General features: G+C 40.6%; 1 protein-coding gene across 6 annotated transcripts; it reads right to left on the bottom strand.

The window, feature by feature from the left end:
- Positions 1 to 39,940: 39,940 nt before the first annotated feature.
- On the bottom strand, positions 39,941 to 45,814 carry LOC147640269 (uncharacterized). Of its 6 annotated transcripts, none has more exons than XM_086778778.1 (2): positions 45,372 to 45,814; positions 39,941 to 42,622 (listed from the first exon to the last, which is right to left on the bottom strand). In XM_086778778.1, exon 2 carries the CDS (start codon positions 42,451 to 42,453, stop codon positions 40,711 to 40,713), a length of 1,743 nt encoding a protein of 580 aa, XP_086634904.1. In that variant the 5' UTR covers positions 42,454 to 42,622; positions 45,372 to 45,814; the 3' UTR covers positions 39,941 to 40,710. The 6 variants fall into 6 exon arrangements, with proteins under 6 accessions (XP_086634904.1, XP_086634921.1, XP_086634889.1 ...); XM_086778795.1 differs by having other exon boundaries at positions 45,376 to 45,814; XM_086778763.1 differs by lacking the exon at positions 45,372 to 45,814 and adding an exon at positions 43,784 to 43,896.
- Positions 45,815 to 72,089: the final 26,275 nt, after the last annotated feature.

Genomic DNA, 72,089 nt, shown 5'->3' with positions numbered 1-72,089 from the left:
TCAATATAAGATAGATCTGATCAGACTACTATTCGAGCATCTTAAGGTATAAGCATGATAGAGCGCATAAGATCTCTATATATAACTAGCCTTACAAAATCTTATTATCCCTAAATATTCTTAAATTATGAGCCTCTTAGATAATCTGACATTGATATGATTAGAACTCTAGAATATGAATATGTTGATTGTTTGAACCACTCAAATTAAAGTCCAAATTCAAGTTGTAACCCATTGACTTGGAAAAAACACTTGATGAGATTTCATTCATGTAAATAAGCCAAAAGAAGATGAGTACCATGGTCGTCTCTTATAAATAAGCCAAAAGAAGATAAATATCATGATTGCCAGAGGTAAGTCCCAAGAACAATAGTAGTGGCAAAGATGTCTTTAGGCTTCAAGCAGTCATGGGGCAAGGGAGAGAGATTAACTCAATTTTTAGAGATCATCATGATATTACCTAACGAATGGGGGCAAAAAATAATTGCATATAGTGCTTCTAATGTGCATCGTCCTACACATGACTTCACAATCATTCTTCAATTATGTAAGTTTCAAATTATTCAATAACTCACCATAATTCAATATGCACATGTGCACATGTGCATGTGTGTGTGTGTGTGTGTCGAGATAAGCTAACAAGCTTTGGTGTGTGTGTGTGCACACACACCAAAGCTTGTTAGCTTATCTCGACAAGAGCAATACAAAAAGAAGATTCTATTCCATATGCACATGTGCATGTTTAAGTGTTGGTGAATGTGTGTGTGTGTGTGTGTGTGTGTGTGTGTGCACACCAAAGCTTGTTAGCTTATCTCGACAAGAGCAATACAAAAAGAAGATTCTATTCCACTATAGTATGTATATATGTGTGTGTGCATGTGTGCACGCGCGCGTGCGCGTATGTGTGTGAAATTTGCAAATCAAAAGTATTAAAGACTCTGGCTAAGAAGTACTTGAGTGCTAAATTTTTCATTGAAAGAGACATATTGGAGGAGTCGTTCCTCATAACATGGAGAAAGATAGAGAGGAGACTCCATTGTTACAACCCATCACCATATACATCTCCCTCATATAGAGGTTTTCCACCATGACTGTAAAGTATAACTCCAAGAAGAAGGACCCTTGTGCATGCATTGCTGCTCAAACTTCATGTTTTATATCTCACATAGCTTGATCTTCTCTTGCTTGTTTGTCTCTTTACTCACATTCATGTCCTTTAAGCTCTTTAGCGTGTGTGGCCTCCTTCCCTTTCCATGGTCTTTACTTATTTGTCTCTTTACTTACATTCATGTCGTGTAAGTGTGGTCTCCTCCTCCTTCCATGGTCTTGGCTTAATAAATCCTATTTGTTGTAGTGTATGGTAAGAGGTATTAAGGAGATTAGCTAGTAAGCCTACATGTTTTGAAGAGTGCATAGGCAATTTGGAGGCAACTAGAAGTGGAGGGTAGAGAGGAGAACGGGAGGGGAATTGGGATGGGAATGGGGATGGGGATGTGGCGATAATAGGGTGGGAGGGGATGGTTTTATTCCATATAGCTCAAACAAGATGGGCTATAAAAAATATATATATGTGAATAAGAAAGTACAAGTAGGGTTGTTGAGGTCTTTGAGTTTATTTAACAAAGTTTAAGCATGATTGAATAAAACATTTGTGGAGATCATGTGAAAGTTTTGGATTTTTAGCTATTTATTTGTTTTATTTTCATTCAAGTCAGAGACGTAAACAGCATGGACATAAATTATTAATGGTAAACATGGTGGGTCTTGAGAACAATATTAATAATACAAGAGAAGAAAGAGGCCTGCGTTTCTAGGTTTGAGAGAGAGAGAGAGAGTGAGAGCCCTTTTTTTTTTTCTTTTTGCTAACTTTTTGAAGTAGACCTCACGAGAAGGGTTTCTTCAGAGAGGCAAGTCTTTGTTGGGTAGAGGGAGAAGGACAAAAAGAAGAAGATGAGGATGACAACAACAACAAAAAGAGAGAGAGAGAGAGAGAGAGAGAGAGAGAGAGAGAGAGAGAGACGAAGGGAGAGAGGTGGCTAAGCGAGAGGTGGCTAAGCGAGAGGGGATGTCACGTGCATCCTACACTTGGATTTGGATGGTGTGGACATGAGTGTACAGGAAAAGATCCCATGGTAAAGTAAAGTTCCCATCCAGCTTTGTGAGAGAGAGAGAGAGGTCTATTAAAATGGGATCTCTTATTTATTTGAAGAGTTGTAAACCCCACCCCCCCCCCCCCCCCCCCCCCCCCCCCAAAAAAAAAGCCAAACGCCCACGCGGCACGGACGTCTGTGCACCTGCAGAGAGTAGTGTGGGTCTGAACGGCCGGGGACCGAGCGTGAAGACGACAGATGCTTTCCATGCAGACCACCCAGATAACTAGCTAGTACTCCACTGTTTTTCTTTACAGGACCCGCCCTTTCACTTTAAATGACATCGCGTCGTGCAGGCGCGGCGCCACCTGGTTTGATTTGCCAGTCCCTGCGATTCTCCTCTCACCTCAGAAGCAAGCAGCAAGCACAGCTGTAGTATAAGCTGCGAGGTGAGTACTCAGTAGATTCTTGAGGCTGGCGACACCATGGATGCGGCTGTCGAACTTAGCAATAGACCAAGGATTTAGTGAACGATCAAAACGCTACATCTAAAAATTCTGTTAACCCTAGGGTACAACAATTCTTTCGGGGTCCTTTTCAAATGATAGCATTGCAGCTGTGCCATGGAAAAGCGTGAAGCAGAGCACAGGATAAGCCTTTGAAGAAAGCCGAATTGCAAGCAAGGTGATCGGAAGAGAAAGTACACGAGAACACAAGAAATGATTCCCTGGCTTAGCCAGCAGACCGTAAACACCAAATTATGTAGTCTTGTCCATGATCGAAATCCTAAATGGCGCCAATCTTCTTCTTATGATTTATCACATTTGAACTTACAAGTTGCGCGCATCCATATTACCAACGTTACAATTCAGACAAGTTTTCCAGTACCTGCTCTCACAGTCGTTCCAGCAGCTCAAGGCTCAAGGCCTGGACTCTGCATTTCCGCCGCCGATGATGGAACGCTACAACAGTCTGTATATTGTAGTGTCACACGCGACAACAACAAAAAAAATCATGCTTTCTCGCCAGGCTCCACCAGTTTAAGCTTTTCTTTTCCAAATTGATGGTCATCATCCCACACACTAGTCAAGTCATCCCTACATGATCCCATGGTGACAAATTGATGGTGATCATCCCACACACTAGTCAAGTTATCCCTCCATGATCCCATGGTGACAACAGTGTCCTACATCGTCCAAGCATTTTACATAGTCATCACCGATCGCATAGTGACAACAATGTGCTATGATTGCCCCTCAAGCTCAATGCCCTAGATCAAGACAATAGCTTCCATGCGTACCAAAGTTCGCGACTCAATTGTGATGTCGAGTGACTAAAAACTCTCCAGGTGTTCACTCTAATTTGCCGACGAGCAACTCATTTGCAGGGTGGCCGTCCCACAGCTTGTCGATTGCTTTCAAAAGTGGCCAATGTTTGGAAGGGTGACACCCCTTGTACGTGGGTGTGTATGCGTGTGTAGAGGTAGCTTGAAATTCCCTATGCCCAATTAAAAAAAGAGAGTTAAAGATAGTTTTCTTTTCGTGAGGTCTAGGGAATCTCTCCCACTACATTACACGAGTAGTAAGGGATACATTTTTGTGTCATGATCTAGGTAGATAACAATAAAAAATGAGCATAATTAGTTTATAAAGGCAATTGATAATAACAAAATTTTTAGGTGGTAGGAAACAACATTCATGTGCTCATATCCTTGTCACTTACCTTTATATTCTTGGGTTCAACAATGGTTCTAGACTAATTAAAAAACTATATAGACACTTAGCATACACAAGCCTAGTCTCTCATTAGCACAAGGGACTTTTAACACATTCCTATATAGGGAAAAAAAACATTTTGCTAGATAGTTTACTAGAAAAAATGAACATATCTTGCAAAAAAATGGAGCACTTCTTTCATTCTAGGAAAACACTTACTATATAGCAAATAAACTAGTAATAAATAACTATATAGTAAACTACACAATAAAAAGTTGCTATATAGCAATAGTTTTAAAAGCATTCACTATATAATAATTGATCTAGGAAAACTTTCCCATATAGCAATCTATATAGGAAAATATTGCTATATAGCAATCAATAATCAACAATTTACTATATAGTCATCTATATAGTAAAATATTGCTATATAATAAAATATTATAATACATAAGAACTATAAATTAGCTCCATTGACTTTATGTATAGAACTATATATAAGAGCACTCTTACACTTTATTCTTACTCTTACACTTTATTCTTTATGGAAAAAGACATAAACATACTCTTATGTTTAAAGACTGTTATGCTTTTATAAGTAGCTATATGCATAGAGCTATTAATGGCATAAAATTAATCGTCTCTTTAAAAATGCATAGCTCTTATGCATACACTCTTGTGGAGAAAGGCATAAGAGCTATGTGTTAGTGGACTCTTACGTATAGCTATAATGCATACACTCTTATGCAGAAAGGCATAATTACTTAAATTCGATAAAAAAGTAAAAAACATCAATGTACTCAAGGATGCCAAAAGCAACAAAGTAGAGAAGGATAAAGTAAAAAACATCAATGTACTCAAGGATGCCAAAAGCAACAAAGTAGAGAAGTATTAGACTCCTACAAAAAATATCAATATAAAGTTAAAAAATAATCAAAAAATGAGTAAATAATTTTTTTTAAAAGTGAAACACAAGAGAAATCATAAGATACAAAGGCGTACTTTCAAGAGTGCAAATTAAAGGATCGTGCATAGTTGGATAACTATCCAAAAAAACAAGTATAAAAAATTTTGCTTAAGTGAAACATCAGAGAAATTCATAAAGAACAAAGATGTACTTTCATGAGTACAAATTAAAGGACTGAGTGTAGTTTCCCAAAAAAATAAATATATAAAATTTTTCTTAAGTGAAACACAAGAGAAATCCATAAGAAACAAAGACATAATTTCCCAAGTGAAAACTGAAGGATGGAGAGTAGTCAAATAATTATCCCAAAAAGCTGCCTTCGCAGGAGCGGAGCTATAGGGAAGGTATACTATCCTACTGGAAAATGTTTTTTTGGCCAGATTCACGTTTGGGACACGTTATTTACGGGCCCCGTTTCGTCACTGTAGGGTATTTTCGAAAGTTTTTTGGAAGTTCTGGTAGAGAACTGTTTCTGTTCAAAATCTAGCTATTGCACTACAACAATGCATTTTGGAAGTGCACAGGGTTTGCACATGTATTGTTGATATTGGTTGTATGTACATGTACTCTGGTCAAATTTGGTGACACACAAGCTGTGCTGAAGTACCGCTGCAGGAGTTATAGGAGATACTGCTATTCACAAGTTGCTTACAGAAATTGTCTATTTGCAGGTTATTTGTTTGCTACACAATAACATGTCTGACGGAATTAATCAGATTGTTAGTGAGAAGCTGGATAAGAATAACTTTCATGCCTGGAAGTTCAGAATAACCAATTTTCTAATGGGTAAAGGATTTTGGGATTATGTAGAAGGAGACAATGAGGACCCTCCAGAGTTATCTGAGAAGAATGCCACTCCTGGAGATATAAAGGCATTCAAGGATTGGAATCAGGGTGTAAGAAAAGTCATGTACTGGCTTTCAATTAGTGTCACAGACACTATGATAGGACACATACAAGATGCAAACACTCTAAAAATTGCATGGCAGAATCTGGTTCAGATGTTCTAGACTAACACAAAGTGTTGCAGTTAAAGCAAGAGTTGCATACTGTGGAAAAGAAAATGTGGAAAAGAAAAGCATGCCAATTAATGAATATGCCTAAAATATCAAGGGCTTGTTGAATCCCTTGGGTCTATCAATGTATCAGTGGAGGATGTTGATTTGGTGAGTGTCTGTCTAAATGGGCTTGGCAAAGATTACAAGCCATTCAAGACCTCCATTGCAGTTAGGGAGAATATTCCCAACTTTCGGGACTTGATATCTATGCTGATCATAGAAGAAAAGGATTTAGGTGAGGATTTTTCTACACAAAATCAAGAACACATCGGAACAGGCCTTCTACTCTAATTCAGGTAGAGGCAAAGGTAGAGGCCATGGTTGAGGCCAAGGTGGTGGCCGACAAGGAAATCAGAATTCTGGACAACAACACTCCAATGATTCACATCAGCAATCATACACAGGTGGAAGAGGCCAGTCTAGAGGTAGAGTGAGCCAAAAAGGTCGAGGTGGTTGGCAAAGAAATCAAAATGCAAATAGCATAGAGTGCTATTACTGTGGCAAACCAAGACACATGGCAAAAGATTGCTACAAAAATCAAAATGACATTAAAAGTGGGAAGTTACAGAGCAAGGCAACTATGCATCATCTAGCAAACATGGAGGTGATGAGACAGAAGTGAGCAGTTGTTTGTGATGCAACACATGCTTAGTTCCATAACGACGGCGGATGTGTCAAGATCTCAAGGTATATGGTATGTGGATTCTGGCGCCTCTAACCACATGACCAGTCATGCTAGGTGGTTTAGAGAGATGCAAAAAATGGAATAGTTGGGTTATGTAGAAACAAGTGATGATACTGCGCATCCCATTGCACATGTTGGTAAAGTGCCATTGTCTATGCAGGATGGCAAAATGAAGTACTTGGCTGATGTACTTCATGTTCCAAATATTACAAAGAACCTAGTTTCTGTTGGACAGATGGTTAAGGTTTGCAAGTGAAGTTTAATCCTCAAGGATGTTCTGTGGAATACTTCAAAAATAAGTGTCGCTTGGTTGCAAAGGGTAACAGAAATGGCAAGATGTTTACTTTGGATATAAACATGCCTGAGATAAAGGTAGCCATGTTTGCGCATGGAACAGGTGTCATTGTAGATATTGACATATGGCACAAGCGCATTGGTCATGTGAATGTACACGACCAAAGTCTATGCAAGCCCAAAATATTGTTGCAAGTTTGCCAAAGTTTAAGGTTGATGATATGCATAAGGTATGTGACGCATGCCAACTTGGTAAGTAGGCCAAACATGCTTTCCCACATGAAATGGGAGAGTCCGTGGGGATAGGGCAGTTGTCATATATTGTGACAACATGAGTGGCATATAGTTGGCCAATAACACACTATATCATGCTAGAATGAAGCACATTGAGGCGCATTATCACTTTGTGAGGGAGAAGGTTCTAGCAAGAGATGTAGATTTGGTATATGTCAGCACAGAGGATCATGTGGCTGACATCTTCACACGAAGGCATTGGGCACATAGAATCTTCACATGTTTAGGAGCTTACTTGGAGTACAACATGTGGAGTTGAGCTCGAGGGGGAGTGTTGAGGTATTGAGCTCAACTAGTGCTATGACAGACATTGATTACCTGCCTTGGTGATAACTTCCGCATCTATACCACTGGCATGGATGGTAAGATTATGGGTAATATGCGGCCAGTGGGATGAGAGGCTGTGTGGTTTAGCTATTTTGGATTACTAGAGACTGGCATAGTTATAGCACTAGCTCATTTAGTCGGGTTCACATTATGGACCGACCCTTGTATGTTGTAGTAGTTGAGTACTAACCCATATAGTGTGTACTCTTATCTTTCTGTTATGTTGGTTGAGTAGAGAAGAATAAGATTGAAGAAAATTCAGCTATCCATGTCTCTCTTGTGTCTTGCTCTCTCTTGTGTGTGTGTGTTTGCTTGCCAAGGTTTGAAGCTCTCCCTCTCCCCCACATTCTCTTTAATGGATGCTTTACATAATCCATTAATTTAAAGTCTAAACTTGTAGAACATGTTTCATCAATAAAATTTTCATTTCAAAAAAAGAATGATTTGGGAACAAGCCTTGTCTAAAATCCTTAGGTGGAATGAATCGATCTAGTGAGAAGAACCATGTGGAGCATAGGCAAGATTCATCTAAAAGTCTAAACTATCTTGTTTGAATTGCAATGGTTTAATTGCCACAGTCATTTGAATTTTTTCATGATGTACTTGCTTGAAGCATGTTTTCAATTGTTTTATGAACTGTTTTATAATACATGTTGTTATGGCATAGTGGCAACCTCTGGTATCACACAAGTTGGATATATTTTGTGTGAATGTATTTGATTGAATTTTTTCAATTCTTTTTGTGATACACATTTTTGTGCATAGTGGCAAAACCTATATGATGGAATTCACTTAAAGACCATGTTTTGTATATTTCAGCGTGTTCTCGCGCTTATATATTAAAGGCACACCATAGGATTTCAAGTGGAGAGTGCTAGCTTTAGAATAGGTGCTTACACCTGCTAGAGTGGCAAATGAGCTGGAGCACCAGACTTTTAACTTTGGCCACCTAAGAGTGTGAACCCTTGAGGTCACCTACTACAAAACCTAAAATATAAATCTCATGACTCATTCTTTTATTCTAATTCAATAGAGTGCTCTTACTCTCTATCTACTATCTTATGCTATTTCTTGCTTGCTTTTGTGACCTCTTATATGAGCTTGCTGCGTACATGTGAGAGAGTGAGTGTGAGAGAATAAGCTGTGAGGAGGGTCGACGAGCTTCCTTTGGAGTGCGATGGCGGTGGCGGTGGGGCAGACTGGAGCATTGTCCAACTGCACACATCGACTCCTAATGAAAACCATGAGCATAAGTATTCACAAGGTGAGTGACAAACCTTGCTCTTGCGATTGTGAGCTAGGTCATGGAACATTGGCTTCCCGGTTAAGTTGTTTTATGCTCCCGAGTGTGTTGGGACAAAGCCCCACGACATTGGTTTATTTTTGCACTCCTTCTATGGTGCAAGAGACTTCCATAAGTGGCACCATTGCTGAAAAATAGCCACAAGGCATTTTGAATCCGTGTGTGCGTATAGTTGATTTTTGTTTTCTTTTTTTTCAAGAATTGTAAAAAATGATATTTTGGAAATCTGTCCATTTTGTTGCATTGTTGTTGAAATCTTAAGAAATTTATGTTCAGTTTCAATAATTTCAACATGTTTTGTAATTTTTGCATGTTTTTCAATTTCTATAATTTTTGCATTTTGAGTGAGTTTTGTAATTTGTGCATTTAGGTTAACTCTACACCCTTTACAAGTTCAATTTTTGGTTTTCTACATATCTTGTTTTTTTTTATTTTTAAATTTTAAAAAGAAAAAAACAGCCAGATGAACATGAAATTGAAAGAATCGGGTTAAATAGACCATAAAAACCGTTTCCTAGCATAGTATTTATCCCAAATTTGATTCCTTAGAGAAATAGGGATAAAACTAGAACTTATCGGGGACTTGTAATACATAAATTTCTATGTTTTTTGCACATTCTGTGTTTTTTCATTAGTGTTATCAATGCAAGTTAATTAGGCTTAATCCTCTGTCTAATATGGGACATCTTGACTAGTTGTCTGCATTTAATGCGTGTAGGCTTTTAGGCCACTAGCCAAAAAAGTCCAAAAGCCTGTCAATAGCCATTTTCAGGTAAGTTTTGAGTGGTTGGACATATTCAATGCATAAAGAAGAGAAAAGGTAAAAGGGAAAAAGGGAAAAGGTAAAAGTTCCAAGAGAAAAAAGAGTATAGAAATGTTTTGGAAAGTGCATGCATAAATTTGCCTAATATATGTTTTAGGCCGTTTGCAATCGTGTTGACACAACTTGCGTAACACGCAAAAAAAATACATTTTTCCATACTAGTTAAGGAGCTTCCTTAACTATGGGAGCCAGCGCCTATAGAGTTGGACTAACCCAAAAAAAGCACACTATTTCTTATGCCACACGGGTTCAGAAACATCCAAAACGTGTTTCAGAAAAACTTTGGACAGTCCAATTTTTTTCAAAAAAAACATTAAAAAATTCCCAAACTTGTCCAAGACATCCGTAGGAGATTATAACACCCCATATTCACATGAACCTATGATTTGGGCGTGTATTAGAGGCCTACTTAGGTGATAGTGCATATATCGAGCTAGGTGCGTACTGCGTACTCGAGCAGTAGAACCCAGTTTAACATTATACAAGAATCTCCACTAGGGGCCAGTGATACATCGTCAAATTTCAAGTAAATGGAAGGATTCTGAGTCCTAGAAAGTGAGAACGCTAACCAAGCCTCACTAATCAACCCAACCTACTACGAGTAAAATCATCCACAAATGTGATGAATAGTGTAAGCTCCCATGCTCCCCCCTTGCTTGGCATCACCTATGCCCTTCCCCACCCGTTGTGCATCCCACCTTCCCCCCCTGTCGTCCTACTGTCCCTCCCCCTGTTCCCTGCCCCTCATCACTCTGCTGCGCCCAGTCCCCCCTTCTTCAATCTGTTGCCCGCCCCCCCTTTCGCTCGACTTCCTATGTTGCCCCCTGTTCACTGCTCTACCTGCCCTCTCCTCTACATGATCCTCCCCCCCTTTCACCCCCTATCCGCTCTTTCCCCCCCCCCCTCTTTACTGCCCGCCCCCCTCCCTCTCTACGCTGCTCAGTGCCTCCCCCTCCTGCCTCTTCTTTCTTTTTGGACACCCCTCCCCCCCCGGTCTCCTGCCTCCCTCCCTTTTTTCTCTAAGCCCCCCCCCTTTTTGTCTTTCCATCCTCCTCTTTTTTTCCCGGCCCCTCTCCTCTCTGTTGAAATATACAAGTGAATGGGTGTGTGTGGGAACAAGCCCTTAGCAAGAGACTCTAAAAGGGAGTCTGTTAGTGAGTGGGTAGCAGTGAAAAGGTGAGAGGTATCTACTGATGAGAGAATCAAGGGTAGCATGAGTGAATATAGAGGTGTGGAAAGATTCAAGGAAAAGGTGCCCCCATATGTAGGGGAGGTGGCACAACTCAAGGAGAAATCAGTGGGATTAGATGCTTGGCATCTTGTGGATGTAAACCCTATAAATTTAGGCATTGGCCTAATGAGTATTTGTTGGTTTTTGAGCATCCATGCCTACATTAAGCTATTAGTTAATTGTGCACTAATCTCATCTTAATCATCATTTAATCACTTACTAATTATGTTGATTCTTGCATTTGATCCACCATAGCTTATCACATTGCTGCAAATTTAACACTCTCTTCCCTCCCGTGCTGCATGTTGGTGCTTCCTGGCTTCTGGAGTTTTCAGCTTTATTCGGCAAGCTTCAGCCTCTTCTGGTCTTTACTCTCATGATTGAGGACTCCATGGCAACCACTCCATGATCCATGACAAAAGCTGTCGTTGCTTGCATTTCCTTCTCCAAAGCAGATCTAAAGGTTCTTGTTGGCAACTGTTGCCTCACTTGAGGCCTTCACCCTAGTCTGCAAAATGTTTGGCACATGGATAGCTCAGGGATCTTTTTCAGGGCAGTCTCATTGACGAACTTGCAAAGATCACCAATATTCACCCTCTAGGGTGCAGATACTACCACGTGGATTTCGACTCGCCATTGGTGTCAGATCGAGTCATGCAGCCGAGTCCCCTTGCACTACATACGGCACATGCCTTCTTTGCATGGTGGCATTTCAGGCTTCCCAAGGCTTAGGAAGGAGTACCGTCTTCTACCAGTTCCATCTACTTGTTCCTATATTGCCTTGTATAAGTTTTTGAAAAATAGTAAGTAGATATCTGAGTGAAAGCATGATAATGTGCTACACTTTCTAGCAGTTGCATTGGCTGCTACCACACTTGAAGACAACAAATGTTAATGGATTTAATATCATCATAAGATGTATTTAGCAATTTATCTAGTGTATTTTAGATATAATAAATATGAAACAAGATTAAAAAACTATGTTTTAATTCTCTAACCGTGCATAAAAGTGTTTCACAAAACCAGTTGTAAACCATTGTCTAGGACACAGGTTTTAGTCCACCTTATCATGCTTTCACCCACCTATCTGGATATTGTATCTACTTATAAAACATATTCTCTTGTATTCGGTTGTCTTGTGTGAGATCCTTTTCTATGCTTGTATCACTTGTATGAGACAATACAAGGAGATGTGCCAAGATAATTAGAGTTGAAGAGTTGTTCTTGTATAGCCAAATCATATCATAAGTAATAGAAGCGATGGAGCTTTATAGAGGCATTTCATTTTTGTTGCCAAGTCTCACATTGTTTTGGTGCCCCCACTGAGGATAGCTGCCTTCAAAAGTGTGAGTGGAAAGTGGAAAAAAGAAATCCAGAAAGCACGAAGCAAAGATCCAAGGTGATTGGCGTGGACCAAGTGGAGTCTGTTTTTTCTTCAAGCCTTAGAAGGAATGTTTCAGTTGAAGGGAAACATGGCTCAAGACTTTCTAGAGTTTTATGGCCTTCTCGATGAAGACTCCTCCCGCTTCCTAGAAAAAATAGAATTTGCTACTACTTTGATGAAAGAAAAAACCGAGCATGTTGTTCTTTTATGGATTCTCATGTTTTGCTTGTAGGGAGAAACCAAAACATGGTTGCAAAACGTCTTTGTAGCCTATAGAGAATCAACTTCTATTACATAAGACCAAGATTATCTAGCCATCAAGACTGCTTTCTTGACTCAATTTTCTACACCTAGAGACCCAAACAAAGCATGGAGAGCTATTTTGGATTATCATCAAGCAAGTTAGTTTGAGGTGGATCACTACTATTTGGCAGACTTTAGACGCTTCTGGACATGTTGGGTGGAGTCACTTGTCAGGGAGATGCCTCCAAAAATGCTAAAAAAAAAAGAACGATTTGTAGCTGGCCGCCGACAAACAGACTTGTGCTTGAAAGTGGAGCTCAAAACGCCACAAAGCGTTGATGAAGTAGTATGGCTTGCATGGGAAAAAAGAATGGAAGCTAAAGAAGCTGAGCCAAATAGGGATGCATGATGAAGTCAAGAAGGAGGCTCATGTGCCTAAGGAGAATCTAGCTACTCAAGCTCCTACTAAAGATAACATGAAGAATGAGCTGCATGAGGTGGTGGAATTAATGAAGTCAATGAACTTGAACATGGTCAGAGAGGTGAAAGATCCTTGTCCCCACCGCGTAACAAATTCTGGGGTGCTAGAGCAGGCGGAAGTAGCACTTCTTGTGCAGGGCAGGGTCCGTCACTCGGGGCCTCGCCCACATATATCCAGACAAGAGACTAATCCCTCGGTTCTTCCAAAACCGAACCCGGCAGAACTTCCCTCACTCGGAAAACACGGGTGATTCCTCCAAGATAATTTTACTCTAACGTAGTCAAAAGCCTTAACTAACTGAACTAATCTGACCGAACCCGTAAGTCCCATAGTCAGATCAAGGAAAAGATTGCACTTGGAGACCAACGCTTTTTTCCTCATTGAGAGGCACAACCGTTGATTCTTTTCCATAGAACAATTTTTTATTCGGGATTTATTTCATCTATCGTACCATAACAGAATTGAGTCTCATTTTAGGGATCCATAAGTCCAGCCTAACCCCATCCAGTCCCGTGGGTTAGCCAACCACCCAATCACTATAGTGATAGGATCCAATTAAGAATTTGGTTAGGTTTTGTCCTGGGTGTATGAGCAGGAAAAAGAGTTCCCAAGCCCCTAGCTGGATATTCATGCAAACTTAGAACTAGTCACACCACTAATGAAATTACCTTTTTCACAGATTCAGCTGTCTTTAAAACAATCTTTTAATGAAACTATAGTATCACTGATCATAAACTTCCAAATTATCCGGTTGAATCCTAATTTCTAATTTTTCCTTCATCGGTGTACCTATGGCAGAATGCTCACCACTTGTCCAAGGACCTTTTCGATAGTTCCTAGCTCATAGTAACCAGTAATATTTTCACTTATAAAAGTCAAAATGGAATCTCCGTTAAAGATCAGTAAGATCAACCAACAACAGATCCATATAAAAGAGCCATGGACTCATCCGTTGGAGGACCAGCAAGGTCAATCAACCAGATCCATGTCCGAATTCAACAAATATCTCTTACTCCTTGTTCCAATATCTTCTCCAACGTACGTATGGGTATCTTCGTTCGGCGAACTAGATCCCGAGCACCGTATGGTCAGCACCCTCTAGGATCCTTTGCAAGTCACCTAGCGCTTCACTCATAGGCCGTTTCCTTGGTCCCTCATCCACTACTGTACCACCGAAAGCTCACCATTTAAATCGAACAACGGAGGCTGGTCAAGACCTCGGCCGACCTTGCTACGTGAGACGTCCTCCATTGACTCTCCGTCATTTGTTGTAACTTTATCAGATTATGTCTCCACAATCTCATTCACAAGACGGTCAAAATGCTTCCCCAACATTCTTGACATAAAACAGTCATTTAAAAATAGGTCATAAATACAGTTTCTATAACGAACTCTTGTCTTTCCATATTGTTCCACATCAATTATCATTTATTACATATGTATTCCCATTCTTATCACATCATTTTCCATCTCATCACATCTTTTCTCATTTATCCGCATCAAATCTCATCCACTCGCATCTACCCATATCCACATCTCATCACATCATATTCGTTCACATCACATCTATCTCCATTTACATCACATCACATTCATTCATATCCATCACATTCATTCGTTCATATCCACCACATACATTCTCATAACCATCCCATCGCATACATTCTATCCACATTATATCACATCACTTCTATCCACATCATATCTCATTCATACACATCTCATCTCATTCATCCACATCCATCCAATCGTTCACATGTACGACTTCTCACATCTATCCATACATTCATATCTATCACTTCACATCCACATATATTCATGTCACATCTCATCTCTTTACATCACATATCACATTTTTTCACATACATATCCATATCCATTCTTTCACATACATCCATATCCATTCTTTCACATACATCCATATCCATTCTTTCACATGCTCATTTACATCCATTCTTCACATACACATTCACACCGGATTTTCCCACCATTATAACTTTTTTAGTTATTACTTGGATAACCATTCAGGATTTGGTCCTAGTTCAATCCTTTCTGAGATCGACCTTAAAGTATGCCAAGTACTCCACCTTTCTTAGTGTAGCCTCTTTAGTTAGAATAGAGCCTTCTACATGAATTGTGAAAGTGAAAGAGTTTATAAAAAACCAAAAACAAAAAACAACCAAAAAAAAATCCCAAGAAGATAACTCGTCATATGCAATCTAGGTAGGACTTTTAGCTCTTAGTGATGGAGACTTGGGACTGTAGCCTTGACCTCCATATGGGATGGGACATTATGGCTAAAAACCTACCAAAAAAGGTCTTTTAACAACAAAACCATTGTTGTAGAGTTTGATACTTAGTGGTTCTTAGATACTCTTATTATATGAGGTCTCCGAGCCATTGCTTGGATCTCTATAGGGTGGTTCCCTACTTTTATATTTTTATCTTCTTATTAAATAAAAAATAAAAATAAAAGAATCAAGGTGAATGCATGTAATAATCACTTAGCAATTTCATTTATGAGGCTAGATAATAGCTAGAGATGGTTTCACCAAAGAGACAGTGTGTAGAGACTAAGGTCATAACCCAAGGTATGTTTTTGCTCTTGTATAGATCAAATTTGGACCAACCTTAATATTACCCTTATCTTAACTAGAAAAATTTAACCAATCACAAAAATTTAACCACTCATAAAAATCTTTCCTCACTACTTGATTAGGCGTTTGTATTATGCTTAAATTTTATTTATTTTCCATAAGAGCACCTTACTCGTTGTACCATGTTACCTTGTAGACCTTCCAAAACCTCTGACATTTCCAATGCCAACATACATACTCATTCACATCCATTCTTCAGATACACATTCACATCCATTTTCATCACATCCATTCTTTCACATACTCATTTACATCCATTCTTCATATACACATTCATATCCATTCTTTCACATACTTTCACTCACATCCCATATCATTCATTTATCATCCTAATTCACATGACATCACATCTCATCCATTCATTAACATCTATCTGATTCACATCACATCTCATCACCTCTATTCACCTCACATCTCATCACCTCTATTCACATCACATCCATCCATTCACATCCATCCATCCATTCATTTTCATCCATCTGATTCACATCCATCCATCCATTCACATCCATCCATCCATTCATTCACATCCATCTGATTCACATCACATCTATTCACCTCACATCTCATAACCTCTATTCACATCACAACCATCCATCCATTCATTCACATCTAATCTGATTCATTCACATCTAATCTGATTCATTCACATCACATCTCATCACATCTATTCACCTCACATCTCATCACCTCTATTCACATCACATCCATCTATTCATTCACATCTATCTGATTCACATCACATCTCATCACCTGTATTCACATCACATCTATTCACCTCACATCTCATCACCTGTATTCACATCACATCCATCCATCCATTCATTCACATCTGATGTGATTCACATCACATCTATCACATCTATTCACCTCACATCTCTCATCACCTCTATTCACATCACATCCATCCATCCATTCATTCACATCTATTTCATAGATTTTAAACACAGAATTTAAGAGAATTCTAATTTTGATATAAAGATTCTTTATGCAAATTTTATGCATAAAAATCAACTTCAGTTGGAATAACACTTTTATAAAAATCCTTTTATGCATCTATTTATGCATAAAAATCAAGTTTAATGAGAATAACACTTTTGAAATAAAAATAAATCCTTTATGCATAAAAATAAATTTTAATGAGGATAACACTTTTGAAATAAAAATAAAGCATCTTTCTATGCATAAAATCAATTTTAATGAGGATAACACTTTTGAAATAAAAATAAATCCTTTATGCATCTTTCTATGCATAAAATCAATTTTAATAAAGATAGAACTTTTTGAAATAAAAATTAATCCTTTATGCATCTTTCTATGCATAAAATCAATTTTAATGAGGATAAAACTTTTGAAATAAAAATAAATCCTTTATGCATCTTTCTATGCATGAAACCAATTTAATGAGGATAACTTTTTGAAATAAAAATAAATCCTTTATGCATCCTTCTATGCACAAAATCTCAATTTTAATGAGGATAACACTTTTGAAATAAAAATAAATCCTTTATGCATCTTTCTATGCATAAAATCAAATTTAATGAAAATAACACTTTTATAATAAAAAAAATCCATTATGCATCTTTCTATGCATAGAAATCAATTTTAATAATTAATATCAATGATATCCATGCATATTCATAGGTGAATATGTACATGGAGTAATTAGAATATTTTTGGTTTCACATCAAGGTTGGGTTTGAGCATTTATCGTTTAACTTGCAAATTTACCTTATCAATGACATGAATTACATGTGTTGTTTGGCTTGGTTTATGTGATATGTAGAATTGGAGGGAGTCCTATCGCTTATACTGAAGTTGGATGAGGCTCAACTAGTAAAAGGGAAAAGATTGGAGCAAATGGGAGTCGCATATATGAATGAAGCAATGACATATGCAAAGGACAAGGATAAAATTCCTTCTTTCAGTGTTCAATCTAAGAAGGATAATTGATGGCTTGGAGCCTTTAAGGTTCCAAAGGAGAACAGTGAGGTGTTGAATTGGATGCTTCAACGATGCCGTCAAATTCTAGAAGTCATCAAACAACAGATGAATGGGGAGGAGCTTGAAGTGGATGATGGGGGCTCCTTTCATGTGGATTGGCATCTAGGTGGTGATTTCAAGACCATAAAATGCATATGTAATTGTGACAATAGTGCACAATGCCTCCATCCGTGTCCATTGTTGTGCATGAAGCAGTCAATTCTCAAGCCAAAGAGCGAGGATGAGCTCCGATGGGTGGAGGGAATCTTGTCTTACGATTTAGATGCAACACCTAATAGGGACACAAAGGATCCAAATTGGGCACCAACTATTCCTTTCCCAATGAAAAGTATACACTTTTGCACATTACATGCCATGATGAGGATTTTTGATAGGTTGCTTGAGCTTTACATTGAATATGCATTCACTATATGCAGCTAGCCTCACGCTCAGCCCAAGCAATAAAGCAAGTGGAGGAGCTCCTCAACTCTCTGGGATTGCATGGCAGGAATGTAAAGATTGTGAAAGATCTTAAGAAGTCTAGGGCACATCATATTGTTGCTCAACAAGTATCAATGAGTGGTGCAAAGGCGAGGCGACGATTCTTGCATCCTATGAACAATCAAGGAAGGAGCCTGCGATGGGAGTGTTGGAAAGTTCTTTGCAAGTGCACCACCACAGATCTCGACAAGGATCCAACTCTACAAAACAAGCGAAAGAAGGTGTGGGCTTACTTTGACAAGGTTGTGACAACTATGTTAAAGAGCACAACAACTCAAGAAGAGCAAAGTGTGTTCAAAATAGATGTGATAGAATTCATCAAGCTTGTTAGTGAGAGTTGGGGAGATACCTCCATTACATATTACATGGTAAGATATTCTTATCTTAATTATCGCCGTTCATTAATTACCATTTCAATTGATTACTAAAATTCCATAAACATTTGTCTTCATAATTTCTTACTTGGGCATTTTTTCACAGCACATTGTATATGCACATGGACCGTATTTTCTACAAAAATACGGGTCTTTGGATATGTTCAACCCCCAAGGCATGGAAAAATCACATTACGCAACCAAAGGAGTGTACTTCAAGAATACTCGACATGGTGGAGGGAAGACACATAGCAATTATCTTGTTATATGTTTAATTTGTTCTATCGCAACAATCTTGCAAGAAATGTTACTAGGGAAAAGGCTCAAATGTCAGCAATTGCTAAAGCCGCACGACTCAAAAAGAAGGAGGCAAACATAGAGAAGTGGAATGGAAGTTCAAGAGCAGGCCATGTCACATGGTGTGCCACAATGGCAAGACAAGGCAGACGTTGGGTTAAACATGTCTAATTTGGTGGTTTTGTAATTTTTGGCTGGTTTCAGACTATCTAAACACATTATTCTATATTTTGACTTCAATTTTTTCCGTGGCTCACATGAAAACCACTGCACGTAAGCTTCCACCATGACCTCATCGTCCTACACCGCCATCACCTCCACTTCCCTCTCCCCCTCATCCAGACACCATTGACCCGGCCACCACCCACTGACGCTGATCGAGAGACAGGGAGTGATATTGTTGACCCTGATGGAGTGCCATGTGCTGATATTCCTATCTCCTCCAATACGTTCCACAACTGGGGGGGGAAGAGCTTGCATTGAGGCATGGATCCGTTGCCAACATGAGAAGAGGTGGCACAACAACAACAACAAAACGGAAGCAGCAGCAGAGCAGCAACAAAAGCAGCAGGCAGGCTGAAGGAGCTCCATCATCCTCTCATCGTAAATGTACACGATATTGGAGTGCTCATGCACATCCTCCCTTGACCACCTGCAAAGAAACCCTCCTCCTTGTGCCCCCTCTTGTGCCCCCTGTGGAGGAAACAACGCAATGACATGGCAGCTCTAAAGGAGATTCGGAGGTTCTAGAAGAGTGTCGACCTTCTCATCCCGAGAGCTCCTTTTGCACGTCTTGTTAAAGAGATACTATACGATTTAGGGGGCCGAGACAAGAGGATGCAAAGCCTTGCCCTGGCTACTACAATCCAAGAAGCAGCGGGGAGGCATTTTTGGTCACCATGTTTGAAGATTCTAACCTCTGTGCAATCCATGCAAAGCGGGTCTCAATAATGTGTAAAGATATGAAGCTGGCACGCACCATTCGACGTGATAACCTCTGAATATTTTTGCTTATGATGTACATGATTGGACAATGTAAAACTTCACTTAATACATTTCTGGCCTCTCGGTTGATCCTTTTTAGACAATTCGCTCTGATACTAGCTGAAAGATCCCTACCCCCTCCGCGCAACAAATTCGGAGGTGCTAGCAGCAGAAGTAGCACTTCTTGCACAAGGCAGAGCCTCTCACTTGGGGCCTCACCCACGGATATCCGGACAAGAGACTAATCCCTCGGTTCTTCCAAAACTGAACCCGAAAAAACTTCCCTCGCCCAGAAAGCACGGGCGAATATTCCTCCAGGATATTTTTATTCTAACGTAGTCAAGAGCCTTAACTAACCAAACTGATCCGATTGAACCCGTAAGTCACATGGTAAGAGCAAGGAAAACACTTGCACTTGGATCATAGAGACCAACGCTTTATTCCTCATCGAGAGGCACAGCTGTTGATTCTTTTCCATAGAACAAGGACTGTCCGAGATTTACTTCATCTATCGTACCATAATAGAATTGAGTCTCATTTTAGGGATCCATCAGTCCACCAGCCTAACCCCATCTAGTCCCAACGGTTAGCCAATCGCCTAAAATATACAAGCACACACATAAAATATACAAAACACATGTGGTCTTCAAGTGAATTTCGTACATTTCGGCGCTTGTGGCCCAAAGGTGGTGAAAATGATGTGGTGGCCAGCATCGACGCCATAGAGATCCTTGGCAAGGGTTAACACCATCATAACCTTAGAATTACACATCTAGGTTTGGAATTATTCATCTAGGTCACTTAGGAATCAGACATCTAAGTATAATTCATAACATAACCCGACCAAACTAGCTCACGAGAGGACCTATATCCGAGTCCCTTGGCATAAATAATCTGGTAGAATATATTCATATCAAGGATCCCAAGAATATATCTCATCTAGAATATAGGGAGCATACCCATGTTTAACCAAGAAGGGTCAAGATACTAATCGTGCGTCTTCATATGGAGCACCCCACAGATGACATCCACACAGATGACATCCACACAAACTATATCCAACCTATGTGGTACCATCATATAGGTTTGCCACTATGCACAAAAGTGTGTATCACAAAAAGAATTAAAAAAATTCAAGCAAATACATTCACACAGAATATATCCAACTTGTGTGATACCATCACATAGGTTGCCACTATGCCAACATGTATTATAAAACAGTTCATAAAACAATTGAAAACATGCTTCAAGCAAGTACATCATGAAAAATTTTAAATGACCGTGGCAATTAAACCGTTGCAATTCAAACAAGATAGTTTAGTCTATTAGACAAATCTTTCCTATGCTCCACATGGTTCTTCTCACTAGATCGATTCATTCCACCTAAGGATTTTAGACAAGGCTTGTTCCCAAATCATTTTTTTTTTGAAATGGAAACTTTATCGATGAAACATGTTCTACAAGTTTAGACTTTAAATTAACGGATTATGTAAACCATCCATACACACATCTTCCTTTCAATGAAACATGTTCTACAAGTTTAGACTTTAAATTAATGGATTATGCAAGGCATCCATACACACATCATCCTCTAACACTACAAGGGATCGGGCTCATACCCGCGCTCCTAGCCGCTAAAAATGACTTGTGAAAAAAAGTAGCGGGCCCGTGTATCAGCGCGTGTATCATCGCGGCCAGAGACATGCGTGTAAAAGCGCGTGTATCATCGCGGCCAGAGACATGCGTGTAAAAGCGCGTGTATAGGACTGCTCAAACGCGCTCATACACGGGTGTATACATGCATTCTGTTCAGTTCAGATGCATTTAGACGCGTTGATACAAGCGTCTATACACGCGTTTTGTCACTTTAGATGCGCTTATACACGCGTATTTCATAGATTTGACGTGTTTATACATGCGTATTTTACAGATTTTCCGCGTATATACACGCGACTTTTTGCAGTCCTGATGCGTTTATACACGCAAACAGAGAGCAAAAAAAAAATCCAGAGAGTGCTATTTGGTGCTTGAATGCTGTTCCAGCATTCCAGCACCCAATAACACTCTCTGGATTTTTTTTTTTTGGTGCATTAGACCATCCACCACGAAGAACATATCCACGAGGAAGATTAAGACAAAAACGACATGAATGCATACATTGTCAATACACGATTCAAGACAGACATGAATGTAATACTATCGATTCACGATTCAATATTACTATCAAAATTTCACACATATATACAAGGGAGTCCATATCTCGAAGTAGCCCATGGCTTCACTTTACAAAAAAATATATACAACCACATCCTCAATATGGAATGTGATACTATAAGTCTGAGTACTACTCAGACCCAGATGATGACTCGATGCTCCCTCCATGCTCAGATGAGCTCACATCGGTCGGAATGTCCGATGAGTAGTGCTCACGTCCACCTGCAGTGGCCGGCAGCTTGTGCCTGTTCAAGTAATATATAGTATATAAGTATATATATATGTAATTCAATAAACCAAAATCATTCGTTTAGAGTTTTCAAGTACCTGTCGACCATATGGTCTCATGGCCATCTCAAACTGCGCATCCGTAATACGTCCCTCGGCTCTGAAGATGGCCCACATGTCACGTCTGCTATGCCGGGGCGAGCATACGCAGTATCGTGGGTTGTGGGCTTCCTCCTCGTAACCCGTCTCGCTGTATCATAATCAACACAATTTGTAAGATTAAAACAATCATAGAATCAATGAATTAAGTAAACAATCAAATAAAGTGGCAAGATACTTACGAATTCTGCCTCCCATGACTCGACGCCGCCAGATCCGAAATGCGAAGATCCAATGGTCTCCATCTGGATCCGTCGTGCCTCCACATGCTCTTCACGCCACCCTCTGCTCGTTTCTTTGCCTCCTTCCACTCACGTTTGTGCGCAGTGTGGCAGGTTTCTCGGCAGGTTAGCCACCCGCAGCTACATTTAGCCCATCATCGTACGTGAGTTTTTTAAGGTGAGATCTTTTATTACTTAAGATCTCCCTTATTCACGTCCTTCCCCATACATCCGAGAATGTAGCATGTGGGGGATTGGGGTACCGACTATGTACAGCCTCTATCACCTCCCCAACTAATCGGCTATTTTGATCTTTAAATTTAATAAAATAATTTCTATACAAGTTTGATACTACCCCACACATGTACTCCATTACCTCCCTCCCCCTCGCATCCATCACTATCCCACCCCTATCCGTCACATCATAGCAGATCACTCCCTCCACCTCTCTCATCTCCTCCTCTTTCGAACTGTCTCCTCTAACTCTTCTCCCTCTATCTCCTCTAACTCTTCTCCCTCTATCTCCTCTAACTCTTCTTTCGAACTGTCTCCTCTAACTCTTCTCCCTCTATCTCCTCTAACTCTTCTCCCTCTATCTCCTCTCTCACCGCGTACCCTACTACCTCCCCCACCTCCCCCACCCCAAAGCACCCGCCGCATCCTCCACTCCCACTCTTCCTACTGCTCTACGGGTGGAGTCACGACTGGGGAATTGTCTACGTGACGGTGGCTCTGATGAGGGAGCACGCGATGGTGGCTGTGAGCCCTGACGTGATGGTGCTTGGGAGGGTGTGCGTGAGTGTGTCTGGGGACGAGGTATGTCTCCTCGGTGGACGTGGAAGAGGAGAAGCTGCATGCCGTCTCATCGGACTCGTAGGCACAGACGGCAGTGGAGTGCCCTGGATACTCGCGGTAGGGGTATAGACACCAGGCATGGAAGGAGGGGGATGGGCATACATGTACTCTGTAAGCTCAACTAGACGAGGATGGCGCCCAAAATGATTTAGCATCTCCATCAGCCAATTGATGTACGCAAATGGATCGGATAAAGAACCTGGAATATCCATAAAGAATCTGCAAAAATAATCCTCATGTACATCATGGGCTGTCTCTTGACTCACACAAATATCATCATTCAAGTCACCTATTAGCCTGCAAACCATAGAAACAAGAAACGCAGTCTCGTGTATACACCCGTCCAGAAACGCGTGTATACACCCGTCAAAAAACGCGTGTATATCCGCGTGAACACTCTGTGCAGACAGGATACACGCGTTTCTACACGCGACCTGCCCAAAAAAAATTTTGAATTAAAGCGACCGACCTCCGACAATGTGTCCTTATAAAAGGCCCACTGTCGCCCCTGTCAGAATCGTTCACCCAAAATCGTGTGCACAGAAGCAAAAGGACGGAGACAAACCCAAAAAGCAAAGAGAAAATAGCATAAACAAATCTGAGGAAGGAGACAAGGCAAAGGACAAACTGACTCACCTCTGAAAAAGTGAGTCTTCTTTCTTGCTCGGTTTCCTCCCGTGTGTGCTCCTTCTCTGCTCACTTAGGTTTCATTTTTGTTGGAAGAGGCGAAAACGAAAGCAGTGTTGATATGTTAGTTCAAAATCTTTATTTGGGGAAGGTGGGCTATTTTTAGTTTAAACAGATCGTCGCGTTTATAAACGCGTGTATGTTCGCGTGTATGATAATTTAGTTGCGTTTATACACGCGTTTTGCAGGAATTACCCGCGTTAATACACATGATTTTTAGGAAATAGCCGCGTTAATACGCATAATTTTTAGGAAATAGCCGCGTTAATACACGTGATTAATACACGCGATTAGGAAATAGCCGCGTTAATACACGCGATTAGGAAATAGCCGCGTTAATACACGCGATTTTTATACTTTCATTAAAAACATATTATGATTTTGTGTTTTCTGGTTTGTACATAGGATGTCATCAACCTCCTCAAGCAGTTCTGGGGAAGATGAGACAATACGTCATCATAATCGCGATGTGTGGTTGGGACAACGGATCAAATGTATGTGTAATCGATGTCAAGGATGCATTGTACGAGCACGTCGAATTACCTTGAATCACATCTCCATGTATGGAGAATGGAATCAAACAGGTTTAGAGGTGAGTAGATGTAAATTGATGGTATTTAAATGACTCATGGTATCCAAATTAAATTAATAGAGTTGTAATATATAAACTCTAATTAAAGCAGGACGCAGTACCACACCCTAACATGGTGCCCTACGTGCGACGAGAGCACGCAAAGCGTTGACGAGATGATGCTGGAGCTTCGGGATCTATTGTCAGAGATGAGTGGGAAAGGGATGACAATAGCCCTGCACCCCACGAAGTTGTGGAAGAGGAAGTGTTTGATGATATGGTGCGGAATCTTTTTAAGGATGATCCCAAAGGTATGGACGACGATGATATGGAACAAGAGCATCTTTACAAGGCTTCATCGACACCGGTTTTTGAAGGGTGCACATTCTCTATTTTACGTGCTTCACTTGAACTACTCAATATACAAACAGTTTATGGATGGAGCAATGCAAGTCTTGACGCATTATTGAAGTAAGCATTCTAACTTACAAATTTGAATTAGTGGTTTAAAGTTTAGGATTTAAGACTAATTATAATTGATGATATTGGATGCAGGTTATTATCAAACATGCTTCCAAAGGGAAATAGACTACCCACCTCAAGAGACATAGCGAGGCGCTATGTGACATCTCTTGGAGGATTGGATTATGATCGCATACATGCATGCGTCAATGATTGCATTCTCTTTCGTGGGACGCATTAAGGAGGCTCGACATTGTCCCACTTGTGGTGAAGCAAGGTATAGAATAGATATGAAGAGTTTTGATGTACCTCGTAAAGTCTTGCGACACTTTCCTATAATTCCTCGCATCAAACACATGTTCAAGTGCAAATCCATAGCAGAGCTCATGTCATGGCATTCCTCACATTGATCGGATGATGGCATGTGGAGAATTCCCGCAGACACTCCTGCTTATTGAAGATGAGTGTCCCAGCTTTAAAACAGAGCCCAGAAACTTAAGACTTGGCCTAGGTATGGATGGAGTGAATCCATTTGATTTCAAAAGCACCGCATACAGTGTGTGGCCAGTTGTGTTGGTGAATTACAACCTTCCACCATCAATGGCGATCAAGAAGGGACATCTTATGTTATCCCTTCTAATTCCAGGGAAACATAAAGTCAAGCATATGGATGTTTATCTTGAACCGTTGATTAATGAGTTGGAGGAACTATGGAGAGGTGTTGCGGTGGTGGACATTAGTAGGCCTCCCTCCTCTCGACACTTCGACTTAAAAGCAGTGTTGATGTGGACAATGCATGACTTTCCAGGATACAGCGAATATTCTAATTACCTCCCTACTCTAATACTATTGGCTATATATATTAATTATAAATATTGACTTTATTATTCTAATTACCTCCCTACTCTAATACTATTGGCAATTAATTATAAATATTGACTTTATTATTCTAACTTTTATTTATATTTTGACAGGTTTGAAAACATCGGGTAGACATGCATGTCCTGTTTGTGGCCCTTCGTTAGTACATGAGTATGCTGACGGTTTGTGTAAGACCATATTCGATAATCATCATCGATTTCTCCCCTCAGATCATCCTAAATATGTTGCTAGTAAGAGTAACATTCCTCCACAAACACTTCGTGCAAAAGATTGGAAGCGTATTTGGGAGTCTACAAATATTCTTCCTCCAGATGGCATGAACAGGTATAGTAATGTTTTTTCAATCTTGTTTTGTGTAGTCTCTAATTGGATTAAAGGTCACATAGAGCAATCCCTTGTGTAGGTACTCCCGATTTTTTTTCGGCTACCGTATTGGACCCATCTTAAGATCAACCATCTTCTTGATCCCATGCACATCTTCAAGAATGTGGGATCTGGTATTTGGGAACATATTATTGGTAAACGAGACAATGTTAGCGTACGTGAGGACTTGCGGGTCACAGGACGTATGCGTCAAGCTTGGCCACGAGAGGTGGGTGGGCACGTTCGTCTTCTGCCTGCACCATGGATTATATCAAAGAACAAGGAGAAGCAGGTAAAGCAGGCCATCACCACTTTGCGTACTCCCACTGGATGCATGAGATCATTGAAGGGAGCCTTTACAACCACTAAGAAAAGAGGCGTTGAGCAACTATATGGGTTGAAGTCCCACGATTGGCACAAGATGCTCCAAGTAAGTGTTTTCCAAGTCTTGTACGTTGAAATTAAATTTTGTAATGCCATAAACCATACATACATGTGCTCTTATGTGCGCAGTTCATACTACCTACTAGCATTGACCATTGTGCAAATAAAAGTTTGAAAAAATGTATTTATAAGATAGGCGAGCTTGTGAGGTATGTAAAACCCATGTCAGATCACCCTTCATTATACCTTGCAAAATGAACGTGCATGAGGTAAAACGTACTATTTATTTATTTTTCAGATATGTTAGTTCCAAAGCAATTGATCCAGCCACGTTGAATGATGCGCGTGTTATGGCAATGGAGGTGGTTTGTTTGGTAGAGGAGACTTTTCCGCGAACCATTCTCACAAGTCAACTACATCTCATTGTACATTTAGTGGAGGGTTGTTGCAAGATCAGGGTGTCCAGTTTTATCCAGTTTATGCTGGGACTGGGACAATGCTTGGAGAGTAAATTTTGGGGGGCAAGGTACTTAAAATGAGATCAAGCAAATAATAGAAAATATGCTTGTCCTTAAATTAACCCAATATAACTTAAATTAATATAAATTAGTCTAATTAATCAAAATTCATAAAAAATATGATGAAATGATAAACAAATGATCTTTCCATACTAAGAGTGATCCAATTTATTTTTCCATAGATGCACCATTACAAGTACACTAGTCCCTATAGGTTTTAGATGATTCACATCAAAAATGTAATTTTACTAATTAGATTATTAATATTTGCAGGCCTTCTGATAGTCTGTAAGAATTTTAAAAAAGAGATCATTAAAAATCGAACCGTTGGATTTGTAATTTTTACTAACCACCACATTCTACTAATGTCTGAGTGTCTACTCACTCTTTTGATCTACAATATTGAGGATTTTAAGTGGTAGCTATTGTGGGTACAAAAAGTGGCATATATTATAACACTTTAAAGACCTTGAAATATTTAAAGAAAATAGACAAATATCTTAAAATTTTCTCAAAAAATCAAGTTAAGCTTTATATTATGTGAAGATCTAAGGTACAAAGTGGGAATCTCATATGATTTTATATGTAAAAGATATTAGCATTTTATGGAATCAGTTTAAATTTGGGACAGGGTGTATACATTGACTTTGTACCTAAGAAAATGAGGACTTTTGACTATCTAATGCTTAATCAAATTATGCAACTATATTTTCAACTTTGAATATGATTTTCCAACAAAAGAACTTGAAACAAAATTCCTTCATTTACTAGGAGAGATTAGCCACTAAAGGTAAACAAATGCCTGTTTTTTTACTGTTTATAGGGTGCCTGAGTGGACAAAACTGGGCACCCTGATCTTGCAACCACCCTGGACGAAATCGCTTTATGTGGCACTGTGCATGCACGTTGGATGTTCTTCCTAGAGCGCTTCATGAAGACCTTAAAAGACTTTGTGAGGCAAAGTGCAAGGCCTGAAGGAAGCATGGCCGAGGGTTGGTTGATACAAGAGTCTCTTGTATATATTTCAGAATTTCTTGGTCAGGTGAACAGCTCTTTGCCACGACTATGGAGCAATGAAGAGGACTTGAGGATGACCTCTATTGTGCCTCAAGGAAAAGGACAGAGTAAAGTAATTGACAGAACATTGATTGATGATCTCAATTTCACTTGCATCCTTAATAGTGATGTGATGAGCAGATGGGTTACAAGATATGAGGATGCAAAGACAAAAAGGCAAGCAAAAAGAGCTCTCTTTCGGAGGCAACATGGCTCTCGTAAGGCGTACCCTAAGCATCTAGCAACACTTCCGAATGATATCCATGTTGATTGGTTGCATGAGGAAATGGAGAGAGCAGAGAGCGACGAGGGGCTGCATATCACGGCGGAAGAATGGGAGTATGCACGAGGATGCATGTTAAAGGTACATAGAACTAATGTTTTGCATTAGTTATAAGTGATTTGCTTTTAATATTTATTCACATTGCTTACACAAATATTGCTTCTATTTTGGTCCAGTGCACTATGTTCAATGCTATATGGTGTGAAGGTAAGCATTTTCGAACACAAAGAATTGATGAAAAGAGGAATACACAAGATTGCGGTGTCATTAGTAGCTTTGAGGGAGCTAATGGAAAAATGGATGATTATTGTGGCACAATCCAAGACATATTTAGGCTTGACTTTCGTCGCTTCTTTGTGTATGTTTTGGATGTCAAATGGCAAATGAACGTGGTGGAAAAAGGGCCTGATGCAACGATAAAACGCCATGCAAGTGGCTATGTAACTGTTGACTCTACAAAGTTTTGGCAAACAAAGAAAGATAGGCTCGTATTGCCGCAACAATGTGAGCAGGTATGCATTTTTTTACTAATGTGTTTCATGTACATATATATCTAAGCTCGCGTATCCCTTGACTTTTGATATGCTAATTAATTACTGTAGTATGTGTATTTGAGTAGGTTATCTATCTACCAATGGTGCATGACATTAAATGGTGGTACGTCATCCCTATTGCACCACGTTCCAAAGTGATGTATAATACATTCACTGATATGGAGCATATGGAGGATGTAACAAGCCGCAATGAAGATGATGTCGAACATGCCAATGAAGATGTTGTGATCGATGATCAAGAAACAAGAGATGATCATGATAATGAGGATGAGCGTGCCATTTCTCATGATCATGAGAGTGACCCTACCATTGAGGATGATGGTGATGTTGATGAGGATGATCAGGATATCGATAACATTATCAATGGAGTACAGAATATCGATAGTGGAATAAATTTAATCGTAGCCTTACAAATTGATCAAATGGATATTGATGTTGATCGTTTGGCAAGGATGGATCTTATTGAAGATGAGATCGAACCCTAACCAATCCGTCTCACTGTATCGTTCTAAATTGATGACATTTCTATTGTATGTGTTGTCTTTTAATTATCATCTCATGATTTATTTTTGAATATATTTCATTGTTGTAAATGCATGTAGTGGGATTGTGTAATGATATATACTGTAATGTACTATGAGATGGTTTAAAGAAAATAGTTTTTAATTTTGTAAAGGAATTTAGTTTTTTTACCAAGCGTGTATTGATGCGTGTATGGCAGCGTGTATTGATGCGTGTATATAAACGCGCTTATACACGCGCTGATAAATGCAAATATACACGCGAATTTAAATGCCAAAATACACGCGCCCGATTCTATTCAAATACATGCGCGACCATACACGCGCTCGTAATTTATCGCATGTATGAAACGCGTGTATGGCAGCATTGTCTTGTAGTGTAATTTCCATCTTAATGAAATGTGTCCTACAAGTTTAGACTTTAAAAAAATGGATTCTACTAGGTGTCCATACACATATCCTCCTCTAATTTCCATGTTTGAGTGGATTTTTCTCAAATCCATCTCATATATCTCTTTTTCACTTCCAAATCATCTTGAAACCAACAAGTCCATGCAAATCATCTTTAATGATAACTACAAAACCTTCCCTTACATTTGTGCGAAGTTTGGGTTATGCTCCAATAGGTCATCCTTAAGTTTATACATGAAATGTCTCATCCTTAAGTTTATACATGATCTCATGCACTATCTAGATTATGACTTCTTCAATGTATCTTGGCCTCTATTTTTATCATAATATTTCAAGGGTCATTATGATGCTTAATTCAATTCTAAGACCTAGAATAGCTCCTAACCTTTAGATTTGTGCATCAAGAGTTTCCCAAGGAGTTGTACCACAAGGAATAAGGGCACCACTCTCTATCTAACCTTGGTATGCATATAATCGTTACTTATCCTTCTCACAAAAAGGGTTGGTTACTTTTCATTATAGAAAATAGTCACTACAAGGGATCGAGCTCATACCCGCGCTCCTAGCCGCTAAAAATGACTTGTGAAAAAAGTAGCAGGCCCATGTATCAGCACGTGTATAATCGCGGCCAGAGACATACGTGTAAAAGCGCGTGTATAGGACTGTTCAGACGCGCTGATACACGGGCATATACACGTGTTTTGTCAGCTCAGCTGCGCTTAGACGCGCTGATAGAAGCGTGTATACACGCGTTTTGTCAATTTAGCTGTGCTTATACACGCGTATTTCATAGATTTGACGCGTCTATACACGCGTGTTTTATAGATTATCCGCGTATATACACGCGACTTTTTGCAAATCTGGCACGTTTATACACGCGAACAGAGAGCAAAAAAAATCCAGAGAGTGCTATTTGGTACCTAAATGCTGTTCTAGCATTCCAGCACCCAATAACTCTCTGGACTTTTTTTTTTGGGTGCATTGGAACATCCAACCACGAGGAAGATATCCACGAGGAAGATTAAGACAAGAACAACATGAATGCATACATTGTCAATACACGACAAGACAGACATGAATGCAATACTATCGATTCACGATTCAATATTACTATCAAAATTTTATGTGTACACATATATACAAGGGAGTCCATATGTCGAAGTAGCCCATGGCTTCAGTTACAAAAATATATATACAACCATATCCTCAATATGGAATGTGATACTATAAGTCTGAGTACTACTCAGACCCAGATGATGACTCAGTGCTCCCTCCATGCTCAGATGAGCTCACATCGGTCGGAATGTCCGATGAGTAGTGCTCACGTCCACCCTCTGCAGTGGCGGGCAGTTCTCTTTTTTTACAGTGTTATGTTTTCGAAATATTGTTTTTCTGCATTCTTTGTAGTTGTCTTCTGAAAAACCAGTTGAATAACTTTGCAAGAGCATTGCTTCTTATAGCCCCTCCACCACGTCTTGTGCTCCGAAAGAATGATGTGTGTGCCTGGTAATGTGACTTTTCCATCCCTTGGTTACTGTATGTTGTTAGGGGTCCATGCTCCTCAACAAAATATGGCCCATATACATGGAGGATGTGTTGCATAACAAAAAAAAAAATAGTATATGTCATTTCCACTGAGTGTATCATGAATACAAAGGAGTCTTACCAAATAGTATGTGATATCTTTTTCTCCCCATGCTTCTTTGATTATTTGAATGAGATTTGTGATAGTGCATATGTAGCTAAAGTCTTCTGTTGTCTAAGAACATTTAAAAAGATGTCAAGATGCTTCCAAACCTTCATTCTAAGAAAGTTTTCTGGCTTTTGCACCTCCCATGGAGACATCTACCAAGACATCTCATGTTTTCCCTGAAACTGTAGGAATTTTTCTTAAATGAACCTGACCCGCATGAAATCCCATTTTTTATAACAATGCTTCACATTTATCAATACATTGATTTGCCAATGATGTTGGTTTAATAGAATATGCATAATAAAGATGCAATCTCAGAAGCTTGTCAATTATTCTTATCTCTGCATGCAAAGTGCATATGTGAACATTCTTAAGAGAGATAGGAAGAATGGGATCCCAAATGTCTTCTTTATTCTTGAACTTACTCAAATCTGTAGAGTCTCTCATTGGTTCTCTCCTTGTGCTGGTTTCGCAAATTGTTCCACTCTTTTGATCCCATACCTTCCACACAATAAATGCAAGGATACTTTGCATTAGCCTCGTTGCATATTCCAAGCATGCATTTGATAGTCTTTAAGTCAGCACCCAAATGCCATTCCACTTTGAAATTGCCAACTCCATCAACTATCACATATCTCCAGTACTTTGGGATTGAATGATATTAGGGATACCAACAACCATTTGAGGGTTTGATGATTTTCAGTTGGTATCTGAGCTGCACCAACCCACCAAAGCTTCATCTCCGACTGGATTTTATGTTATGGTTCCTCTTCTCTACCATTGTTGTACTCAATGGCCTTGTTCATGATAGATATGCTCACTCTTTCCATCCTTTGTCCTTTTTGGATTTGTGCCTCATCCAACTGCAACACGAACTTTAGCACACCACCACATTCTTCTACATTAATTTTATACATATGCACCATTGCAATTTGTACTTTTCTAAGATCCACCCATATATTGTTGAATGCATTATAGAAAAATGTACTCTTTTTCTTTTGCTTCTCATAAGGCATTATCTCTTCAATATATATGTACTCTCCAAAAATACTCAAATTTTTTTGATTCATAGCAGTCCTAGCAGTAGAAACTGAAAGGGATCTTGGCAAACCAAAAGCTCTTATTCTCTTGCATCTAAGATTTTGGAACCATAATCCAGAAAGAGCTTGGTAACCTTTGCGACTAATACCCACAGTGTCACAAGTCTCTACTATTTCATCTGGTTTCACAATGGTCCTTAAGTATCTTACCAACTCTTTGAGAGTAAGATCTCTCAAATTTGTATTCGCTGGAGATTGAAGAATTCTAACCAGGTTTGCCTTGTTCATGGTTTCCATGAGAAGCATGATTCTCTCCTCATTTCGACGGATAATAATACCTGAAATGTGAGAGACGCATTTCTTTGCAAGGTAGAGTCTCCTCTTTTTAGCCCCACTACTTTTAGACAACTCACTTATATTATTTAAGGTTCTCTTCCTCTCTCTGAATCCTCCTGGGGTTTCTTTCAACTTTACTAGTTTCTCTTTCAAGGAGTGGTTTACAACTTCTAGCTCTAAGCTCTAAAATAGTTTTTGGAGATGTTAATAAAGTTTCTTTTAGTTGATGCATTTGGACTGAGCACATAGAAGATGCAGAATATAACTTCATACAGTAACCAAGCAAACCATCAAAACCATCTCCAACAAATCTAATCAAGTCATGAACATTTACAAATGGAGGAGGTCTACCAGTTCAAGGATCATTGGGATAAATACTTCCATCCACCCACAAATCAATGTGTTTTCTTCCCTCTAGTCGTAGTCTATTTGCCTCATCTTTGTCCAACAATGCTCGGTGATGAATACTTCTCCAAGATGAGTAGACTTGATCTATGCTAATAGCAAGTTTGTATCTGTGTTCTCTTGCATTGAGTAAAGAGTTAGTGATAGACATTAGAGTATAATCCACTATGCAAGGGTATAACAGAAAAGAAGAGAAGAAAAGAAAAGAGAGAGAGAGAGAGAGAGAGAGAGAGAGAGAGAGAGAGAGAGAGAGGAGAGAGAGAGAGAGGAGAGAGAGAGGAGAGGAGAGAGAGAGAGAGAGAGAGAGAGAGAGCAAAAAAAAGAGAGCACTCAATTGATGATGAGAGGAAAAATGGACGTGTTTTGGTGGGAATATTTGTACAATAGACTTCTCAAAATTTCATATAACATTGAGAATAATGACTGGAAAGTATCTCTGACATAATTTAAGGAATGTTAGCATTTATTGTGCTCGTCTCTTAAATGCTCCAAAAGTACCTCTAAAAGGCTAAATTTGGAGGTCTCATTCTAATACAACCTCAGCTAATTAGCGTTTTAATCAAAACCTTAAAGGGCCCTTTTTTCTTCGTTTTTGGCCCTAATGACTAGTGTAGCAATAAGCTTATAATCTTTAAGACCAAACTGTGTAAGCAGACTCTATATGTACTTTCATTGTAACATTATAACACCATCATCATGTTACTAAACTGTGTGCCCAAATAAAATGTGTGCCCAAATAAAATGCAATGAGCCCAAATCTGTCATCTTAAATGAAAAATGTAATTTGCCATCTCAAATGAAACATGTAATTCAGTGTTAAAGGCTAAAATCTTCTTCTCATTAGGACTTGTGAGCAGCATGTCATCAACGTATAAAACGATGACCAAGAAATAATCTTTACTCCGTACTCTCAATTGGACTGTTGCAAAAACCATTTGCACAACCAAGTACACATTTATCTTCTTATACCATGCTCTAAGAGGGTGCTTAAGGCCATATAACGTGTTTCTTAACCTGCGTACTTTAGATTTCTACCACTTCTCAATAATACCATGAGGTTTGAGATACATAAAACTCCTCATGTAGATCACCATTCAAGAAGGTAGTCCAATCTAACCATAATGTGTTGCTAATGCAATAATACACTTGATTGTAAGACGTGGGGCTACAAAGGTCTCATCATAATCTCTATGCCCTTATCTTGAGCGTAACCCTTTCCAACAAACCTTGCTAATGCTACTATCAGCTTTATTCTTAAGCTTATAAACCCACTTTATACCAATGGTCTTCTTACTATAAGGTAGATCTGCTAAATACCAAGTGTTATTTTTGAGGATTGAGTCATACTCATCCTGCATGGCCTGCATCCAATGATCATTTTCATGTCCTTTGTCAAAGGATATAGGTTCATCTTCATTGTATATATGGTTAATAAGAGCATGATCCACAAAAGAATAAGATGAATGATGAGAACATGCACATCTCTTGCTTGGTAAAAGGAGTACCTAATTTTCTATCTCACAATATCTGCACCATCTATTTTGGCATGCTCTTGGATGCCTGTATGGCCACTCATTGCTCATCCACTGCATCATCCATAATTATCTCATCAATAGGTTGATCTTTGGGCTGAAATTCAAGCTGATTTTATGCCAATGTGGGAATATTTGAAGTACCTTTTTAAGCATTCACTTGCTCCATATATGGGTTCACACCAGCATTATACAAAGATAGAAGTATATCAAAGATGTCCCGTGAGCATACATTTTGCATAAAAGCATGGGTTAAAATGAACTCTCAAAAAAGACAACATCTCTACTCAAAAAAAGCATGTCTCGTGACCATACTCTTTGCTATTTTTTTGCATAAAGGCATGGGTTAAACAGAATTCTCAAAAAAAGACAACATCTCTACTCAAAAAAGCATGTCCCGTGAGCATACTCTTTGCTATTTTTTTGCATAAAGGCATGGGTTAAACACAATTCTCAAAAAAGACAACATCTCTACTCAAAAAAGCATGTCTTGTGAGCATACTCTTTGCTATTTTTTTTTCATAAAAGCATGGGTTAAACAGAACTCTCAAAAAAGACATCTTTACTCAAAAAAGACATCTTTACTCAAAAAAGACATCTCAACTCACCAAAATCTACTTTTTATAGATGAATGGTAGAGTCTATACCCTTAGATCCTTAAGTTGTAGCACAAAAAATGCATTTTTATGCCTTATCATCCAGCTTATTGTGTTGTTTCTCATGCACAAGAGCATAAGCAAGACAACCAAAAACACACAAATGAGCCACACAGGGCTTCCTTCCATTCCAAGCTTCACAAGGGGTAACTGTCTGCTCGCAAGACCTTAAGTGGTACACATAATTGCCTCCATCAACAAAAAAAAGGTAAATCCTGGACTTTAACCATGCAACATGCCATCTCTATGAGAGATCTGTTCTTTCTCTCAGCCACACAATTTTGATGAGGTGCGTAAGCCATATATGCATGAAATGCCTTTAACAGATACTCCCCCCCTTGATCTATATGAAGGGTACCAACTTTACATGTAGACATATTTTCAACCATAGAAACAAAATGTCTAAAGCATGTAAAAACTTGACTTTTCCTTCAAAACGGACACACCTATATGTTTGACAAGGGCCTCAAGCTTGGCAACTCTAACACCATCTCTTGCCTTTTTTTTAAACGCAACAAATTGCCTAAATTTAAGTGCTCAAAGCAGGCATGCCATCTCTGCAGCATCACTCATAGCACGTGTGATAGTAACTGAACAAGCACTATGTGCCAATCCCTCATGCATGTCCAACTTGTAGAGCCCCCATGGCTTAGAGTTCTAGATACCATAGTGATATCTCTATCACTCCGTTCATGAACTGTACACTATCTTCAACAAATCTAACCACTAGGCCTACCCTAATAATGGCATAGACTGACAAAATGTTCTTTTTGATACCTGGAACAAATAAAACTTCAGAGAGAATGATTATCCCACTCTTCATCTGAGCCAAAGTCTAGATGCATTGTGGTTACCCTTAATCATGAACTGAAGTGTAGATGTAGATGTAGTAGGATTACCCTTCATCATGAGCCGAAGTAAAGATACAAAACCTTGGTATGAATCCAATAGAACTATGAGAATGGTAGACACCAAAGAACTGTCCGAATAGGCATCATCTATACATGCAAGTTGCCCCCTAATATCTTTAATCCTTGTGTGAGAAACTCATGCATTAAAGCTCCCTCGTTTATGTGCTTGGACTCTAACTAAATTTGTGTAAGTAGGCCACTCGTGCCTTGTTATGTACTTGCTTTTGTGTAAGTAGGATGCGTGTACCTCGTTACACACCTAGTAAAGCACAAGAAGAACATCTCAAGAATGCTTTCTAGTTTTACCTGAGTGAATATGAGGAATAATGCTCCTTTTTACTGAAAGTGCCACTAATGCATGTGCATGTGTATCCCTATATTTTGCTATGGGAGGTGCAGAGTTGGATGCCACAGTTACGTTAGAACTTATATCACCATCCAAAGTACATGTAATATGATGCTTGCATTGGAGAGATAGGGCGTGCCTCAATGCCAATAGTAATATTCCAAAGTCCATGCCAAGAGAACATGCTCTGATACTAATTGTTGGAGTGAAGATTAAGGTAGAAACATATGCATAGATGTAGTATGTAAGGAGAGATAGATGAAAGCACATCATTCAATGTAGATCTATAAGAATGAGTGAAGTACAAGTGAATTGATATGATAAGGTCACTTACGAGTGTGTACATATGCTTAGGGGGAAAAACCTCGTAAAGAGAGATAAAGTGCCCTTACCATTATAAGCCTACGTCCACACATCACTACCATAGGCTACGGTTCACACGTCTTGGGAGCAATTAAATACCATATGGCTACGGTTCACACGTCTTGGGAGCAATTAAATACCATATGGGAGTAATTTAAATCCTCCCTCATCTCAAGAGAAATTAAATACCATGTTTACGAGGCTTGGTGTGTCTCATTTCAGTCAATATAGAATATGCCAATGATTAGAGAATTCTATAAAAAATTAAAGCGTGATTGCTTATTTAGCATGTAGTGAGAAGTGTTCAAAGTGCCCCATGCCTAGAAAGGATATGTTATGTTTTGATTATATTTGCAAAAAGTAGATCCATGCACCATGAATTCTTGGAAATGTTCACATCATTGAGAACAATTGAAGTTGTTTGCAAAAACTAGATCTATGTGCCATGAATTCTTAGAAATGTGGTGAATAAAGAGAGACGGTTGGCACCTAATAGCTATGATGATTCTAATAGAATGTATGATTTTTGGGATGGTACTAAGTGTAAAAGTGTTAAAGAGTTTTGGAATCCACAATCATATTTTAAGCTACCCTTGATATGTGAGAATGTCTATTGAACAAACTTATTAAGCATGGCCTTCTTTGCTAAAATCAAAAGCACTTCTAGAGGGTAAGAATGAAAACGAGCAAATGTAGAAGTTTTTTGTTCGATGGTCTCAAAAGACTCTTTGTAATTATTAATTATATGTTATATGTATTATCTCTATAGTATATATAAAAGTGTGATATATAACTACTACACTTTGATGTGTCTGTTATTAAATGGACATGGAGATCCACACAATTTTCGATATGTTATTTCATTGGGATGGCTTCCAAGCATCAAAGATGACCCAAAATGATTGTGGTGTGGTTGAGATCAAGGTTCTCAATTGTGGGAAGAAATCTTTGATTAGAGTAATACTTGTGTTATTTATTCCATTCAATTTGCAAGAAAATTGTTGGAAGCTCAAGCAAACTTTTCCTTGTTTTTATGAAACCTTTTGATGGATGAGTTGGAAACTATCTTTATATACATGAAATTGACTTACACTTTAAGTATCCACTGCCACCTATCTTTAGACATGGCCTAGCTCTTTTTTTTTAAGGGACCAATAATATATTTATATTAACTATTCAAAATCAGGCATACATCACCCCCACCAAGAACACAATTATCTACTCCTTTTTTATCTCATTCAAGATTTTACAAAGAAATTCCCATCTTTCATCCTCACACAAGAAGCTAGACTAATCCCAGGAGATCTGATACCCCAATAATAATCAAACCTCCATCATGGCCTCAATAGTGCAGCCCCGGGGAGACTATTTTTCCAACATTCCCCCATGCTTTAACCACACCTTGACAGTGGGTCTAGTGCCAATTGGGTTCTCAATAAAAGCCACAAAAGTGTGATCCATCTGTTTTTCCTTGCATGCTCTTATAACCAAAGATTCAAAGCACGTGCTATGCTAATGATAGTGATCACGATGTAGCTTTCTCATCGATTGAAGCTTGAGTATGCGGCTATTGCAATCACGAGCAAAGAAGGGATTTGGTGACTTCGGATACTTTAGGTGTTGGAATAGTGTGTAGTGCTCTCACAAGAAAAGGCAAGGGACTTCATATGAAATCCCACATTGCAATATTGAGGGTAAAATATAATCCTATAAATAAAAGGTAGTTCCCCTTGTAATAATATATTGAGGAGCTCTTTTGGAATGGCTAGGCGGGTGTTTCTATGATGGAAATCTATGTGGCCCTACATGTGCGCAATGTCCTTTATTTTCACATTTAGGAGGTTGGTCCATTCAAGTAATCCTCTATTATGACAACTAATCATGTATTAACTAGCTCTAGCTAGAGATCTACAACACCACCACAAGAAGACAAAGCACATTGATTACAAATTCCACTTCATCTTTGATTTGGCTGAAGATGGTACCATTAATCTTCAATACCACACATCAATGGGTGGAGTTCCCCCACCCCCACCCCCACCCCCTCCTCTCTCTCTCTCTCCCCCTCTACTCCTTTGAAGCTTTTTATAAAGAATGGTGGACCTTCAATAGAAATGATATGTGTGAATGCATGCAAATAGAAATGATATGGGGGATTATCCTTTTATTGCCTTAAATAGATAGGATTGCAAATAGAAAGCATGTGGGTTGATGTACGCAAATAGAAAGCATGTGGGTTGATGTACGCAAATAGAAAGGATATGGGGGATCATCATTTTATTTCCTTAAATAGAGAGGATATGGGGTCAACATTTCATTGATCATTACATGCTAAAATGAAACCTTAGAAAAATATTCTTATTCTTGAAAATCTCACATAATATATTTAATTTAATGGAAATGCAAAACACATTTTGGTGCCAAATATTATTCGGTCTCTTATGATCAATGCCCAAGGGGGCATGTTAAAGTGAACAAACCTTTAAAAAATGAAGTTATAGGGGGACCCAAAGCGAGGCTGTGTGGGCTGGATAGAGAATCAGCTCCACATCCCTGTGGCTGATTTCCTCCCTCCAAAAAAAACAGTGGAATTCAAGCTTTTTAAGGTTTAAAACCAGTGGAAGTCATAATACTTTTTAAGGTTTAAAACCTGAAAATACAAGCAAGCAGCGAACCCAACTACCATAAACAGTAGGCCATAGACTGCTCCTTTTGAGGGACATCAAGCTACCAAAGAGTCCATACAATGTAGTATTACATTGACTGTGACATGCAATCTAGGGTGTTGTTTTCTTCTAATATTGCATTAAGGCATTTTTGCCTGTACATAGCATGGCACATCCACGTTCAAAAAGTATGAGAAGAGCTCCACTATACAAGGACATTCTCAACTCCATTGAAACCCTGGTGGAAAAAGTATCCCAAAATTTTTGTTGGACTTTATAAAGCTGTTGCAGAGGAAGAGCTTTGGGGGTTTTATCCTTCCCATTTTTAGTTGGCATACACCTTCGCTGAACAAAAGGTGATGCAATGCATGATCCTTGCCTTTCATCATTGCTGAATGTCTTCTTTCATGGCAACAACCAGCCAAGCAAAACGATACACCGCATCTGCCGGCGGCACAACAAGTTCTGAAAACATCCAATGTGTATCATGCTATCATGACAACCAGCAAAACCATACACTGGGTATCCTACTGGCAGCCATCAAACCATAGGATGCAAATGTGTTGCCGTAGTAAGCTCACACCTTCAAAGCTGGTTCTGTGTTCCCTGATTTCTCCCCACCTTAAAGCAAGTTTGTGAATTCATACTTCAAAGTCCATGTGATTGAAGGAAGACATTGAGCTTTGAAGTACTGATACAAACTTAACCACCACTCTGGCTATCAGTGGGCACCAGCACAGTGTAAGCCCTGGCTGCCTTCTCTTTCTTGGAGAAAAGGTTCCCCAAATTGAAGAGCTTGGACTTGGATGATGGAGTGATGCATGCTGGGACATTGAGTACAGGCGTAACCCTTACACTTGTGTTATCTCTGCTTAGCATATCCTTTGGCCGTACAAGACCTTTAGGAGGGCCACCATTGTTGCATCTATCAAGGTTCCTCATTGCACCTCTGCCTGCATTACCCGTATTTGGACTATTCCAAGCACCTCGCCGGCCAGGACTGCCTTGATTGAAATTCCGCCCAGGATTATTGGCAGGCCTCACTTGCCTTCCAGAACTGGCAGAAGCCCTGCTTCCCTGTGAGGTGGAGGAAGAATCAAGATATGGATGTGATTGATGATCTTCATCATGACCTCTTGTAGCAGCAATAGCATCCGATTGTTTCTTGTGTGTTCTTGAGCCGACTGCAGCATTTGCAAACTTATGTGATGATGATGATAATGATGACCTAGACATGGGCATGGAGGTAGCCGGAAAGGCATAAACTGACGCAGATGGTGACGAGAGCACTACGGCATCATAGCCACAATTGGTGGGTACTAAACAAGAGCTGCCTTTCTTGACACCAGGGTTGGGGAGAGGGGGCAAACCCTTCTTATTAGCCAGCTGATGACTGAATTGAGCTATCTGAGGCTTTCCTGCAGAGGCCATTGCTGACGTTGCCTTCGTGTCCCCATTGCTTCTGATGGTGGCGGTGGTGGTTGGCAGTAAAGCAGAGCTTGTAGTTTTGCTTTCACCTGCAGAATTGCTTCTTCTAGGAGGAGGGGAAACAGCAGGTGAGCTCTTGCTTTCACCGGCTGAATTGCTTCTGGAGAAGGGCCAGAAGGATCGGGGCAACCGGTAGCTGGAGGTAAAACTCTCTGCAGGGGGCAGCAAGGTGGTCTCCTTGCTGGTATTATGGTGTTTTCTGAGCTTGAAGAAGTCCATGAATTTGCTGCTGCTGGAGTGCTTTTGTGAAGAAGCTTTGGGGGACGTTGGAGTGGTGGGGGGTTGGGAGAAGGTTCTAGAAGGGGGGGAGCCGAAGGTTCTAGAAGGAGAGGAGCAGCGAGAGCTATTCAAACTCACGCAGCTGCGGCGAGGGTGCCCGCGAGAGCCTTCTATGGTCATGGAAACACAACGCGGGCTTTCATGCAAGCTTCTGAGATGCTTCTTCGCCATAGCCAAGCTGTCATCAAAGCTTGTTCCCACCAGAGCCAAACCCTGATCAAACGTAAACCCTGCCATAGCCAAACTCTCATTGATTCTTTTGCCCGCCATAGCAAAATTCTCCCCAGAGCTTCCCTCCATAGCCAAGTTAACTTCATCTTTCTCAACAGAGAGCAGGAAATCCTTCTTTGGCTGATGCGTTTCTTCTCTATTTTCGCTGATTACAGTGTCTTCTGCCAATGGTCGCACCTTGCCGTTGAAGAAAAGCTCCTCTGCAGAAAGCATTTTGTGTCCCGTGGGCAGATCTAAGCTCACAGAACTCGAGAATTCAAAGGAAAAATCAGCATCTTCTTCTTCTTCTTCATCATCGTCATCGTCTTCTTCTTCTACTACTACTTCTTCCGCCATAGCCATGTATTCCCTCTTCCGCTTCTCTGAAGCAGTCCTTTGCAGCATATCAAAATCGTGATCATGAGAGAAAGAATATCTTGGACCCTGAACTTCCCCCAACGCCTCCATATTTCCTCTACCTTGAGTTGCTTTCGACAGAATTGGGTTGCTTTTTACCTCAATTAGGTTGCTTCCCCCTTCAGTTGGATTGCATTATTCCCTTCTATGAGCCCAAAGAACTTGCAAACATGGCCATGCCCACCACGCTTTTCTCTGCAGAGATTCCAATTTCGTCTTTCTGTTTGCATAATCAGAGGAAAAAAACATTAATCAGGAAGACAGTTTACTAAAAACAGCTGCGTGGCACCTCCACTTAAGTTAACTAAATAGTCAAGACCACCTGTGCCAAGTGCAGCATAGAACCTATTTACCCCTTAAATTCACTTGAAACCGCATCTTTTAACTCAGTGAAGACACTACTACTCCCTGAATTCACTAAAAAAGAAGCTTAATTCAGGTCAAATTTCAAACAACATAGAGGACAAGCTGAAATGGAGCTAAATTTTCATTCAAGTAAGAAGAAGCCATAAAATTCAGTAAGAAACTTTGGTACAAAATTGAGCTTCACCCAAAAAGAGGCCTGTGAGTAGGATCCAAGCTGCTGATATATGTATATGTGTGTATCTCTGTGTGTGTGCTCGCGTGTGTTGGAGGGGAGGGGAAGGGAGGGGGGCAGGGGAAAGGAGGGGAGAAATTGATGAGAGAGAGAGAGAGAGAGAGAGAGAGAGAGAGGCGAGCCCAAAATTAAGCTAAGCTTCCTTGATAATGCGAAGCATTGCTTCAATCTCTATATGTGGGATATACATAAAATGGTTGCAGACAAGAACCAATGATACTCGGGGAAAGCTAAGTCAAGGTAGGAAAAGGGAGGGTATTCTGTCAGAAAGAGGGAGTGTTTTTCTACGAGAGGTGGTGAAGGAGGACAGGAAACCGTTGGCAAGAGTGGAGAAAAAATCGGTTATCAGAAAGGAAAATGGGGTTGTTCAAAGGGGAAAAAGAAAGGCTCATTTTGCATAATTAAGCTAAGAAATCAGAGTGGAATTACTGTGTATGTAGTCAAAGCTATGGAGTCTCTGTATTAACTCAGATTAGGGAGCCAATCTCAACATATAACCCAATCAATCAAACAATTAGAGCATGCAAAACCCTATTATTATCAGTCAATGAGTTTCAAATTATAATTTGAGCTAAAGCAAAATGATTAGCATGTGAATAAACGTGGATGGAGGAGAAGGGGGTAGAGGCCAGAACCACCTCCATCACCATAGCTATAAGCTGCCCATGCCTTTACGAGTGTTCAAAAATATAATACAGTTTTACATTAAGGTTAATACCCATCATTAACAACCATCATGCGCCATTGATGATGGATCCTGCACTGTGCAGTGCAGAAGCTCACCTTGAAAACCCAGCTGAGATCATGAACATTGAGCACACACATGCACATGACTCATGAGCTCTTTGGAAAGGGGACAATGTAGCTGACCCTACATCATTTATATTATATATTATTCATGTGAGAGAGAGAAAGGGAACAATCCTTAAGTGTCAGATAAAGGTGTTGGCAAACCCCAAAACAACAAAAAAATAGAACTTGGCACAAAGCCAAGTAGCTAACACAAATAAATACTAATGTATGTGTGGTGCTTGACACTTTTGGGATCAAGAAGGAAGAGGCTTTTAACCAATAGGCACAAGCCCACCACTCTATGAAGGAGCATGACACCCCCAGATATGAGAACCATCCAAGATGCAATGCGAGGATGGAAGGGCAACCTTACTCAGATTCCTCGTCCCAGACCGACAAATCCTTGCCATCGATGGACGTGTAGCCTAACACAATGTCCGTAAAATGATTTTTACTAATCCTTTCTACCATGGATTGAAGAGGAAATTGTATTCTTGAACAAGCATTTTCTTGAAATTTTAATCAAATCAGATTAAACCTCTAAATTCTTGAGGAGGTATTTTTCCTTTTCCCAGCAAATTGAGCTTGATTTTTGACAGGCACCCTTGCCCTTCAAAATTGATGGGCTTGGTGAAATATTGCAAGTCTTTTTTTGTATTTTAATGTAATTTTTGACAGGCATTTTAAAATTTCGCGAGTATTTTACTGCCAAAATACTCTAAAACATGATGCCCACTACTGTGGAACTTATCTTTTTCCAAACTTTGGCACATGTTCATGAGGATAAGCACTTGTGTCAGTGTGAGAAAAAGAAATTCTCCACCAAATGGTGGAAAACCTTCATCTTCAAATATTAGAGGTGTTTTTGGTGTTTTTGAACAAATGGGGTCGATCTTTCCTCTAAATTTTTTTTAAAAAAAACCAAGCAATAACCTAAAGGGTAACGGAATTGCACCCACACCTAATGGTTCCCACGAGCAAGAATATGTGCCCATTTTGCTAGCGTGTGAACAGCCCCAATTGTGCTCCTTTCTTTCTGCTTCTTGATCCTCCTGCATAATAGGCCTACTCTGAAACTTGCAACCCATGGGCGGACGACATGGCCAGTCCGATCCCTGCCCATGATTAGTCTGAACACTACCACCTGCTTGCCATCGACAAACCTGTGGCAGTGGCAAGTCTATAGAAAAGGAAACCATAGACACACGTGTGACAGTGGCAAGTGTATACAACAGTTTGCTTTTTGCAAGCTGGTTAAGCATGGGATTAACTCCATACATCAAAATTCCCAGTGCAGAGAAATTGCCCACTATTGCAAAACAGCCAAGCGTCACCAATTTTACCACCATTTCAACACAAGAGTATCCTTCATTGCAACACACACGACCCCCCCTCTCTCTCATCACAACAACTTGTAAAGATATGAAGATGGGCACCACCACACAGAACCTCATCTTTTGTCCTTGTTAATTCTAGCTAAACTTGTACACCAATACTACTTAGGCATGGCTCACCAAACAAGATCTTACCCAGCCTTGTGCTGCATCTCTTACTCACACAAAAACAAAGCAATACGTACCTACCATTGCAAAGCAGGAAGCCTCCCTCTTTCTGCTAAAGATTGACAGAATCGTTCTTTAGATAGAGATGATCTAGATCATGGCACAACCTTTGTGCCCTCACTGGTTGGGCAGTCGTGTCTCTGTGTGTGTTAGTTCTTCAACTAAGGCTTCAAATTAAGCTCTATTATGTGCCCCCTGGTTTAACACATTCTCAATTGCAACGGCTCACACACGCTTTGCTTCTGTTTTGCTGAAACTGCTCCGGCCTGCCGTCCTCAACGCACGTGCCAACTCCTCTTTCACACATGCAAAGTGTTCACACAGCACCCTTCGCACAGGTCGACTCACATGCTTCTCCGGCACGTGCGAGAGTACCCAAGTGCCGAGAACAATCCCTCAATTCGAGACGCACCAGCCAAAGCCAACTTCAGGGAAAGACGGGAAGAGAGAGCTCGCACGAGACAGACCCCAAGTTCCAACGACTGCATTTCTTTTGCATGTGTGAAGCTCATACATGTCTAAATTAAATTCAAACCTCTCTTGGGAATCAAAAACTTTCAATATACGGACAGAGGAGCTTGCTAAACTAGCGAGTGGGGCCAAGTGTGAGGTGAGTGGGGAATTGGGTTAGGGTCCTTTCCTTGCATGTGCTTGTATGCTACTCTACGTCAACGGGTGGTCGACGAGACATTGGATGCATGGCTGGGATGTCTAGTCTGTGGCATCAAGGCGATGAAGAGGTTCTGGGCGGATGGGGGGATTGGGAGTCCAACAACAAAGGGGAGGTGAAGCGTCGCAGAGATGAGGTTGAGGTTGAGTTTTCAAGGAAGAAGAACGTGTCTGACTGGTTAAACGAGAGATTGTGTTCTCAATTGAAGGATAAGAAGGTATGCTTGAGGATTAACCCAGAACTAGTCAGACATCAAGTGGGGCTTTTCTCTCTGTGTAGCGTGATCGTTTTCTGCCCAGGTAGACCGCCATCCAAGGTCGAGCTAGGTAGGTGGTTGCACGAAAGTGTTTTGCATGAAAATGTGGTGTCCAAAGTTTTCTACCTAGGTAAAGGATTGTTCAATGTTTTGTTTGTGAAAGGACAGTCAATTTGACTGAGCTATTTGCCAAGGGTCCCCTCTTCTTGGGCCAACGATTAGTGCATGTGTTCCCTTTTGACCCTTTATTTGATGTTAACAAGAGTATTCAAAATGCATGTCCTGTATGGGTTGAGATTGTAGGCCTTCCCCCATGGCTTAGACCGGCTATGCATGATATTGCTCAGTCTCTGGGTTCGGTATCGTATTTACCTAATGACGAGGTGAGTGGCTGGCAAGCCAATAGCGTATGCATCTCCTGGAACACTACCAAAGAGATGCCTAAATCTTTAGATGTGGACTTGGGGGATTTGGATATTCTAGAGTTGGGTCTAAATTTTGGAGCTTTCCCAGGTGCTTGCTTTAAATGCGGAGGGTTTGGTCGTATAGCAAAAAATTGCCCTGAACAGCTTGTGGTTAAAGGGGATGGAGAAAAGGAGGGAAATAAAGATGAAGGGGAAAAAATTAGAGATTCAGTATGAGCGAGAAGATGGAATCTAAGGGAAAGGAAACGATAAGGAAGGCTCGTGAGGGTGTATTGGAAGGAGATTGGGTTAGGGTAGAAGGGAAATCTAGTGTACGACATGCCAAGATTGAAGCTAGGAAAAGCCAGCTTAATAAGGGGATAGATAGCAAGAACATGAAATCCTAAGATAGCCTGAGCCCTAGTATGTATTCTAATCCTTATAGCCCCTTGAAGGAAAGTGATAGTCGCCCCTCCTTAGAACAAAGATTTGATTTCATGGTGGAAGAGGCTTGGAAAGAGATGCAGATAGAGGATGTAGTACCAAGGGTTGAGGAGGAAGTCGATATGGTCCCAAAAACTGTGCCGTCATGAATAAATTCACTGAATTCTCAGGGTGCATGTGGAATGTAAAAGGGATAAAAGATAAAATAAAGAATTCTTCTTTTTGGGGATTAGTTAAGCTATGGGGTTACTCAGTTATGGCCATACAGGAGCATAATCTTTTTGGCAAGATTTCTAGAAAGGATAGATACACAATTTTGTATGGGGCGTGAGTGCGGGATATAGCGGGTGATGACAATAGTGAGAAATGAACTCAACCCTAGCATAATAGCTAATCACCCTAATGGTAGAACTCAACCCTAGCATAATAGCTAATCACCCTAATGGTAGGATTCTTGTGGTAGAGGTTTTGGTGAGGGGAGAAAGAATATGGCTTATTAACATGTATGGGACTCACAATCATAAAATCAGATGTGAGATGTGGCACTAGATAGCTAATTTAAATATCCAGGTTCCTTGTATTCTCTTGCGAGATTTCAATATGGTTGAAAAGGTAGTGGATAGATGTGGTGGAAGCATCGTTCTTATACGCAAAGAAAAAGGCAAGTGGGTGGAATTAAGAAGGGATCTAGACCTGATAATTAGTTGGCACCTAGGGGATTAGAGAGATAACCCGGGTCACACGTATTTTAGCATGTAATACTTGTCCTCCTCCTCCAGAATTGACAAAGTGTTCTTTAGTCAAAAAGCCTCGTGGGTTCCCCACACCCTGAGAGTATCTATTGATTACAGCTCTGCTCTATCTGATCATATGCCTTTGAAATGGTGCTAGACTGTGCTAGACTGTCAATGATGGGGATAATCTTGATTTCTCCCAGTATCCCACAAGGAAGATGAGGGTCAATAACCTTCTTCTTAAGGATGCTCTATTTGTGGAATATACAGAGGAAGCTATTAGAATGCTGAAAAGGAGAGGTGTGTCAGAGGGTGCATGGAGGCAATTTGCCAATGAAATGCAAGGGATTATTAGAGCTGTAGGTAAACTGAGAGTAGAGGAAAGGAGGAGTGAAAGAAGGAAATGGGCAGCACAACTGGAGAAATTATAGATTAAAAGACAAATTGGTGGTCATTAGGAATTTTTTGGACCCAAAGAGGGCCTCTTGGATTAACTTTTGATTAGGAATGGGCCAATAGGAAGAAGGTTGGGTGCACATTTTGGACTTCTTTGACCCTAGGGGGCCTAGGCTTTGGTTTGCTAATGGGGCCTAATTACTACTCTTGTCCCCCTACCTCCTGGGCCAAAACTTAGAGGACCCCCCCACCTAGAATCATGTAGATTAAAAACCCTAAAATTTTTAATTTTTAATTTTTTTTCCCAAAAGTGTGTTTTCCATCTCAAACTTTCCCCCAACATACTCTAGGTTTGGGAAGCTCATTTTGAACCTCTTTCTTCCTCTTATAAGCTCTCCATTGCTACAGAAACTCCATACCTCTCAAACTCTCCCTCCTTCTCAAGCTCCCTCAGTCTGAAGCTCCCTCTCTCTCTTTTTTCCTTTTCTAAGCTCTCCATTGCTGCAGAAACTGCATCCCTCTTTAGTCTACTCTAGGTTCAGGAAGCTATTCTCAAACCCTAACCCTCTTTTAAGCTTTCCACTGCTGCACTAAAGACCCTGAACTTTCTCTCCTCTCCACTCCTCTGTTGTAAAACAAGCTTTTCTTTTCCCTTCTTCTCTTTTCTTACCACCATGGCCACTCCCAGTAATGTGAGAAGACCTAGGGAGAAGGTGGAAGAGCTTGTGCTGCATAACACAAGAGATGAGAATGGAGTTTGGGCTCCAACAAGATTTAGGGTTGGGGCTTGGGTCTACATGCAACCAAGCTCTAAGAGACCACATCGCGAGTGCATCAATTGGGGAATATGCTACATCATTGGAAGGGGCGGCTACAAGGCTTCAAGCATACTAGGAAGGAAGGACTGGTTGCCATAGTGTAACATGTGTATACCCTTGGAGACCTGTACATTTAAGGCCAATGACCAAGGTTTCCTTTAAATTGTTAGTGTAATATAAACACAGCTTTAACAACATGCTAATATTGGATTTTTTGTTTCAATTTTTCTTATGATTCTTCATTTTCTTCTGTCTATCTGCAAATATTTTTCCTCTAGTTATGTTGAGGAACAACCACTCCAAAGCCTCACTGGAGTTTTCTATGCTATGCATGCATCCATTGGAGAGGAAATGTTTGTATCTCAAAGCCCAAGTGATCTTGTACAGAACAATATCTTTTTCTTTTCTTACTCATATTTTGTAAATAAAAAACCAAGTTTATTTGGCAAGCTAGAAGAGATCCCCCACCCCCCCTCTTAACAATCCCGAATGGCCCAAACCTGATGCTTGGACCATCTTATGCTTAAAGTTTAAGATGGTAGGTGATATCAAGACATCACTCAAGTTTTCAAAGGCATCTAGGTCGTTAGGGCTAAATTGGTTTTGTCCTTTACATGTTTTTGTGCACATGTTCAATTCCATGCCAATGCACCAAACAAAAACAATGTATATTTGTAAGGAGGTATGGTCTGAAATCATTCAAGGATTACTAGGAGAGAGTTGGGAGGTTAATGAGGGGTCACATCAAGGTGATGTGTACAAGTGCAATGTAGTAGATTCTACAGTGTCTTTCAGGTTCTTGAAGGCACGCTCTATTTTGTACATGCGTCTGCACTACCAAAGATGGATGCAAAAGCACGGGACACATGGATCCCACTTCAAGCCTTAGAAGAAGAAATTGTTTCTATTGAGGTAGTTGTGATGATGCAAAATGGATGGATTGAATGAGTGGGAGCAAGCAAGCATTGGAGCCTAGCAGACCTCCGTCAACACTTTAGCATCACGAGCTTTGACAATGTGGAAGAGTCAAGTTTCAAGTTGATGAGAAGAAAGGTATATTTGATTCCACTACATGTCTAGAATTAACCCTTACACTTTATGGTTATTGTGTCACTTTTTATATTTTTACAGATTGGGAAGTGTAAGGAGGGGACAACCATGGTCTCAGAATCATGGCAAATGGGGGATCTTGAATTTCTAGCAGCAAGGTGCATAGCTCTACCAACACATAGTAGGCATGTGGAAGAGCTTGAAGATGAACTGGGTATATGGGAAAATAGTCTCTGTTCTAATGCACGTGAGGGGCAAGAGTTTCAGGATCGAGGTGAAGGCAATGATGAGCTTTCAAGTCAACAAGGAGATGGATATCAACATGAAGTAAATGTCACAAGAGAGGCAAAAAATGAAGACATTATAACAATTTTAGATTAGATGACATGCTTGTAATTTTGTAGCAGGCTCTTTTTTAACCAATCTTTATTTAATTAGAATCTTAATATTTTTGCAAACTCTGTTTTTTGTCTAGCAGTCTAGTGTGAAAAGGCCAAACTTTAAATTTTAACTATAAATAGCCAAAGGTACCTTCTTTCTCATTTTCACGCAATAGAAACCAAGCACGAGCTCACACTATCTCTTTACATTCACATGGCTACCCACTTTGACAACTTCTGTGAGTTCCTCTCCACCACCCCTTGGGCGGGCAAGAGCGAGCTCTTTGCCATGTTCGCTCATGAAGTTGACTTTGAAAAGTCACTCGCCCTTGCGTCCCAACATCACCCCCCCAATGATTGATGGGTGCCTCTTGAGCTGCTTAAGTACATTCAACAATATGCCCGCCCCTACATCCAGCGCCTTGAACGCTTCATCGACATCTACATCCCCGCTACTGTACCTTCAATAAGCAGAAGGTGAAGAGATTGGGGAAGGGCAATTTAGGAATAGGTTCCTCTCGTGGCTCGCCACTTTTGCGTTCCTCATCAGATGAGGAGGTAGAGATGCTTACATTGCAGCTGGCAAGGTATTTGAGGGATGACAAGGAAGTGAAGGCACTAGGTACGAGTGCTGGTGTGGAAGAGCAGCTTGCATCAGAGCACTTTCTAGAGGGTGCACAATCTGCAGCTGAACAGCCCACTGTAGTAGAAGATGTGGGGCCATCTTCCCCATACGAGGAGAGCAAGGTGCTGCTAGAGCTTGAGATCAATCTCTTGACCACCATTGTGGTGGAAGGTGAAGAATACTTATTTCTTCATGACCTTGAAAAGAGAGCTAGCTTGATAATGGATGAATGCTTGGGCATTATATGCACGCGATGTGAGGTGATACGTCTAACCTTGGTCCTCACCTAGATAATGTCATATTACCCCTTGGAAAATCTATCGCAAAGATAGTTACTTTGGTCAAGGAAACTGTGGTTGAGACCGCAAAGCAAGCCCTAGTTCCAAAGGAGGAATTCACAACCTTATAAGACAAGCTAGAGGTTGAAAAGGATACCCTTGCTGTTGCTGGAGTGATGGAGGAGACCAAAACACCTAAAAAGGATGAGGCTAAGTCCTCGAATGACCTCTCTGCCTCCACCAGCACTTTGGCTAAAGAAGACATTGAGCAAGAGGTAATAATCGACCTTTTACAACTTAGAAACATTTGTAATTATGTATAGGAAAATATTTTGATTTTTCCTTTGATTGCAGAGGGTGGTTGAAATTGACGCATTTGCTGGGAGAGGCGGCGGCAGCGGAGACCAGGCCAAGGTCCATGGACATGATGCTACGTTGGCGCACTATCTTAGTCTACTTCGTGTGGAACTTCGTGTGGATGGCATCACCATTATCCACCACCACAGGGACTACACCCCTCAATCTGTCTTCACTCTCTTCTTTTTGAAAGCCCTCTCTAAGGTGCTCTGTGTAGCCTCTATGGCACAGAGCACCAAATATATAGTTCTGATTAAAAAATCCATTGCCTTCAATGTTTTTGGTTTTGGATTAAGTGGTAAGCTTCTTGCTCGTATAGGTATAGCCAAAGCATAGGCACAGAGGATCCTCAAGAAATAGCCCAATCACTCCTTGAGCACACTCTGCTACCCAATAACAAGAGAAGGAAGCTCAATATTGTAAGAAAGCTTTTGTAAAGATGATGTATCACTTCTTATTATATGAATACAATACAGTTTTTGCAAACTTCTTATTATATGAATACAATACAATTTTTGCAAACTTATTTTCATTAAGTATATCATTGTTTTTTCTAGTTTATACCATCAAATTTTTTGTAAATGCATCAGAAATGACCCTGGGGGCCTGGGGGAACAGTGCCAGAACAATGCGAATTTTGAGCCTGCATTGTTGCTATAGAGCCCAAATTCGCACTGTTTTGGCACAGCTTCCCCAGCCCTTCAGGAGCAATTCTAATGCATTGGATGATAAATAATGTATTTTTACACACGATTAAAGGTGTTTTTATCTTGTAAATTACTGTTTTTCATAATCAATGTCACGTAGGCTGTAACGCCTGTGATGACCGACGGTCGGATGGCCATGTCTGGGGTTCAATGGGAGAGGACGCCCATGCGGAGTCATGGGCGGCCAGGCTAGTGTGGACGGCAAGCCACACACTATATAGCCTGGGGGGTGAGGGGCAATCCTCATTCTTCCTCTATGGCTGGGTGGTGAGCCAGAGGCCGTCCCCTCCTGTGGTAGCACCCGTAGCGGCGTTACGAGTATCTAACACTGGTATCAGAGCGTCGGCTCGATTGGGTCGTCAGAGTCCGCGCGTGACCGGGGGACCAATGGTTTTCAACCATTCATCTTCTCATCCTTATCTCCACAATGGAGTGTGTGGAGGGAGGCGGCCAAAATTGAAGGGAAGAATTCTTTCTCTCTCTCTCTCTCTCTCTCTCTCTCTCTCTCTCTCTCTCTCTCTCTCTCGGTAGCACACACTAAAGCGAAACGGCAGGCAGCAGAGCAGGTAAGCATTTCGTTTTTTCTGCGTTGAAGCTTGTCTGCGAAGCATTTTCGTTTGGTAGAGAGAAAGTCGCCTAGTGAAACGTTGATGCTGTCTGCGAAAGACGTTTTTTTTTTCTTTTGCGTTGAAGCTGTCTGCGAAAGACGTTTCATTTTGGTGAAAAGAGAGATGTTTTGGGTGTAAAGAGAGGTCATCTGAGGCGAAGCGAGAGAACAATGCTGGCCTACGTTGTGCAGAAACAACAGCACAACGGCCGCTTTCTCTATCTCCGCGGGGCGGCTAGGCGGCGGCCAACGCAGCCAGCGCAGTCAGCCAGGCCAGGCGCGACGGCCAGCCAACCAGCGCAGTAGGCAGCCACCAGAGGAGAAGAAGAAAAAAACATTTATTTATTTTTTATATTTTAATTATTCATTTTTTAATAAAATTAAAAATGAAACTAAATTCAAACGGATCCTCTCTCTCGGCTGGGGAGGAGGGATAATCCTGGCAAGGGATAACCGACTGTTTCAGGCACAGCCTCCCGAATAAATTTATTTTTCTTATGAGTTGAAGTCATTTTTTCTCTCGGATCAGAGCATCCCGGAGAAGCGGTGCTGTCTGGAGGCTCACAGCGCAACACAAATCGACAGGCGACCGTAAAGGGGGGTGACTATTCTCTCTCCGCCACTGCTCATTTTATTAGCGTTTTTTTTTGTAATTTTCGAGTTCTCGCATTGTTTTTTGCAAGAATTAAAGATGTTTGCTAGGCGTAGTGTGTCCCCACCGCCTTCTACTTCTTTAGGTTTTTCAGGTCTCTTGTCCTCGGTCGCGGGTTTGACCCCCACCGAATTGTCAGGCCGTACACGCCCGACCGTTGTCCAATCCGAAGTGCGCTCGTCGATCACGCGTGATCCGCCAGCGCCCTCCTCGTCTATTGACCCCGCCTTAGAACCCAGCGAGCCCGCAGAAGCGGCCGCATTGGCAGATGACCCCTTTCTGGCCGACAAGCCAGAGGACATGAACACCGACGTCGCCGAGGGGACTGAGGAGGACCTCTTGGATTATGACGACAACGATTATGACCTATTGGACCCTGCTGAGGTCCTGACAGAGACGGAGCTCTCTAGTGGACTTTTTAAATATCTTAATGCCAAACTAAACAATATGGGTAAAGTCCAGGCTGACTTAGTCACGATGCTACAGAGCATCTCCACACGGTTAGATGCACTGACAGCCGCCTCGGCTAGTACTCTGACTCCTCGTGGTAGCCGAGCTCCTGCGGCACGGGTGAGCGTAGCCTCGCCAGTGGTTGCAGGAGTACAGGCCGATGCACCTACAGGGCCGTCTGTAGTGACAGCTTTGTCGTTATTAAAAGACTTAAAGCCGCCTAGTTTTGGTGGCGAGGAGAAGGAGAGAAACAAGGACTCAGTCAATATGTTTCTAGCGAAGTGGTCAGATTTGTACGCGCTGCGACAGCAGCCTAGCCGTATTCATTCAGAACATATCATTCATATCCTTAACACAATAATGGTCTATTAGACCAAAAATTCCATCTCAACATTCCTCCATGGGAATTTTAGTTATGCAAGTTTTTAATTTGTCATCCCTTAACTTGATCCACTGGGTCAAGTGATAACGGTAGCAATCTGTCAGCACAATCCACTAATCTTGTAGTGATTTGCTGAAGTCATTATCGCCCTTCCATTTATTAACATCATTACTGGGATTCGTCCCATTCATCCTCATTGTGGTTTTGTTCAACTTATCTTCTTTCAACTAGAGATCAGGAATCATCATCTTTCAATCAAAATCCAAATCAACTCATAAATTTTTAACCAGAATTCTAAAATCATATCAACCAGCATTCGAATTCATCATCTGGATAGAACTTTTGCTTATAATTTCAAGGTCTTAGATTTACTCGTATATACTACCATTAAAGCGCTACAGTTATACCCTCGGTATATACGGGTAGTCACCGTGCTTGGAATTATAAGGTAAATACCATCATGTCTAGGCCTCAAGCAAGTCAGGGAATCCTTACAATTACAGTACTTCCATCTGAAGACCCAATTACCTATTTATGAATCTTCATTCTGAATATCAATTTGTATGAATTGCATCACACAATTAAAATCTTTTACTGTACTTCATAAATTTTTGACATTTCAGGCTTCTCGGTTGTTCCACTTTAGCTGATTCGCTTTGGTAGCGAAAGTAGCACTTGAAAAAACTTCCCTCGCCAAGAAAGCAAGGGCGATTCCTCCAAGATATTTTTATTCTAACGTAGTCAAGGTCATCACTAAGCAAACTGATCCGGCCGCACCCGTAAGTCACATGGTCAGATCAAGGAAAAGACTTGCACTTTGATCATAGAGCCCAACGCTTTTTTCCTCCTCGAGAGAGGCACAACCGTTGATTCTTTTCCATAGAACAAGGAGATTTACTTCATCTATCGTATCATAACAGAATTGAGTCTCATTTTAGGGATCCATGAGTCCAGCCTATCCACAGTCCCATGGGTTAGCCAACCACCCAAACCGTTGTAGTGATAGAATCCGTTTAGAAATTTGGTTATGTTTTGTCCCGGGTACCAGGGAAAAGAGTTCCCAGGCCCCCCTAGTCGGCGCTTCATGCAAACTTCAAGATAGTCACACCACTTACACACCCAATATGAAATTGCCTGTTTCACAGATTCAGCTAACTTTAAAACAGTCTTTTAATGAAATCATAGTATCACTGATCATAATCCTCCAAAATAATCGGTTGAATTCTAGTTTTCAATCATTCCTTCATCGGTGTACCTATGGCATCATTGGCAACCAGAACACTCACCACCTGTCCACTTATAGTACCCGAAAATATATTCAATAGTTCCTAGCTCATAGTACCCGGAAATATATTCACTTATAAAAATCCAGATGGACTCTCTGTTGAAGATCAGCAAGATCAACTAACACATCCATATAAAAGAGCCATGGACTCATCCGTTCAATCAACCAGATCTGTACCCGAATTCAGAAAATAACTCTTACTCCTTGTTCCAATATCTTCCTGGACGCACGCGTGGGTATCTTGCGACCCAGAGCCCGAGCACCGTATGTCAGCACCCTGTAGGATCCTTCACAGGTCACCTAGCACTTCACTCATAGGCTGCTTCCTTGGTCCCTCATCCACCGTACCGGAAGCTCACCATTTAAATTAAACCGAGGCTTGTCAAGACCTCGGCCGCCGACAGTGCTATGCGAGACATCCTCCGTTGACTCTTCGTCAACTGTTGCAACTTTTTCACTTAGGTCTCTACGACCTAAGTAAAAAACCACGACCTCATTCACAAGACGGTCAAAATACAGTTTATATCACATAAAACAGTCATTTAAAAGCAGGTCATAAATACAGTTTCTATAACGAACTCTCGTCTTTCCACATTGTTCCACATCAATCCACATTACTTAATCCAAGTCCAATCATATGTATTCCCATCGTCCTTCATCCATTCTCATCCCATCACATCATTTTCCATCTCATCACATCTTTCCACATTTATACTCATCACATCTCATCCATTCATATCTACCCCGATCCACATCACACATGACATCCATTTCACCTCACATCTCATTCATTCATATCTATCCCGATTCACATCCCATCACATCTCATCCATTCATATCACATCTCATTCATTCACATCTATCCCAATTCACATCACCTCCATTCACATCACATATCGTCCATTCACATCTATCCCAATTTACATCATATCACATCACATTCATTTCACATCACATCTCACCCATTCACACTTATCCCGACTCACATCACATCACAACCATTCACATTCATCACATTCACTGTATCCCCATTCCATCACATACATTCTATCCACATTACATCATGTCCACATCTATCCACATCATATCTCATTTATTCCATCCACTTTACATCACATCCACATCATATCTCATTCATTCCATCCACTTTACATCACATCCACATCATATCTCATTCATTCCATCCACGTCATATCTCATTCATACACATCCCATCTCATTCATCCACATCCATCCAATCATTCACATGCACGACTATCCACATCTATCCATACATTCACATCTATCACTTCACATCTACATATATTCACATCACATCACATTTCATCCACATCTCTTCTCATCACATCACATCTCATCCACATCCACATCTCTTTACATTACATCACATCTCATCCATATCAACATCACATTCACATCCACATCCCCTTACATCACATGACATCTCATCCACATCCACATCACTTTCACATCCACATCCCTTTTATTACATTCTTTCGCATACACATCCACATCCATTTACATCAAATTCTTTCACATAACATCTTTCACATACTTCACAACTCATCCAATTTCATTTTCATCAACACATCCTATAACACCCCATTCACATCTTATCACATCCATTCACATCCTATCGCATCCCATTTACATCTTATCACATCTATTCACATCCTATCATATGTGGACTATTAAGATAATGGATGTTGGCAGTAGTGTAGCATGTGGATCTATTTGGTAGTGTGCCAAATCTAGTCCGATATTCACATCCTATCACATCCCATTCACATCTTATCGCATCACATCTATTCACATCTTATCACATCCCATTCACATCTTATCGCATTCCTTTTACGTCTTATCACATCCTATCACATCCCATCTACATCTTATCGCATCACATTTATATCTTATCACATCTATTCACATCATGTGATCTAAATCAGATGGATGTGAATCAATGGATGGATGGATGTGATGTGAATAGTGGTGATGAGATGTGAGGTGAATAGATGTGATGAGATGTGATATGAATCAGATAGATGTGAATGAATGGATGAGATGTGAATAGTGGTGATGAGATGTGAGGTGAATAGATTTGATCAGATGTGATGTGAATCAGATAGATGTGAATGAATGGATGAGATGTGAATAGTGGTGATGAGATCTGAGGTGAATAGATGTGATGTGAATCAGATAGATGTGAATGAATAGATGAGATGTGATGTCATGTGAATCACGATGTAAATGAATGATATGGGATGTGAGTGGATGTATGTGAAAGAATGGATGTGAATGTGTATGTGAAGAATGGATGTGAATGAGTATGTGAAAGAATGGATGTGATGAAAATGGATGTGAATGTGTATGTGAAGAATGGATGTGAATGAGCATGTGAAAGAATGGAAGTGAATGTGTATGTGAAGAATGGATATGGATGTGTATGTGAAGAATGGATGTGAATGAGTATGTGAAAGAATGGATGTGAATGTGTATGTGAAGAATGGATATGGATGTGTATGTGAAGAATGGATGTGAATATGTGAAAGAATGGATGTGGATTTATGTGAAAGAATGGATATAGATGTGTATAAAAGAATGTGATGTGATGTGACATGAATATATGTGGATGTGAAGTGATAGATATGAATGTATGGATAGATGCGATGTGACATGAATATATGTGGATGTGAAGTGATAGATATGAATGTATGGATAGATGTGAGAAGTCGTACATATGAACGATTGGATGGATGTGTGTGTATGAATGTGATATGATGTGGATAGAAGTGATGTGATATAATATGGATAGAATGTATGTGATGGGATGGTTATGAGAATGTATGTGGTGGATATGAACGAATGAATGTGGATATGAACGAATGAATGTGATGGATATGTAAAGGAGTCCATTTTGCAACCGGAAATGAGGTAACTCTTCACAAGTACCAAGCTATAATTTTTGCAATATTTGTGAAGTCTTCTCATGCAACATAAACTCTTCTTGGATGTCTTCAATCCAATCTTTATGCACTCCTGTGATGGCAAACAATGTACAAACTCACATTCTTGAGAGTGAATCAGCCCACCACATTATCCTTTCCCTTTGTATTTGTGATTTCAAAATCATAATTTTGAAGGGTTGCTAACCATCGCCTTTGCTTGAGTGAGAGATTTGGTTGAGAAAGGAAATACTTGAGAACCCTATGGTCACTTCTCACATAAAACTTGCTTCCATAGAGATAGTGATGCCATTTCTTGATCTCATGTAATATAGCACTTATCTCTTGATCATAGATATATCAAGTTTACAGCTTTCAAATGCAATTACTCCATGGTCTTGATACAACACGGCACCAATACCTCTTCCACATGCATCCGCCGCCCTAATAGTGAAAGGCTTGGTGAAATTTGGGCATACCAAAATTGGGGTGGAAGTAAGCATTCTTTTCAACTCTTTAAAGCTTTTATGGGCTATTGCATCCCAAAAGAATGCCTCCTTCTTCAACTTATTGGTCAATGGAGCCACTATGTGAGCATACTTCTCAATGAACCTTTGGTAAAATAAAGAAAGCCCCAAGAATCCCCTTATTTGAGTGATGTTCTTAGGTATAGGCCGATATAGCAGGTTGAGTGCAGATTCAGGAGAGATTTTGGAGGATCCTACTATGTATAGGTGCATAGTAGGAAGCTTGATAGATGTGATGTGTGATGGATATGAACAAATGAATGTGATGGATATGAATGAATGTGTTGTGATTTAAATGGAGATAGATGGAGATAGATGTGATTTAAATGGAGATAGATGTGATTTAAATGGAGATAGATGTGATGTGTGATGTGAACAAATATGATGTGATGAGATGTGGATATGGGTAGATGCGAGTGGATGAGATCTGATGCTGCGGATAAATGAGAAAAGATGTGATGAGATGGAAAATGATGTGATGAGAATGGGAATACATATGAAATAAATGAGAATTGATGTGGAACAATATGGAAAGACGAGAGTTCGTTATAGAAACTATATTTATGACATGTTTTTAAATGACTGTTTTATGTCAAGAATGTTGGGGAAGCATTTTTACCATCTTGTGAATGAGGTCGTGGAGACCTAATTTGATAAAGTTACAATAGCTGACGGAGAGTCAATGAGAACGTCTCGTGTAGCAAGGTCGGCCGAGGTCTTGACCAGCCTCGGTTTGATTTAAATGGTGAGCTTTCGGTACGGTGGATGAGCGACCAAGGAAGCGGCCTATGAGTGAAGCGCTAGGTGACCTGCGAAAGATCCTAGAGGGTGCTGACCATACGGTGCTCGGTCTCTGGGTCTTCGAAGATACCCACGTGCATCGAGGAAGATATTGGAACAAGGCGTAAGAGTTGTTTTCTGAATTTGGGCATGGATCTGGTTGATTGACCTTGCTGGTCCTCAAAAATGGATGAGTCCATGGCTCTTTTATACGGATCTGTTGGTTGATCTAGCTGATCTTCAACGGAGATTCCATTTTGATTTTTTTAAGTGAAAATATTGTCGGTTACTTTGAGCTAGGAACTATCGAAAAGGCCCCTGAGTGGACAGGTGGTGAGCATTCTGGTTGCCAATGATGCCATAGGTACACCGATGTGAAGGAAAAATTGGAAATTAGGATTCAATCGGATATTTTGGAGGATTATGATTAGTGACACTATGGTCTCATTAAATGATTGTTTTAAAGACAACTGATTCTGTGAAAAAGGCAATTTCATATTGGGTGTATAAGTGGTGTGACTAGTTTTAAGTTCGCATGAATATCCGGCTAGTTTTAAGTTCGCATGAATATCCGGGTAGGGGGCCTCGGAAATCTTTTCCTTGCTACCCGGGACAAAACCTAACCAAATTCCAATATGTTTGGTGCAAGCATGGTAAATAGGATTATGAGCAAGCTGCACACTGCTCATATTATCACAAAACAACTTGATAGGATAGCATACTTCAATGCCCAAATCAGCCAATAACTTCATAAGCCATGAAATCTCACAAGCAGCTAATGCAACACCCCTGTACTCAGCCTTTGTACTAGATAGTGCAACAATAGAGGTTGTGCAAGAATAGAATGGCCCTAGGGCCATTCTTGCACTGGTTGTGCAAGAATAGAATGGTCTTAGGGCCATTCTTGGGTGCCCAAGAGCATGCAAGAAAGTTGGGTGGCACCAAGGCTAGAATGGCCCCCGGCAAATTACCAAATATCTATGATAAACATTGCCTTTGGTTCTTTTCTAATTTAGTCTAATTAGATGATGAAAAGAAAAAGTTATAAATAGATGATTATAAAATATATTATATAGTCGGAGCAAAAAGTTTTGTTATGACATGTTGTTTAGTTACTATGAGGAGGGGCATATCGGAGCCCGCCCTACATGTCAGACCATGGATAGCCTTATTGATAGTGTTGATAGAGAGCTATCGAGTGTACGGGAGCGCCTGCTATTAGCACTCCCACTAGATTACATTTTGTCATAGGATTGGAGGTGATGTTTGTGAGATCCCACTGCCCCTTGTGCGCACCAGATTCTCGGTTGGTAGCAACAGAAGTAGCTGCCTCTTGCGCGGGGTAGGGTTTCCCACTCGGGGCCTCGCCCAAGAATGTCTGGGTGCACGAGACTAATCTGGTGGTCATTCCGAAACCGAAACCGGGAAAATTTCCCTTGCCCGAAAACCGGGGACGATTCCACCTTTTTGAATTTCTTAACGAATTTTCTAACGGGGTCAAGAGACTAAACTAACCTTCATCTGATTAAACCAGATAGAAGGAAACTATACAGACTTAACTTGAAGAAATCAACGTTTTTTTCTTAGTCATCATACGGTGGCTTCAACATAAGCTATCAAAGAAATACTTTCTCAAACAAGAGCAAAGCACCATCGTGTATTCTGTACGATCATTGATCCTACATGTGTGAGCGAGATCGTTCTCTTGGTGGGGGCAAGCCTGAAAAGGATGAATTAGTAAGTTGCTTATAAATTTATGTTTGAGATCTTGATCATGTGGTGTTTTTCTCGGAAAAATTATAATTTTTTGTGTCCGTTCTTTAAAGCTTGAATACTCATGCTTTGGTAACCACAACCTTGTGGGATGAGATTGTAAATTATGCCAACATTAGTGCTGCCAATCATGATGATTACATGAAAGATTTGCCAGAGAGAGATAGAAAGTTAATTAAAAAGCTAAAAATGATGCAACATAAGAATCTTGTTTTCGGATTGCCTAAGTTCAGATACACAGCTTTAGAGCATGTTTGGAGCTGTTATAGGCAAACTCCAATAAGGGCAAGTACTCTTCCCAATTAGATTGCTTCTTACTAACATAAGAACGCAACATATCCTCTAGAATTTGGTTAACTCTTTCAGTTTGACCATCAGACTCCGGATGATCTGCCGTACTCATACTCAGAGTAGTATCCAACTTTTTGAAGACTTCCCTCCAAAAATGACTGTTGAACTTTCTATCTCTATCCGACACTATATCTGCGGGGGCAGGCCATATAGCTTATAGAGATGTTCAATAAAGAGTTTTGCCAACTCTGGCGTTTTAACACTTTTCTTCGTGGCAATAAACTTTGCCATTTTAGTTAACCTGTCCACTACCACCCACACCGAATCATTCCCTCGACTCGTCTTGGGTAAACTGGTAATGAAATCCATGGAAATGCTTTTCCATTTCCCTTGAGGAATCTCCAGCGGATGGAGTAGTCCTCCAACCTTAAGACGTTCATGTTTATTGACCTGGCACTTACTGCATTTCAGCACATAAGTCTGGACGTCCTTAAACAAACTAGGCTAATAAAACTGTCTTTTTACTAGTGCATAGGTCTTCTGAATCCCAGGATGACCCGCACTTGGACTATCATGATTTTCTTTAAGAATTTGGGCCCAAAAGTCACCAATAGTTGGTACACATATTCTACCCTTGTAGAGTAAGTACCCGTCGTCAATGGAGTAATTAGCATATTTCTCCCCTCGACGAAGTTTATCACTCCCCTTTGAAGCTGTGGCAGTCAAAGGTGATGAAGGGCCTATGTAAGAGCTCTCCGGCTCCAAACTATACCCAGAAGACACGGCTAGTCTCTCCAGACTAACTCTCGCTTCCCTTCTCGTTGCACCTTCGGCCAGTCTCTCCGGACTAGCAATACGTGCCAACGAGGGAGGTGGTCGCGTCTGTGAAGAAGTGCGTACGTGTACAACGCGCCAGACCTCTGTAAAAGATGGATCGTGCTCACATAAACCACGTAGTGACTCCAAGAAATCATTCTTAAAGACTGTGAAACTAATTTCATTAATCTGTGGCATGCGACTAAGTGCATCTGCCACCACATTATACTTACCTTTCTGGTAACGTATCTGAAGGTCAAACTCCTGTAGAATCTCCGCCCACCGAGCTTTTCTACCCTTCAGTTCATTTTGACTTGAAAGCCATTTCAGACTTTCATGGTCCATCCAGACCTCAAAAGTAGCACCATATAAATAGTGTCTCCACTTTTTCAGTGCATGAACTCGCTAGTAACTCTCGCTTGTAAGCCGAGTAGTTACGCTGCGCACGATCTAACTTTTTACTCTCAAATGCAATTGGGCGCCCCCTTTGCATAAGTACGGTCCCAATGGCCTCATTACTAGCGTCTGTTTCCAAAACAAACGGCTCATTTGGATCGACAATAGTCAAAACAGGTGCATCTGCTACTACGGTCATCTTGAGCTTATCAAAGCTCTTCTGCTGGGCTTCCCCCCAACTAATGTTTTTTGTTTTTGATCGCGTAACTCGTCAGTCAACGGGACTGCGATCTTCGCGTAGTCCTTCACATACTGTCGGTAGAATCCCGACATGCCAAGAAAAATCTGCAGTTCCTCGAGATTCTTCGGCGCTGGCCATTTAAGAATAGCCTCTACTTTTTCTGGCTCCATCCGCGTACCATCAGCGGATATAATATGGCCAAGGTAGTGAATTTCTGTTTCAATAAATTCACATTTGCTCTTCTTTGCAAATAGTTTGTGCTCTCGCAAAACACTAGACGCAAATGCTCTATGTGTTCTTTCTGTGTCTTACTATACACAAGAATATCATCTAGGAAAACTACTACGAATTTTCCCAGATATGGACGTAAAATGCTGTTCATCAGCGTCATAAACATCGCTGGAGCATTGGTTAGCCCAAATGGCATAACCAAAAACTCAAAATGCCCGAAACGGGTCCTAAATGATGTCTTCGCAACATCTTCTGCTTTTATTCTAACCTGATGATACCCAGATCTCAGGTCTATTTTTGTAAAGTATCTCGATCCATAGAGTTGATCAAACAACTCATCCATGCGTGGCATTGGATACTTGTTCTTAATCGTTAACTGATTAAGAGCCCTATAGTCTATGCACATCCGCATAGATCCGTCTTTCTTCTTTACCAGAAGAATAGGCGATGCCCACGGACTTGAACTAGGCCGAATGAAGCCTTTGTTCAAATATTCCGTCAATTGTTTTTCCACCTCCTGTGCCTCAGAGTGGCTTAATCTATAAGCAGGTTTGCTTCTAGGTTTTGATCCTGGCATAACTTCGATGCCATGGTCTACTTCTCTAGATGGTGGTAAACCATCTGGTAAATCATCAGGAAAAACATCCTGAAATTCCTCTAATAAATAGTTTAAAGTATCTACGTACTTTTTCTTTAATGTCTCATTCACCTTGGATTTTTTCTTGTTTGAATCACATGCATGCCAAACAGGGTTTTCAAACAGTGGGTCTCGTCCAAGGCTATCTTGTTTTCCTTGTTTGTCTACGCAAACATCATTTATCGTTTCATCTACGGAAACAGAATTCAAAAGAGGGTAACAAGCATATACCTCTGCTATCTAGTCTCTGCGGACCACTGTACACAGCTCCATGGAGGAAATAAGTGGTGTGGCGGGGACAGTACGGTCGCCCTGCAAGGTAATGACTCTACCTCCATGCTCAAAACATAGCGTATTATGTAAGTAATTCCGAGCTAGACCAGGGCCCAAGCCATACATCCACTCCTTGCCTAGATATACCTCTGCTCTGGCTAAGTGCATGACTTGAAAGTCAAGCGGAGCCTCGTAGTCCTGCATAGATAATGGGACCCCCAATACTACGGTATTCCATACCGTTTTGTCATATCCGTTGGCTAGGCCAACAGTATACTCATGATCACTCCGGGTCTCAGTCAACCCCAACTTCTTGACTAACGAGTAGTTCAAGAAGTTGTGGCTAGCTCCATCATCAATAAAAACTGTGACTCTACGGCCACCTATGGTGCCATACATGCGCACCATGTCATGCGGACCTACAGTAGGCTGCTGCCACATCGCTGGTGTCACTGAACAAGCGTGATGCTCATCACAATGACACACTGTCACCTCTCTGAACTCTGCGGAACTGAGAGGGAGTCTCTGCACTGTATGCAATTGCCTAGAGGATTTACCATCTTTTTTAGGCTCGTTGCCACTCGTGCTGGTTTTAGGCTTTGGACACTTAGCCTTCGTGTGCCCTACATCATTGCAATTAAAGCAGCGATTTTCCTTTCGCGCTTTAATATACTGCTCTTTCTTTTGGATTTCGCTATCTCTTTTCTTCTTGGATGGTTGTGGTTTTTTAGACCAATGACCACCCTGTCCTTCCTCGTCCGTCCTATCCCCTTGTTTATCACTGCGGAACCCTTTTCTTTTAAGGCCTGACCTCCTCTTTTCACTACCCTCGGCCCTGCTAGAACCACCACGCGCACTACGGTGCTTGATGTCATCGAATATCTGCGCATACTTAATTGCCTCTGCTAAGTCTTTAGGCTGTAAGGGCTCTACGTACTCAAGGTAATCATCTTTGAGGCCTCTCTTAAAGCCTCGCAATGCCTGGAACGCATCGATTCCCTTTAGCTTGAGTACTATCTCCCTATAGTCTGAGATGTACTGAGTTAGGGATTTGTTCTCCATCAAGCACTTGTCCCATAACTCCCAACTTCTCTCTGCCTCATTAACAGGCAAAAATTCTTTTCGAAACATCGTTTCAAACTCCGTCCAAGTGGCAAGACGAGTTGTCAAACTCATCCACTTGTACGCTTTGCCGGTTAATGAGAGGCTAGCCTCTACGGAATGAACTGTTATCTGATAATGAGTTCTATATGAAGGGATCTTTATCCCAGGATTCTGTTGGGTTGACCAGACCATAAGGAACCCTAGAATCAGTTGGATCTTAAGGGAAAGAGTTTGTCCTCCAGCTACGAGATGAGGACATCTCGCGTTTTTTAAGTGGAGTAGGATGTAAGATTCCTCTCTCCAGCTGCGAGATGAGGACATCTCGCGTTTTTTAAGTGGGGTAGGATGTAAGATTCCTCCCTCCAGCTTTTGAGGTGTAGAGGTGTAAGAATCTCTCCTTTTGATCTTGTAATTATTCCCCTCTCTGAAATAGAAGAAAGATCCTGTTTTACCCTGTTTTAGCCTGGAGAGAGAAAATGTCTAGAGAGAGGTAATCCAAAATTGAGATATTTTTGGATATAAAAATCCTCCTAGTGTTTAAAATGGTTTCCCTTGAAACAGAAATTCAAAAAGAACTTTCCAATGTACAATTAGAATTAATTGAAAATGTGTATAAAGGACCTTAGTCTAAGGGTCTAGATTTTCGAAAATTTTTGGATATAAAAATCCTCCTAGTGTTTAAAATGGTTTCCCTTGAAACAGAAATTCAAAAAGAACTTTCCAATGTACAATTAGAATTAATTGAAAATGTGTATAAAGGACCTTAGTCTAAGGGTCTAGATTTTCGAAAAATTTTGGATTATGGTCCAATTAAATTTCCTTTGGGACAATAGGATCAATCCAAATAATATTTCTTTTTTACAAATGCTTTGAAATCCATGAACGTTTCTAACACCTCTCTTCTCTTTGAGAATATAGATCTAAGTCATCTTGCTATAATCATCAATGAAGGTTACATAGTATGTGCTGCCCACTAATGGATGGAGGCCCGCATACATCACTCTGAACAATCTCAAGTGGCTTGCTACTCATGTTGCCTTCTCTAGGAAATGGCAACCTTGCTTGTTTTCCAAACTAGCAAGCATAACAAACATGCATACTCCCATCATATTTGAATCTGGGCAGCCCACCAACTATGCCTCTCGATTGCATATTCTTTAACTTCTGTATGTTCGCATGCCCAACATGTTTGTGCCACTTCTCAATATCTTGTACCACATTACGGCTTTTAGAAAACAGAGGCGATTTTAACTCTGGAATACCTGCATCCAATTTGAATAACCTACCTTCCTTCTTGCCTTTGGCAATAACTCTACAACCATTCTTAAAGTCCTCAATGAAGCAACCATGCTCGTTGAATTGTACATGTAATCCTTGCTCAACCATTTGACCAATAGAAGACAAACTCTTTGTAATGGAAGGCACATACAAAACTTCTGACATAGACTTCACCTTGCCATTATGCATCAGCAAGTATCTTGTATATGGCATAACATGGTGTTTGTTACACAAATTGAGAAGTAATGCAACACTTTGAAGACCCTATCTGTCCAATCTCAATGTGCTATAAGCTGAGCAGGTGTTGTATACATTTGGGGAACCCTTGGATCTTTCTCCTCGCTTGTCACCAAGTTCCATAGTCCTTTTCCTTTGAGAAATTGTTGCTTAGCAGTGACGTGCAAAAAAGTACTCCCACCTAAATCTTTGCCTGCCCATGTTTCTACCTACCCTCCAAAGGAGCACATGGCTTGGACAACAGATTGATTATAGTTCTTTCTCCCACCCATGTCACTTCCATCCTTCCACCTCTTCCTCCCAAAAAATTTCATCCTCTTCCAAGGTATATGCTATTCTCTCCCTCTCCTATGCTCGCAAGCTTTCATGGAAAGCTTCATCCTCTTCTCCTTTGCTCTCGAGCTTTTAAGGAAATCTCATCCATGCTTTGAGGTGAGATTATCTCTTCCTTCCCCTCTATTTTCTTTATCTTTCTCCTCTTTCTTTGCCTTGACCTAACCCTAGATTCTACATAGAAGTGCCAATATAAAGCTTCATGGAAAGCTTCATCCTCTTCTCCTTTGAGTAGGAGCTTCTTCTCCTAGGTATCACTGTAAAGTGCATTGGGAAGTGGAGGGCGATCGTCCTGGCCATCATTGTAAAAACAATTTTAAGATTACAAGATTTATATTTGCACAACGCTTATTTTTAGAGAGTAAAACATTGAAATCATTTTATTTCCAAATATTTACAAGGACGAGTTTTATTACAAAGAACTGAGACTAATATTATTAGTCTTATTTGCTATCAAGGAAAATTCCTAAGCTTGACTATGACATAACGGTAGAGCGGTCCACATAGGTGAAATATGGGGGTTCCGCTGTAGTTTCTAAGACTCTAAAAACTGATGGTAAGGGTGGTAGAGTCTGGATTGGGGTAGATCCCAACACAGCTACTCTATCAGAGCAGGTAAGATCTGCATCACTTTGTCATACACCCAGTGATCCTGAGGTATGCAAATCCCATCTATAGTCATAGAGGTGTCGGCCCTGGGGGTACCGACGAACCAAAATAAATGAATCATCTTCAACTTTTCAATCCAACGAATCCGCTTAAGGTCGGTGGTGAGGTTTCCAATTCGATCTGCTCGGATGAAGAAATATCTCGGCCCACGACTCCAGAAATCTCTACCCCATCCTCTTTCAATATGAGCGAAATGAGGGAGGGACATCTTCTCTAGTATCTGCACCATGGTGTCACGGAACTCCAAATTTGAGGAGTGACTAGCAGTCTCGAAGATGCATTAGAAAATGAGAAACTTCGAGTAGGCATCTTCCTCTTCCTACAATCATTAAAACATCAATTCAACTTGTTTGTTTTAGTAAGATGTTTTTATTAATTAGCATTATGTTAGGTAAAACATTCATTACAAAACAGTCCTTAACTAGCAATTCCTAGGAGCTAACCTGGCTCTAATACCAATTGTAAGGTTCCCCCTTCTAAAATAGGAGAAACACTTAAGATAGTCCACTAAGTCTTAACTTGGAGAAAATTTTCTATTTATCGACACCTTGACCATGTAGAAATTCATATAAATAAATTCTAGAGAAAAATTCTCTGTTGTATAAGTGGTTGTTTATGGATGAACTAATAAAGCAAATTTCAATGTAATTTATTAAATACAGCATCACACATTTCGTAACTTCATGTCATTATTTCAAAAAAGAAAAAGATACACATTTATTAGTAATATATGAAAAAAACTTTTCTTTAAAATATAACCAAGCTAACCTGGCCACCATTTCCTTGAAGAGCTTGAAGAGGGAGGGTTGGAGCTGCATTAGGAGCATCTTCCCTAATTTCGTTGTTACGTGCTCCTCTCAGTGCAATATTTTGACGTTGTCAGGGATGGGACCATCTTGGACGTCGACTTGTAGAGTTTGTTGCCGCGATCGAAACGCTTCAGTCGGATCTCAATTCTGAGATCGTTTGCTCACCGTATGAGCAAAAGACTATAGCGTATGAACCCTTTCTAAAGGCAAAAATCCCTTATTAAAGTCTAACGCAAATGGGGGGGGGAATTGTAAGATGTCCTTAAGACCAAAAATGTGGAGGAGGGCTGTGAGGGCTGCTGTAAGTCTATTCACACGGTGGGGGGGGAAGAGTTAAGGACACTGCCTCCGAGCAAGAGGGGGATGGAGGAAAATTAGCTTATCTGAAAAGAGGCAAATGAGGGGGTGTGAGAGGGGCGGCTGCAAAGGGCGACTGTACTGCAGCAAGTACGCTACATAGGGACGGATGGCCTTACGAACAGCGGTACGAACGACGGTACAATAGGGCGTACGCTGCACATAAATCGGTGTAGCCTGTGGAGCATCCCAAGGGTTTATATAGCTGAGGGGTACGGGTACGGGCACTACGCAAAGCAAGGACGAAATGACGGTGTATCGTCAACAAAGGCTATGGATCAGTGGCCTGCATGGGTCTAGGAAAAAGGTACGGTGTCACTTGTCCGGGAAAGGAGTGGTACGCATATACCTTATCTGGTCTGGGACAGCATGGATGTCCACGTAGGGGTACGTGTGGACCATACAGTGGGTGGCCGTCCTTTGGTTCTTGGGTGGCCATCGTACGGGCACCCTAGTAAGTGTGTACGGTTCAAATTTTGAGATGGGGTACCCAATTTTGGGACGCTTGCCTCGATTTGCATGCCGAACGGGGGGGCGAAATTTTTTTTTTTTGTCCGGGAGGTTCTACTGGTCGTTGGGGTTTAGACTGTTTGTCAATCGGACGCCCGGTCGTGCATTTATTAAGGTTTAAAGGTCGTCGCTTTTTAACTAAAATGATTGAAATTTGCGTATAAGCTTTGATCCGGTGTCCGTTTGGATGCTGTAAAATCTTATATTAGGGTAAAATCACGTGCAGATTCCAAATTTGGGCTCAAAATTTGAAGATTCTAAGTAGAAATGACTCAAATAATAAAATTATTGATTTGTATATCATAAAAAACTCATAAATTTATCTATTACATGAACATTTCTTTATTAGTGAAGATGGGTATGTTACATTACCAAGGTGTCCCATGCCTCCTTGGGGGACTTGGCATGCTGTATGTGCCCAATCATGGTGTCCTGTATACTGATAGAGAGTCAATACATAACTTTTCTGGCTCCTTTGTTCCAATCCTTGAACTCTTTCACATCTGCACAACAGTCGGATTGATCTCCGGTATCTCCGGTGCCTCTTCATGCTCACCTTCTATGTAGTCTCAGTAACCCTTTCCCATTAAGAAATTTATCAACCTGAACCTCCAAGCATGGAAGTTGTTCTTATCAAGCTTCTCAGCACAACAATCTGGTTTATGCCATCATTTTACATATTTCCAGACACACAAATTTACCAGAAACAACACTCTGGTTTGTCCTGCACAAACAGCTGTATTTTCTGCAGCGGCACTATACTACACTCAAATGTCACAACCAGTGACCTCAATGTGCATACATACACCTAATGGCAACTGTTTTACCTCCTTGTAGCACACACAATGTCTGCACAACCAATATGTCTTCCTGCAGTTCTTAAAACAGAGTTCTGCATAGAATCGATGACTTACCCGTAGTGCTCAAAATCGCCTGCTTTCTGAAAAAGGGAGGTCCTAACAAGGGTGTAGTCGCCAACACAAATAGGGAAGAGTAGATGAAGCTCTTACCCTCATACCGCTTCTTGTGCTTCTCTTGCTTGCAGCTCAACCCTTAGCATGAACTAGGCCCTCATACCATGAAAAGATGCAGGGGAGAAGAGAGCTTGAGCTCTTGCAAGCACACACACACTCACAAAACCCTAAAAGAGAACACACAAGGTGAGAGGTTGAAAATCTTCTTCTTCTTCACACAACACTCAACACACCATATACAAAGATAAGAGTACACTCCATATGAAAAGGTACTCAACCAAATACATACTAGGATTCTCTATAGTGTGAACCCAACTAAATGAGCTGGTGCTATAACTATGCCAGCATGGCTGTCACACAGCCTGTCATCCCACTAGCCGCATATCACCCATAATCTCACCAACCATGCCAGTGGTGTAAGTGTGGGGCATATCCCCCATGCGGGTCATCAGTGTCCACCGCCTCACTAGATGAGCTCAATATCTCAACAGCCTCAAGAGCCAGTCTTCATTAGGGACCTAGAGGACTCGGACTCCTTGGACACAAGGGCTGATTTTGAACAAGATAGGGAAATACCCCCCAAAACTAGAAGCGCGAGGAAGGAGACCCCATGGGAACATGCGATTCCTGAGACCATATCACACATGACAAAACTTGGCTCTTATCCTGATCCTCATAAGGAAATTGAGAAACTCCAAGAATTTGGTGATTTAGTTACAAAAACCCAAGAGGAGCTTGAATCAAAGCCTAAACCAAAGCCCAAGCAAGTGAGAGTCTCAGATACTGTACACCCTAGTACCTTAATGCCTACTACTAAGATTCGCAAACCTCTAAACTTGCCGAGTGTCATCATGGAAGAGATTGAGGCGTCCACCTCTCACATAGTTTGATCCGTGATTGGTTCAAGGGACAACTACCATACAGAAACCCTGAGCCCATCTTGGAAATGGATTTTCCAATCTCACCGGAACCTACTTATGGAAAGGAGGTCATGAACGCACCTCTAAATATTCCCAAATTGTTAGACTTTATGGCCTCACAAACCAGTACAACTATAACAGC

This window comes from Cibotium barometz, chromosome 3 (genome assembly GCF_041138505.1).
Source record: "Cibotium barometz isolate CiBa-2024 chromosome 3, ASM4113850v1, whole genome shotgun sequence".
Classification (NCBI taxonomy): Eukaryota; Viridiplantae; Streptophyta; class Polypodiopsida; order Cyatheales; family Cibotiaceae; genus Cibotium; species Cibotium barometz.
Note: the sequence above shows the minus strand (reverse complement) of the source record. Positions and strands in the feature narration are given on the sequence as shown.

Coding starts and splice junctions, on each gene's coding strand:
- LOC147640269 (XM_086778778.1), bottom strand. CDS start 42,453: ATGGAGGCGTTGGGGGAAGTTCAGGGTCCAAGATATTCTTTCTCTCAT.